General features: G+C 38.3%; 6 protein-coding genes, 1 non-coding gene and 2 pseudogenes across 7 annotated transcripts; 5 read left to right on the plus strand and 4 right to left on the minus strand.

Moving 5' to 3' along the window:
• Positions 1–6,757: 6,757 nt before the first annotated feature.
• Positions 6,758–21,221, minus strand: LOC130944403 (DNA repair protein recA homolog 3, mitochondrial-like). The gene is made up of 7 exons (XM_057872721.1): positions 21,162–21,221; positions 20,624–20,758; positions 9,333–9,579; positions 8,667–8,737; positions 7,941–8,087; positions 7,465–7,599; positions 6,758–7,268 (listed from the first exon to the last, which is right to left on the minus strand). The coding sequence occupies exons 1-7, from the start codon at positions 21,219–21,221 to the stop codon at positions 6,879–6,881; spliced, it is 1,185 nt and encodes a 394-aa protein (XP_057728704.1). The 3' UTR covers positions 6,758–6,878.
• LOC130947193 (small nucleolar RNA R71) lies at positions 15,825–15,932 on the plus strand. The gene has a single exon (XR_009072594.1). It is a non-coding gene; the product is annotated as a small nucleolar RNA R71 (small nucleolar RNA).
• A 34-nt stretch (positions 21,222–21,255) lies between the features above and the next one.
• LOC130944404 (transcription initiation factor TFIID subunit 13-like) lies at positions 21,256–21,913 on the plus strand (annotated as a pseudogene).
• A 3,005-nt stretch (positions 21,914–24,918) lies between these two features.
• On the minus strand, positions 24,919–26,036 carry LOC130943430 (transcription initiation factor TFIID subunit 13-like). Its single transcript, XM_057871306.1, has 5 exons — positions 25,934–26,036; positions 25,752–25,789; positions 25,592–25,651; positions 25,395–25,469; positions 24,919–25,050 (listed from the first exon to the last, which is right to left on the minus strand). Exons 1-5 carry the CDS (start codon positions 26,034–26,036, stop codon positions 24,919–24,921), a joined length of 408 nt encoding a protein of 135 aa, XP_057727289.1.
• A 10,393-nt stretch (positions 26,037–36,429) lies between these two features.
• Positions 36,430–37,039, plus strand: LOC130944405 (transcription initiation factor TFIID subunit 13-like; annotated as a pseudogene).
• Positions 37,040–40,027: 2,988 nt separating this feature from the next.
• Positions 40,028–41,127, minus strand: LOC130943566 (transcription initiation factor TFIID subunit 13-like). Its single transcript, XM_057871492.1, has 5 exons — positions 41,025–41,127; positions 40,842–40,879; positions 40,685–40,741; positions 40,507–40,565; positions 40,028–40,175 (listed from the first exon to the last, which is right to left on the minus strand). Exons 1-5 carry the CDS (start codon positions 41,125–41,127, stop codon positions 40,028–40,030), a joined length of 405 nt encoding a protein of 134 aa, XP_057727475.1.
• A 6,650-nt stretch (positions 41,128–47,777) lies between these two features.
• Positions 47,778–48,431, plus strand: LOC130944406 (transcription initiation factor TFIID subunit 13-like). Its single transcript, XM_057872723.1, has 4 exons — positions 47,778–47,880; positions 48,019–48,056; positions 48,157–48,216; positions 48,339–48,431. Exons 1-4 carry the CDS (start codon positions 47,778–47,780, stop codon positions 48,429–48,431), a joined length of 294 nt encoding a protein of 97 aa, XP_057728706.1.
• Positions 48,432–51,439: 3,008 nt separating this feature from the next.
• LOC130943425 (transcription initiation factor TFIID subunit 13-like) lies at positions 51,440–52,550 on the minus strand. The gene is made up of 5 exons (XM_057871298.1): positions 52,451–52,550; positions 52,269–52,306; positions 52,113–52,172; positions 51,916–51,990; positions 51,440–51,571 (listed from the first exon to the last, which is right to left on the minus strand). The coding sequence occupies exons 1-5, from the start codon at positions 52,548–52,550 to the stop codon at positions 51,440–51,442; spliced, it is 405 nt and encodes a 134-aa protein (XP_057727281.1).
• A 3,858-nt stretch (positions 52,551–56,408) lies between these two features.
• Positions 56,409–57,527, plus strand: LOC130943431 (transcription initiation factor TFIID subunit 13-like). Its single transcript, XM_057871307.1, has 5 exons — positions 56,409–56,511; positions 56,657–56,694; positions 56,795–56,854; positions 56,977–57,051; positions 57,396–57,527. Exons 1-5 carry the CDS (start codon positions 56,409–56,411, stop codon positions 57,525–57,527), a joined length of 408 nt encoding a protein of 135 aa, XP_057727290.1.
• The last annotated feature ends 3,421 nt before the right edge of the window (positions 57,528–60,948 follow it).

Raw genomic sequence — 60,948 nt, forward strand, 5'->3', positions numbered from 1 at the left:
CGGCGGAACAATGCATGGCAGAGAGATTCAGCTTCTCTCTGTGGCTGTGACGAGAGCTGGGGGGGTAGAAGCGTTCGAAGGGAAGAGGAGAGGCGAGAAGAGAAGAGGGAAGGTAAGAATGGTGGTCAGCTTGCCGGACGGTGGGTCGCCAGACGAAGAGCACGGAGAGAGAGGAGCGGTGAGAGGGGGGTGAGAAGAGGGAAGAAAAATAGGTAGAGAGGGAGGTGATTAATTTAGGGTTCAGCAGCTTCGTTTAGTTTAGCCTTTCTTTCTTTTTTCTTTTTTTTTTTTAAAGAGACAAAACGACGCAGTTTAGGGGTATTACTTTCAAACCAAAAACCCGCTAAAAAACTGGACAATTCTTCCGGTTCATCGGTTAACTTTCGGTTCGACCAGTTTTTTACCGATTTTTTGTCAAGCGGTTTCTAGTCTTATCTGGACTGGCTAGATGATCGGTTTCCGGTCATTCCAGTTGAACCGGCCGATTCAGTTCGATTTTTAGAACCATGGTTACTGGTTAGGGTTCCTCTAACCAATGGCACCGTTTTGAGCAAATTTTAGAAAACCGGTCGGGTCCCAGTTCAGCTCGACCGACCGGTTCTTGACCGGTTCGACGGTCCAACGACGGTTTCTGAATCTTTCGGTTTTTATTTATGACCGATTCATTTTTATACCGGTTCAGGTAATGGTTCGGTTCGACCAACCAGTTCTTGGCCGGTTCGAGGTTCAACTGCGGTTTTTGAAATTGGGGGTTTTAACATTTGTCCGAGTTGTTTTTTGTATCAAATTTTCAATTAAGCTTACAACACAGAAGTGGTTCAAGGAATCAAAATGTTAGAGTGAAAATTAAGCTTCACCTAAATTCAACTATAATCGAACAAAAGACAGAATCATGAATTTTCAACAAGAGTCCATAAAAAATATAGTGCATAATAATTATTTAAGTAGAAGAGATGAAACTAACAAGTCTTAGTAGTTAATATAAACTAAACATGACCACATGACAATTACGATTATTTAATTTTTGTTTGACTCCTTTTGTTTATACTTATTGTAATTCCTGGTAGCAGATTCAATGACATTACGCAGCATCAAGTTGTGGGGCATTAGAATCAAATCCAACGCAAGTCGCATCCTTGTACCATCATTAACCTGAAAAATATAAATATTTTAGGTTACTAACAAAACCATACACATTAGCAATTGAAGTATTTTTTTTTTACCAAAAGAATATTACATTTATTGTATAACTATACGTCTTCCTGTAGTCTATCCAGGTTGCCACCCATAGTGAAAGAAGGTTTCTGTGATGAGGTTAAAGCCAATTTACTTGTTCTTTTCTTCAACTAAGTAGCAATATAAAGAATTTAGGTAATATGATCATCCAATTCAAATTGAATTTCATGTTTCATCTAATTTAGTAACTAGATAAGATTTTAACAGAAGACTTAATCCATAGAAATCGATATCCAAGATAATTTCACTCTGCAATCTTCTTCATTCACGGTTAAATTTTGTTTCTATGTGGTCAAATTTTAATTTTAGAACTTGGTATAAATTTATTTCCATTTTTTTTGGGCAATTGGATGAGTTGAGGCAAACATATGAGGAACTGCCAGAATTTCTCCAACATGTTGCTATGGTGCATTCTTTAATTTGTTAAAACAAGTATTTATATTTTTTCTTCATCATGAACATGGTACATATTTTTGCAGGTTTCATCATTAGAATTGGCACAATTTCCTGTTATATTCAAGGACAAGCCTATTCCTTGTATAGTTTACATACAGCAGATAGGTATTTTGATTTTATTGATTATATTTGTATCCTTAAGAAGAAAGTAATGGTCCAATGGGTCACTTAGTACATGTCATTTTGTCTTTAAGTTCTTCAGGGTCTTAAGTTCAAATCCTGCTAAAACCTGCCTTTGGTTTTATCCTTTTTTATAAAGAGAGTACCCAATTCACCTATTCTCAAGGTTCTGAAAAACCGGACCGGATCGGTCGGTTTGATCGGTTTAACCGCAAACCGGCCATGCAAACAGTCCGGTCCTCCTCTAAAAACCGCAGTAGAAAGAACCGCTGGAAAACTGGTGAACCGGTCGGTACTGCTAAACGACGCCGTTTTTATTGTTTCCAAAAAAAAAATAACCCGACCCGACCCGCTCGTGGAGCACCCCCCCGCTCTTCTTCCCCGACCCTCATTCATTCATGATTGAGTAATTCTCCACATACAAGTGATTTTCCATACAAGTCATATAAGTCATTTATATTCACGCCGTTTCACGTTTTTTTTTTGTGCCTCTTTTTCTTCTTCTTCTTTCTCCGTGCTTCCTCTTCCTCTTCCTCTTCCTCTTCTTCTTCTTTCTCTGTGTCTCTTTTTCTTCTCTTCTTCCCTCTTTTTTTTATTGAAATTTCTTCTCCTCTTTTCGTTTTCTCTTTCACCTTCATCAAAATCACCAGAAAAAATGAAGAAACATTATTCAAGGTACGTTTCTTGCCTTCTCTTTCTCCTTCTTATTCTTGCTACACGTTCTTTTTCCTCTTCCTGTTCTTCTTCTTCATTTACGTGCTTTTCTCTTTGTTTTCTTTCTTCGTTATTCTCGGTTTCTATTGTTTTTTGACATCAAGCTCTGAAATCATTTTTGAAGAAGAAGAAGCAACAGCAGAAGATGAGGAGGAAAAAGAGAAAGAGGTCTGAATTATGCATAAGATGTACTTCAACGAATTTTGGGTGTATTTCTTAAATTCTTTGGGTGTATTTTTGTAATCCTTTGGGTGTATTTCTATAATTCTTTGGGTGTATTGATTTCAAGAAGAAATATACTGTCTCTCCCTATATTGGGTGTATTTCTTAAATCCTTTGGGTGTATTTCTGTTATCGTTTGGTTTATTTCTGTAACTGTTTGGGTGTATTTCTGTAATCCTTTAGATGTATTTCTATAATCGTTTGGGTGTATTTTTGTAATCGTTCGGGTGTATTTCTGAAGTTCCATCATCTTCAAAACAATTTCAAAGCTTGATTTCAGAAACCATGAAAATCGAAAAAAACAGAAGGAGATCAAAGGCAAAGAGAGAACGCTTTTCCATACAAATCATACAAGTCATTTATATTCACACTTCTTCTTCTTCTTCTTCTTCTGTAACGCGCGTGTTAGGTTCTTCTTCTTCTTCTTCTTCTGCTTCTTCTTCTATAACGCGCGTGTTAGGTTCTTCTTCTGCTTCTTCTTCTGCAACACACGTGTTTGGCCATGATTCATGATTCATCTCACTATCTGAAGTCTGAACCCTAGCCGCCCAGTCGCCCTCCATCGTCCCGCGGTCTCAGGTCGTCAGCGCCACCACCGTCACCTGGTCCTCAACCCCAGTAGCCCTCCATCGTCACCTGGTTCCCTGCCCAGTAGCCCTCCATCGTCTTCATCTTCTCAACACCAGTAGCCCTCTCATCGTCTTCATCGTCGCGTGGTCCTCAATACCAGTAGCCCTCCATTGACCCCAGGTGAGTGACTCGTCCTCTGATCATCTTCTTTGTTCTTAGCCTCTTCGATCTTCTTTGGTCTTCAATATCTGTTTGTTGTTTAGTATAAGAAACATGAAGAAACATGAAGTTGATACTCTGTGAACTTCCTCTGTGAACTTAGATTTCTGTTCAATTTCTGTGAACTTCCTCTGTGAACTTCGATTTCTGTTTAATTTCTGTGAACTTCGATTTTTGTTCAATTTCTTCGGTCTTCAATTTAGTGTTTTGCACTTTTGCTGCTCTGTAACTGTTAATTTGTTACTCTGTTTTAATTTGTTACTTTGTAATTGTTAATTTGTTACTCTGTTTTGTTAATGCTGATGTGGATATTGAAGCATCACAGGATGAGGTGATTGTTGGGTGAGTTGCCCTCTTGATTCTCATCCGGTTTCAAGAGTGATCCAAACATTCAAAGAGGCACAAATCAATGTTATTGATTCAAAACTCGCAGCTGCAAATGACACCATATTTCACACCTTTGTAATTAAATCCCAACAAAGATGTGAACAGCTCACAAAGGACATGTTGATTGCAGCACTCTCCCCAGAATCCAATTTACAGCAATTGTCATCTATTGGTGGGTAGCATAAAGAATCAAGAGAGTTGCAATTAACATAGTTTATAGGCAATGATTCATAGTCTAAAGAAAGAGCTTCCTCAGAAATTTTGTTATACTGTTGGGGGATCTAAAAAGAGAAGCATTTGGAACTAGGGTAGTAGAATAATAGTTCCTATTAACTGTGTAGGACAACCAATTTATTAATGTTTGTTTATAGTATACACAGTTTATCATAAGTATTATTCCTGCAATTGTCAAATTATTTTTGGTTTTTGGTTGTTTAGTTTAATGATCATAGGGTTTATTTGTTCTGTCTTCTTTTTTCTTATATCCTATATGCCTTCTCAAATCTCAAGTTCCTATTCTTTCTTTCTTGTATTCTATCAACTTCTGTTCATAAGACATAAGAGGAAAGTAGTGATTACTTATGTTTTTGTCACCTATAGAGAGAATCCTGTATATATAAATTTTTATATTGTAACTAAAAGTTGTAGCATTATTATTATTACCTTCGTTTTAATGTTTAGGCCGTATGAAACATTGCAGTATATATAGTTCTTAGCCAAGCATATGCTTCTTCTGGGTGTGAGAGAAATTGGAGTCTTTTTGACCAGATTCATACAAAAAGAAGAAATAGATTGGAGCATGATAGACTGAATGACATTGTTTATGTTACCTATAATTTGCGTCTTATAATTATATTTTAGGATGTGTATTTATAATTTATTTATTATTCTATTCTAAAACGATTTTTCCGGTTGAACCACCGGTTGGACCGGTTAGACCAGTAAACCAGTGAACCAGTGACTAGAGCGGTTTGATGACCGATCCGGTTTTCTGAACCTTGCCTATTCCGCAGCCAAAGTTGTGGGCATCATGGTAAAAGAAAGTGAACAGAGCTAATAAATGTTAATGCTTTAAAGTCGCCAATCACAGTCTAACGGCTAATTTCACCTGTAGTTTTTCAGATTTGATGTGGCTATATTTGATGTAGAATTAAATATATTGTGACGGAGATTCTCCTGTACTAGTGATTGAAATTTAACTTAGCTTTGATTATTGTTTATTACTGTAAAATTGTGTTCAATATAGGATATTTGATGTGTATCTTTGAAGAAAAACTTGAAGAAACCACTCTGGAGAAGCTTGTGGATTGGGAATACACAGTATGTTGATGTTTGCACCCGGTAAACAAATTTATGTAACTAATATGTTCTATTTGGACAACGTTAATTTCAAATATAGTTTTGTGACGCAGATGCAGAGACAAAAAGATACTTTTATCGTACACCAAAAACAAGAGAACTGGACAATCTTCTAGGAGATATCTATCATAAAATTTTAGGTATTAAAATCATATACTTCATATTTCCATGATGTTTTTCATTTTTGGGATAGTTATATTTGGTCTCTGGTGCAAATCTTATTTCTAATTTGTATCTTTCCAGATATGGAGAGGGCGATCACAAGAGACTTGTTTTCACATATAGTTCTGTTCTCAAGCCACTTGACAAAGGTGGCAACATTTGCAGCTGAACTGGACTGCTAAAACACAACAAGTATGCTATGGTCAGTTTAGTTTTGTTCAAATAATTTGTCGTCATAAATTAGCTTTTATTCTTCACGTTGGGTTATTAATTTGCATTTTCTCTGAGAACTATATATGCAGCTTCAGTGTGGTGTCTAGATGAAGGTGCCAAGATCCTCGAGTGTCAGAAGGAAAAGGGCCAGCTTGTGTTTCCCATATTCTTCTACAAATAGAGCCATCGGATGTACGGCGTCAGAGAAATAGTTATAAACTTGCCATGGCTGTTACTCTGAGAAGTGCAGAGGTGTTACATACATAGATTAAATGAACCAATATGTATTAGAGACTCTGAGAAGCATATATAGACTCTGACATAGATTAAGTGGGCAGTAAATTTTGCTCATAGAGACTGACATAGATTAGTTGAGACAAATTTTGTAAAGAAGGCTCTTTCTTTTTGTTTTGAAGATTGTCCATTTTGCTCTCTTCCTTATATTATTCCTTAGAAAGTGTAAAAATTTAGATGAATGAAAGAAAGTTATTGCATCCCATTTGTTGACTAATTTTATTTTTGGCTTTTGTTGTATCTGAATGATAATTTAAGAAAATTGTGAGTTCTTAACAGATTTACTAATTATCTGAACTATAACTATATGTATTTCAACCAAAAAAGTATATAGGTTGTCTCCTTTAAAAAGAACACTAACAGTATTTTTCGTAAGTCCGAATCAGATAAGAAAGCTCAACATAGAGCAACAACATTACATTATTTTCATCCATTGTTCAACTGAACTGAGCTAAATGTTGTAATCACAAAAAGATGAAACTACAAAAACACCCTTTTTGATATTTATGATAGATAATCAAAGATAGAATCCCCAGTGTAGAGGTGGAAGCACCTTGATTCCATGACCACCAACAGCTCCCCTGGTAGTTCCCAAGGGGCACGGTATGAGTTCATATCATCCTCCATAGATAATCATTGTATTATAAATTATAAATATTACTAATGCGCCATATGACTCGGCCTATATAGTATGACAACTACCCCAAAAAGGTTCAATTTACAAGGGAAATGTGCAAAACTTACAATATTTGACCCCAAGAATGATGTGATCCCAAACCAACCAACAAGGATTTTAGGCATATACATCATTTCTATGAGCCTTGTTGATTTGAGTTGAACATTTTTTGCTTCCGATTCGTCAAGCTACATCATACATAAATCACATTGGTCGACATGGTTGCTCGAGTGCATCATAATTCATAAGATCAAGCTTCGACAGCAGCTGAGGATTCTTCATCGGTAGACTCGAGTGTTGTTGTAATTTCTTCTTTGACATCACTAGTCACATCTGAATCTTGTTCCTTTTCCACCTCGGTATCATCAAGAAGCTTCTGCCTGAGTTTCATTTGAAGTTCTTCAAATGCACTATGATTCTCGGCCAGGAAACTCTTAAAAGCATCCCTACCACAGAAATTCTTATCATTGAAGTAATATATAGCACCGGCCTTTAGGATGATTTTGTGTTTTACACTCAAGTCTATGATCTCACATTCTCTATTTATACCCTTGCCAAATTGAAGCTCAAACTCAGCAGTTTTAAATGGAGGGGCAAGCTTGTTCTTCACAACCTTGACAAGTACCTGGCTTCCCAAAATCTGTAAATAAAAGCCAAAAGGACAAACATTCATGGCAGAAGATGCAATAATCCAAATCAATCTCAAGTCCCTCAGAACAGTGCTTATTCCAGCAAAACTGCATTCACATATTTATCACGTAGGCATTATTTGAAAGTTCAAACTGCAAGGTTTGAAAGTAGGAAGAATCACAGCAGAATAATCAATGGTTGATTACCTCTTCCACTTTCTTCACAAACCCTATTCTTCTAATATTTAGCCGCACCGATGCATAGAATTTCAATGCATTGCCACCACAAGTAACTTCCTGGGGCCAACCGAATCCACCAAAAGTAGAAAGCTTTGACCTTACCTAGAGACACATAGAAAGCAATTCCCATTAATGGAAGATACAAATCCCCTAGTAACTTGAAGAAAGGTACACGTTTACCCCACAAAAAACACACACTAAAAAAATAATACATTTTTTTCTTTTTTGTAGAATCGCCAATAAAATATGATAGTATATGGCAGAACATCCCTCAGCAAAAAAATAGTTACAGACCAAGATCAAATTGGTAGATAGCAGAGTAACCCCCCCCAAACAAAAACACCAAAAAACAAGTTTTTTGTATTGGCTAAGTTGCTAAGGTTAAAATTAAAAATATTCACACAAGACTGACAACAGTGCAATTATTGGGTTTTAACTCATACCTGGTTTATAAAAATCAATATACATTGAGAAACTGACAAAGAGTGGCTTAATTTCCGAAGGGCCTGGCTCATCAACCTAGCCTGCATTGCCATGTGTGCATCCCCCATTTCACCATCAAGCTCCCCTTTAGGAACAAGAGCAGCCACCTGTGAATGTAAAGACAGAAAATTTAGTAGACATATACCCAAATAAAATGGAGGAAGTAAAAAGAAAGACATCAGAGGAACATTAAATTCACTCATTCTTTCACACTGTCAAGTCGGACTAGTAAGTCAGTGAAAGATTTATAAGTACAAATTTCAAAATCTAAAATTTGGCCCTAGGTATGAGCTAAAAAGAGAATCCATTGATGAACAGTTTCCAATTTTCCCCATCACAAATCTTTCCTCACTTATAACCAACCCAGAAATGCTATATAATACAAATAGACACATATATCTTTGAACATGAATAAAAACAGAATCAATCAAAAAATTTCTAGTGCTGATGAATCTTTTTATAAGAAGGCTATTTTGAGTTATTACCATAACTAAGTAGAACTAAATAATAATATTGGCTAAAATCACATTCTATTGGTGAAAATTTTCTAGTTCTTATACTGATTTGGCAAATCCTATAATAGATAAGTACTTAAGTGCAGCCACCACTACCGATATAATCCTAGACAAGTTACAATGGGAACCAAGGAAAGTATTAATTAAATCAAAAGGGAGTTGCATACTTACACTGTCAACAAAAATTACGTCAACTGAACCACTATGGATTAAGGTATCCACAAGACTAAGGTATTTCAAAACTGTAAAAATGCACAGATTTGGCCTCCGAAAAGAACCAAGAGAATCAAAAGCGTTTAAATCAGATTATACAACATAACAAGTGGCATGACATTCAGAAATCAAAAGGACATCAACAGAGCAAGTAGTTAAGTTACAGTGGTGATATCACTCAATGCATGTCAATAAAAAATAAAGAACACATAAAAAAGCAACACAGCAACACACAAAACAACACCACAGCAGAAGATCATTCAAAAAAATATCACAACACACAAAAATAGCAACACAGCAGAACTAGAGCTCATTAGTAATCAAATAATCATTCAATAAAAAATTAAAACACTAAACATTCAAATATTCAGTAATCAAATAATCATTGAACATGGCATAAATAAAAAATGCAGAAGAAGTTAGCAGTGAACTGACCGTCGAAGTCTAAGGTTTTTTTCTTGGTTGAGCTTCTGCTCTCTGAACTCGAAGGAAGGAAACTGGAATGGAGATGGGTTTTTCTTCTGAGCAGTCTGAGAAGAGGGGGGCAGAATCGTGACGGAGACAGAGGCCAGGCGACGAACACAACTCAGAAGACGGTGGTGGGTTGGAAGAATCTGCGACGACCAGACGAAGACGATGGTGACTGAGCGTCCGACGGACGGCGGCAGGAGCGCGATGGAGCAGATGAATACCAGGAACTGACGCGCCGAGCTCGAGGAAGAAGAAGCTGCGATTCTTGAAGGAGGAAGAAGCATGGACGACCAGACGACGATGGTAGTGCCTGAGAGCGACGGACGGCGGCAGTCCTTGCGGCGGTGGTGGAGAAGCTAGGGTTTCCTATTTCAACTTCCTTTTTTGATTTGGGGAGAAGCTGTTAAGATAGGGATTTGGAATGAAGACTGAAGGTAAGAGGAAGGAAGGTTGGCCGGCGAAATTGTGAACTATACTTTTTCACAACTCTCATAATCCCTGGTAATGGCTCCAAAAACTTGGTGCGCTCAATACCATGGCATTACACAACTTCGCACAACTAACCAGCAAGTGTACTGGGTCGTCCAAGTAATAAAACCTTACGTGAGTAAGGGTCGATCCCACGGAGATTGTTAGTATTGAAGCAAGCTATGGTCATCTTGTAAATCTTAGTCAGGCAAACTCAGATATATATGGTGATGAACGAAAATAACATAGAAGATAAAGATAGTGATACTTATGTATATCATTGGTGTATGAGCTTCAGACAAGTGTATGAAGATGCCTTCCCTTCCGTCTCTCTGCTTTCCTACAGCCTTCATCCAATCCTTTCTTACTCCTTTCCATGGCAAGCTCGTGTAGGGTCTCACTGTTGTCAGCAGCTACCTCCCATCCTCTCAGTGAAAGCGATTGCATATGTCCTGTCACGGCATAGCGGAATTCATCTGTCGGTTCTCAATCAGGCGCGGAATAGAATCCAGTGATTCTTTTGCGTTATCACTAACGCCGCCCTCAGGGTTTGAAGCACGTCACAGTCATTCAGTCATTGAATCCTACTCAGAACACCACAGACAAGGTTAGACCTTCCGGATTCTCTTGAATGCTGCCATCAGGTCCTGCCTATACCACGAAGACTCCGAAGAATCCAAGAGATATTCACTAAGCCTCGAATGCTTGTAGAACAAGAATGGTTGTCAGTCACCTTGTTCATAGGTGAAGAACAAGTGATATCTTGGTAAAAGAATAAGCGGAATTGAATGGAAGAACAATAGTAATTGCATTAATACTCGAGGTACAGCAGAGCTCCACACCCTTAATCTATGGTGTGTAGAAACTCCACCGTTGAAAATACATAAGAACAGGGTCTAGGCATGGCCGAATGGCCAGCCTCCCAAAGATCTAAGATAGCATAAAAGTCTTGATAGCTACCAAAGTCTCGATAAAAGCCCTTTAATACAATAGTAAAAGGTCCTACTTATAGAAAACTAGTACATAGATGAGTAAATGACATAAAAATCCACTTCCGGGCCCACTTGGTGTGTGCTTGGGCTGAGCAATCAAGGAAATTCGTGTAGAGACCTTTTCTGGAGTTAAACGCCAGCTCCCATGCCAGTTTGGGCGTTTAACTCCAACTTTTATTCCTGTTCCGGCGTTTAACGCTGGAATTCCTGAGGCCGGATTGCTTTGCGGGTTTGGGCCATCAATCTTGGACAAAGTATGGACTATTATATATTGCTGGAAAGCCCTGGATGTCTACTTTCCAACGCCGTTGAGAGCGCGCCAATTGGGCTTCTGTAAACGCCAGAAAATCCACTTCGAGTGCAGGGAGGTCAGAATCCAACAGCATCTGCAGTCCTTTTTGGTCTCTGAATCAGATTTTTGCTCAGGTCCCTCAATTTCAGCCAGAAAATACCTGAAATCACAGAAAAACACACAAACTCATAGTAAAGTCCAGAAAAGTGAATTTTAAATAAAAACTAATAAAAATGTACTAAAATCTAACTAAAAGATATCAAAAACATACTAAAAACAATGCCAAAAAGTATACAAATTATCCGCTCATCACAACACCAAACTTAAATTGTTGCTTGTCCTCAAGCAACTGAAAATCAAATAAGATCAAAAGAAGAGAATATGCAATGAATTCCAAAAACATCTGTGAAGATCAGTATTAACTAGATGAGCGGGGCTTTTATCCTTCTGTCTCTGAACAGTTTTGGCATCTCAATCTATCCCTTGAAATTCAGAATGGTTGGCTTCTTTAGGAACTCAGAGTCCAGATAGTGTTAATGATTCTCCTAGTAAAGTATGATGATTCTTGAACATAGCTATTTATTGAGTCTTGGCTGTGGCCCAAAGCACTCTGTCTTCCAGTATTACCACCGGATACATACATGCCACAGACACATAATTGGGTGAACCTTTTCAGATTGTGACTCAGCTTTGCTAAAGTCCCCAATTAGAGGTGTCCAGGGTTCTTAAGCACACTCTTATTTGCCTTGGATCACAACTTTATTTCTTTTCTTTTTCTTTCTTTTCTTTCTTTTTTTTTTTTTTTTCGAATTTTTTTTTTTTTTTTTTTTTTTTGAATAGCTTTTTCTTGCTTCAAGAATCTTTTTATTGATTTTTCAGATCCTCAGTAACATGTCTCCTTTTTCATCATTCTTTCAAGAGCCAACATTCATGAACCACAAATTCAAGATATATATGCACTGTTTACACATACATTCAGAGAACAAAAATATTGCCACCACATCAAAATAATTAAACTATTATAAAATTCAAAATTCATGCAATTCTTCCTTTTTCAATTAAGCACATTTTATTCAAGAAAGGTGATGGATTCATAGGACATTCATAACTTTAAGGCATAGACACTAAGACACTAATGATCATAAGACACAAACATGGATAACATAAAGCATAAAATTCGAAAATCAAAGGAATAAAGAACAAGGAAATCAAGGAATGGGTCCACCTTAGTGATGGCGGCTCTTCCTTGCTTTTGAAGGTCCTATGGAGTGCTTGAGCTCCTCAATGTCTCTTCCTTGTCTTTGTTGCTCCTCCCTCATGATTCTTTGATCTTCTCTAATTTCATGGAGGAGAATGGAGTGTTCTTGATGCTCCACCCTTAATTGTCCCATGTTGGAACTTAATTTTCCTAGGGAGGTGTTTAGTTGCTCCCAATAGTTTTGTGGAGGAAAGTTCATCCCTTGAGGAATCTCAGGGATTTCTTGATGAGAGGGGTCTCTTGTGTATTCCATCCTTTTCTTGGTGATGGGCTTGTCCTCATCAATGGGGATATCTCCTTCTATGTCAACTCCAACTGAATAACAAATGAGGTGAGGAAAGGCTAATCTTGCCAAAGTGGAGGTCTTGTCCGCCACTTTATAGAGTTCTTGGGCTATAACCTCATGAACTTCTATTTCTTCTCCAATCATGATGCTATGGATCATGATGGCCCGGTCTATGGTAACTTCGGACCGGTTGCTAGTGGGAATGATTGAGCGTTGTATGAACTCTAACCATCCTCTAGCCACGGGTTTGAGGTCATGCCTTCTCAATTGAACCGGCTTTCCTCTTGAGTCTTGCCTCCATTGTGCGCCCTCTTCACATATGACTGTGAGGACTTGGTCCAACCTTTGATCAAAGTTGACCCTTCTAGTGAAAGGATGCTCATCTCCTTGCATCATAGGCAAGTTGAACGCCACCCTCACACTCTCCGGACTAAAATCCAAGTATTTCCCCCGAACCATAGTAAGATAATTCTTTGGATTCGGGTTCACACTTTGGTCATGGTTCTTTGTGATCCATGCATTGGCATAGAACTCTTGAACCTTCAAGATTCCGACTTGTTGAATGGGGTTGGTAAGTACTTCCCAACCTCTTCTTCGGATCTCATGGCGGATCTCCGGATATTCACCCTTTTTGAGTGAAAAGGGGACCTCGGGGATCACCTTCTTCAAGGCCACAACTTCATAGAAGTGGTCTTGATGCACCTTTGAGAGGAATCTATCCATCTCCCATGACTCGGAGGTGGAAGCTTTTGCTTTCCCTTTCCTCTTTTTAGAGGTTTCTCCGGCCTTTGGTGCCATAATGGTTATGAAAAGCAACGCTTTTACCACACCAAACTTAAAATGTTTGCTCGTCCTCGAGCAAAAGAAGAAAGAAGAGAGTAGAAGAAGAAGAAATGAAGAAGATGGAGATGGTGGTGTATACAGCCAAAGAGGGAGAAGAAAGGGTGTTTAGGTTGTGTGAAAAGGAAGAGTTGAAGAAGGGTATTTATAGGAGAGAGGGGTGTAAAAGGTTCGGCCATTTGAGGGTGGGTTTGGGAGGGAAAGTGGTTTGAATTTGAAGGGTGAGGTTGGTGGGGTTTTATGAAGGATGGATGTGAGTGGTGAAGAGAAAGATGGGATTTGATAGGTGAGGGGTTTTGGGGAAAAGGTGTTGAGGTGATTGGTGAATGGGGGAAGAAGAGAGAGAGTGATGGTAGGGTCCTGTGGGGTCCACAGATCCTGTAGTGTCAAGGAAAAGTCATCCCTGCACCAAAAGTTGCTCAAAATCACGTTTTGAGCCATTTCTGGCGTTAAACGCCGGGCTAGTGCCCATTCCTGGCGTTTAACGCCAGGTTGTTGCCCTTTACTGGCGTTTAACGCCAGTCTGGTGCCCTTTTCTGGCGTTAAACGCCCAGAAAGGTGCCAGACTGGGCGTTAAACGCCCAACTGCTAGGCTTACTGGCGTTTAAACGCCAGCAGCTTCTTCCTCCAGGGTGTGCTGTTTTTCTTCCTGTTTTTCATTCTGTTTTTGCTTTTTCAATGGATTTTGTGACTTCTTATGATCATCAACCTACAAAAAAGATAAAATAACAAAAGAAAATAGTTAACTATAAAACATTGGGTTGCCTCCCAACAAGCGCTTCTTTAGTGTCATTAGCTTGACAGAGGACTCCCATGGAGCCTCAGAAACACTCAGAACCGTGTTGAAACCTCCCAACACCAAACTTAGAGTTTGAATGTGGGGTTTCAACACCAAACTTAGAGTTTGGTTGTGGCCTCCCAACACCAAACTTAGAGTTTGACTGTGGGGGCTCTGTTTGGCTCTGTTTTGAGAGAAGCTCTTCATGCTTCTTCTCCATGATGATAGAGGGATATCCTTGGGCCTTAAACACCATGGATTCTTCATTCACTTGAATGATCAACTCTCCTCTATCAACATCAATCACAGCCTTTGCTGTGGCTAGGAATGGTCTGCCAAGGATGATGGATTCATCCATGCACTTCCCAGTCTCTAGGACTATGAAATCAGTAGGAATGTAATGGTCTTCAATCTTCACCAAAACATTCTCTATAAGTCCATGAGCTTGTTTTCTTGAATTGTCTGCCATCTCTAATGAGATTCTTGCAGCTTGCACCTCAAGGATCCCTAATTTCTCCTTTACAGAGAGGGGCATGAGGTTTACACTTGACCCTAAGTCACACAAGGCCTTCTTGAAGGTCATGGTGCCTATGGTACAAGGTATAGAAAACTTCCCAGGATCCTGCCTCTTTTGAGGCAGTTTCTGCCTAGACAAGTCATCCAGTTCTTTGGTGAGCAAGGGAGGTTCATCCTCCCAAGTCTCATTTCCAAATAACTTGTCATTTAGTTTCATGATTGCTCCAAGGTATTTAGCAACTTGCTCTTCAGTGACATACTCATCCTCTTCTGAGGAAGAATACTCATCAGAGCTCATGAATGGCAGAAGTAAGTCCAATGGAATCTCTATGGTCTCATTTTGAGCCTCAGATTCCCATGGTTCCTCATTGGGGAACTCACTGGAGGCCAGTGCACGCCCATTGAGGTCTTCCTCAGTGGCGTTCACTGCCTCTCCTTCCTCCCAGAATTCGGCCATGTCTATGGCTTTGCACTCTCCTTTGGATTTTCTTCTGTATTACTTGGGAGAGTGCTAGGAGGGAGTTCAGTAACTTTCTTGCTCAGCTGACCCACTTGTCCTTCCAAATTTCTGATGGAGGACCTTGTTTCATTCATGAAACTTTGAGTGGTCTTTATTAGATCAGAGACCATTGTTGCCAAGTCAGAAGTATTCTGCTTAGAACTCTCTGTCTGTTGCTGAGAAGATGATGGAAAAGGCTTGCCATTGCTAAACCTGTTTCTTCCACCATTATTGTTATTGAAACCTTGTTGAGGTCTCTCTTGATTCTTCCATGAGAGATTTGGGTGATTTCTCCATGAAGAATTATAGGTGTTTCCATAGGGTTCTCCTAGGTAATTCACCTCTTCCATGGAAGGGTTCTCAGGATCATAAGCTTCTTCCTTAGATGAAGCATCCTCAGTACTGTTTGGTGCATTTTGCATTCCAGACAGACTTTGAGAAATCAAATTGACTTGTTGAGTCAATATCTTATTCTGAGCCAGTATGGCATTCAGAGCATCAATCTCAAGAACTCCTTTCTTCTGATTAGTCCCATTGTTCACAGGATTCCTTTCAGAAGTGTACATGAATTGGTTATTTGCAACCATTTCAATCAGCTCTTGAGCTTCCGCAGGCGTCTTCTTCAGATGAAGAGATCCTCCTGCAGAGCTATCCACGGACATCTTAAATAGTTCAGAGAGACCATCATAGAAAATACCTATGATGCTCCATTCAGAAAGCATGTCAGAAGGACATTTTCTGATCAATTGTTTGTATCTTTCCCAAGCTTCATAGAGGGATTCTCCATCCTTTTGTCTAAAGGTTTGGACTTCCACTCTAAGCTTACTCCATCTTTGTGGTGGAAAGAATTTTGCCAAGAAGGCATTGACTAGCTTTTCCCATGAGTCCAGGCTTTCTTTAGGTTGAGAGTCCAACCATATTCTAGCTCTGTCTCTTACAGCAAAAGGGAATAGCATCAGTCTATAGACCTCAGGGTTAACCCCATTAGTCTTGACTGTGTCACAGATTTGCAAGAATTCAGCTAAAAACTGATGAGGATCTTCCATTGGAAGTCCATGGAACTTGCAATTCTGTTGCATTAGAGAAACTAATTGAGGCTTAAGCTCAAAGTTGTTTGCTCCAATGGCAGGGATAGAGATGCTTCTCCCATAAAAATCAGGAGTAGGTGCAGTAAAGTCACCCAGCACCTTCCTTGCATTGTTTGCATTGTTGTTGTTTTCTGCTGCCATGTTTTCTTCCTTGAAGAATTCGGTCAGGTCCTCTAAAGAGAGTTGTGCTTTGGCTTCTCTTAGCTTTCTCTTCAAAGTCCTTTCAGGTTCAGGATCAGCTTCAACAAGAATGCCTTTGTCCTTGTTCCTGCTCATATGAAAGAGAAGGGAACAAGAAAATGTGGAATCCTCTATGTCACAGTATAGAGATTCCTTTAAGTGTCAGAGGAAAAGAGAAATAGAAAGAAGAAGGAGAAGATAAATTCGAACTTTAGTTAGATAAGGTTCGAATTGTGCATTGAGAAGGAGTGGCACTCCATAATTAGAAGGATGTGAGAAGGAGGGAAGAAGATTTTCGAAAATTAATTAAAATACTTTGAAAACATTTTGAAAACATCAATTGATTTTCGAAATCAAAGTGGAAAGGAAACCAAGTGATTTTTGAAAAAGATTTTGAAATTAGAAATTAAAAAGATTTGATTGAAAACTGTTTTGAAAAGATGGTTAAAAAGATTTAATAAAAATGTGATTGAGAAGATATGATTTGAAAACATTTTTAAAAGATATGATTTGAAAACCATTTGAGAAGATATGATTTTAAAAATGAATGACTTGCCTAACAAGAAAAGATATGATTTGAAACATTCAAACCTTTCTCAACAGAAAAGGTAACAATCTTGTGATGTTCAATCAAATCATTAATTGTTAGTAAGTATCTTTTAAAAAGGAAAGAAATTGATTTTGAAAACATTTGATTGAAAAGATTTGATTTGAAAAAGATTTGATTTTGAAAAACTAAAAAAAATTTGATTTTGAAAACAAAATCTTCCCCCTGCACCATCCTGGCGTTAAACGCCCAGAATGGTATACATTCTGGCGTTAACGCCCAAAATGCACCCTTTTTGGGCGTTAAACGCCCAACCAGGTACCCTGGCTGGCGTTTAAACGCCAGTCTGCCTTCTTCACTGGGCATTTTTGAATGCTCAGCTTTTTCTATAATTCCTCTGCAGCATGTTTTGAATCTTCAATTCTTTGTATCATTGACTTGAAAGGACACAAATTAAAAATATTTTTGGATTTTTTGATAATCAAAATGCAAAAGGAATCAATTAACAATGCATGCAAGACACCAAACTTAGTAGTTTGTGTACTACTGACACTAACAACATGAAAATGCATATGAGACACACAAAATACTTCAAGTCAATAGAATTCAAAGATCAAAACAAAGAAATATGCATGGATTCGAAAAATATACAAAACATGCATTTGACACCAAACTTAAGATGAGACTCTAGACTCAAACAAGAAATATTTTTTTTGGGATTTTATGGTTTTGCAAATTTTTTTTTTGTATTTTTCGAAAATTAAGTGAAAAGAAAGTATCAAAATTCTTAATGAGAATTCCAGGAATCAGTGCAATGCTAGTCTAAGGCTCCGGTCCAGGAATTAGACATGGCTTCACAGCCAGCCAAGCTTTCAAAGAAAGCTTCGGTCCAAAACACTAGACATGACCAAGGTCAGCCAAGCCTTAGCAAATCACTGCTCCAACAGCAAGATTGATACGAAATCAACAAGCTCTTGTGGTGATAAGTTGAAACCTCGGTCCAATCAGATTAGACATGGCTTCTCAGCCAGCCAGATTTCAACAAATCATCATGAAACTCTAGAATTCACCTTCAAGAATTTCGAAAAAAAAATACCTAATCTAAGCAACAAGATGAACCGTCAGTTGTCCAGCCTAAACAATCCCGGGCAATAACACCAAAAATTTGATGTTGTTGCCGGATCTTGGCTCTGATGTTACCAAAAGCTTGCTCAAACATGAACAATCCCCGGCAACGGCGCCAAAAACTTGGCCGGCGAAATTGTGAACTATACTTTTCACAACTCTCATAATCCCTGGTAATGGCTCCAAAAACTTGGTGCGCTCAATACCATGGCATTACACAACTTCGCACAACTAACCAGCAAGTGTACTGGGTCGTCCAAGTAATAAAACCTTACGTGAGTAAGGGTCGATCCCACGGAGATTGTTAGTATTGAAGCAGCTATGGTCATCTTGTAAATCTTAGTCAGGCAAACTCAGATATATATGGTGATGAACGAAAATAACATAGAAGATAAAGATAGTGATACTTATGTATATCATTGGTGTATGAGCTTCAGACAAGTGTATGAAGATGCCTTCCCTTCCGTCTCTCTGCTTTCCTACAGCCTTCATCCAATCCTTTCTTACTCCTTTCCATGGCAAGCTCGTGTAGGGTCTCACTGTTGTCAGCAGCTACCTCCCATCCTCTCAGTGAAAGCGATTGCATATGTCCTGTCACGGCATAGCGGAATTCATCTGTCGGTTCTCAATCAGGCGCGGAATAGAATCCAGTGATTCTTTTGCGTTATCACTAACGCCCCCGCCCTCAGGGTTTGAAGCACGTCACAGTCTTCAGTCATTGAATCCTACTCAGAACACCACAGACAAGGTTAGACCTTCCGGATTCTCTTGAATGCTGCCATCAGGTCCTGCCTATACCACGAAGACTCCGAAGAATCCAAGAGATATTCACTAAGCCTCGAATGCTTGTAGAACAAGAATGGTTGTCAGTCACCTTGTTCATAGGTGAAGAACAAGTGATATCTTGGTAAAAGAATAAGCGGAATTGAATGGAAGAACAATAGTAATTGCATTAATACTCGAGGTACAGCAGAGCTCCACACCCTTAATCTATGGTGTGTAAACTCCACCGTTGAAAATACATAAGAACAGGGTCTAGGCATGGCCGAATGGCCAGCCTCCCAAAGATCTAAGATAGCATAAAAGTCTTGATAGCTACCAAAGTCTCGATAAAAGCCCTTTAATACAATAGTAAAAGGTCCTACTTATAGAAAACTAGTACATAGATGAGTAAATGACATAAAAATCCACTTCCGGGCCCACTTGGTGTGTGCTTGGGCTGAGCAATCAAGGAAATTCGTGTAGAGACCTTTTCTGGAGTTAAACGCCAGCTCCCATGCCAGTTTGGGCGTTTAACTCCACTTTTATTCCTGTTCCGGCGTTTAACGCTGGAATTCCTGAGGCCGGATTGCTTTGCGGGTTTGGGCCATCAAATCTTGGACAAAGTATGGACTATTATATATTGCTGGAAAGCCCTGGATGTCTACTTTCCAACGCCGTTGAGAGCGCGCCAATTGGGCTTCTGTAAACGCCAGAAAATCCACTTCGAGTGCAGGGAGGTCAGAATCCAACAGCATCTGCAGTCCTTTTTGGTCTCTGAATCAGATTTTTGCTCAGGTCCCTCAATTTCAGCCAGAAAATACCTGAAATCACAGAAAAACACACAAACTCATAGTAAAGTCCAGAAAAGTGAATTTTAAATAAAAACTAATAAAAATGTACTAAAATCTAACTAAAAGATATCAAAAACATACTAAAAACAATGCCAAAAAGTATACAAATTATCCGCTCATCAAAGGTCATCCAGGAAAATGACATAGTTTAATCCAAAACGATAAGAGAGATCGAGGAGCAGAGAGACGAGAAGGTTTCTGAATCCAGAACAATTTTGGTTTTTTGTTCTTTTAATATGTTTAAAGTAGACGAAGAACAATTTTAGTTTTTTGTTTTCTTAATATATTTTTGTTTTGTTGTTTTAATTATTTGAAACTATAAAATTATGATTAATTGAATTCTAAAATTTGATTAATTTAAAAGAGTATTTTTGTCTAATCAAATAAAGGAAGGATGTTTAAGTCTTTTTATAAAATTAAATAAATAAATATTTTTTATTTTTATTTAATTAAAAGGGTATTTTAGTAAAAGTGGTGATATACTATATATTTAAAAAAGAAAAAATTAAATGTTGACGTGAAAAATAAATTCCACATGTTTTATTGTTATTTGTCCATATTTTAAATGTATCGGTACGTATGAATTTATCATCGTACCGTAGCAAATTTATCAAATGAATTAGAGAGCCCCTTCAATTCTAAACATCACTGGACCTGGCATGTGATATGTAAAAATCTAAAAATGTGAAGAGATGTTTGCCTTTTATTTTTGGTCATAGAACTTGACTAGAAAAAAAAGTCCAACTCAGATCATTATCATCATCAACACTCCCAGTCCCACCCTTCTCTCCTCCATCGATACCCATAAGGCCATAATCCCACCAGGATTTTCCCTTTCCACCCCCACTCGATACGAGTATACGACGTCGTTTCTCTTCAGCCTGAACGTCTCCTTCCTCTCGGCAGAACCAGCAAGTCCCTACTGGTCGTCATCATCGCGCTCTGTCTCGTCACCGTCTCACACTCAGTCGCGCGCCTTCCTTGCGCTCATCGTCGCCGGCGGCAGAACCAGCAGGTCCCCGAGATGGTATTGTTGCTTCGAGTCTCGCCGTCAGCTTCCTCCCCGCCGCCGTCAGCTTCTTTCGCGCAACCACAAGCTGGTCCCCGATTTGGTGAGTTCCAACAAATTGTTATGATCTTTCTTTTTCAGTTCTGTTGCTGTAATTCATGACTGCACTCTGATTTTGTTGCTGAAAATATCACTGAACAAGTTTTTTTCTGAAAATCATCACTGACATGATTTGTTACTGATTATCATCACCGAACCTTGAATAATTTGTCGCTGAAAATATTAGCTAGTTTTTTTATTGCTGAAAATCATCACTGAGATGAATTTGTTAATGATTATTATCATTTGTTGCTGTCTTGCTGAGTAATCACTTAGTCAAGTTTTCTTATTGCTAAAAATGATCAGAGTTGAATTTGTTACCGATTATCGTAGAAAACAACTTGTGAATTGGAAAGAGAGAATCTCAATTCTCAAGAGTGCAGGATCTTCACCGAAGGTACTCCAAAACTATCCACACCAAACGAGAATCTGAAGAAGAAATCCGAACTCATCGTCGTTCATTCCTTCTTCTTCTTGTGCGGAAGAATGACCAGTTCCGGTGGTGGAAGCTCGTCGAATCCAAGAAGTGCTTCTTTTCAACCTTCCGAAACTTCTTCAAAGCGCAAAAGAGGAGTCTTCCAAAAAGAACGTTAGTAACCACTCCTATCCAACCTCCTGTTTTTTTTTTTGCAATTTTCTGTTTTCCTTTTTCTTTTTAAGATGAAAAAGAAAAAAGTTTCTTTTATGCATGTAACTGTCACTAATAATTTTCCTTATGCTTGCTAAAACAGTGCAGCACATGATGTACGGCTTTGGAGATGATCCAAATGTAAGTGCCCTAACCTTTTATTACATCTCTTAATTACTTTTTGGGATGTGAATGTTAATGGATACTAAACTTTGATCTCTTTTATGCTTCGCACAATTAGCCTCTTCCTAAAAGTGTGGCGCTTACGGAGGATATTGTTGTGGAATATGTCACGGAATTGGTAACCTAATTTATTTATTTTTTAAACCTAACTTTTTCATTGTTCTTGTTCAACCGAATTACAGTGTTGTGGATTAATTTGGACCTTTTATTTTTGTGCTTTGAAATTTTTTTCCTTCGGAAGGTACATAAGCTCAAGATATTGGATCACAGGGAGGGAAGCTATCTGTTGAGGATTTCCTTTATTTGATTCGCAAGGTACTTCTTTGTTCATAAAGAATTTCACATGGAGTTGTCTTAATCTGAAGTTGATAATTGAGAGTAGTTAGATAACAATCTAGTCAAACATGTCAAATCATGTAACGGTTGTCAATACCAAATCCACTGCTTTTACTACCAAGAAAATGCACTTATGATTTGCCTTTAACACCATTTTGTCTTCAATTGCATTGAGGCATGATATAAAGAGCTGTACTGTCAAGAGGCTAATACTTCATTACCTGTTCTGCCTGATCCTCCCATGGATGTCGAACATCAGTCGCACATGCTCGTCCCCTTGAAGTCGGAATAGTCGAAACCGGAAGACTCCGTTACCCATGGGTGCCAGTAACCTATACCTCACCCTTCCGATCTCCCTCACTGCTGTACCACCGAGCTTGCTCAATATCAACCTCTTCAAATTCGACAACGTATTCACACGTTGAGTTCAAAACAATATCGGATCCACGCATTCAAATGTCACCCCGTTGTCGCCATTTCTCGTACGACAATTGGGATAAACAAGCACAACTATGTATACACTGTTACTGGCCGTTGTACACTTGTTTTCGTGAGAAAAACGAGATAGAAAAAAGAATAGAAAATGTTTGTGGAGAATGCCAAGGCTTACACATCCGTTTAAAGCTACATCGAATTTGTCTTCTTCTATCTCGTTTATAGTGTAAACGAGATAAAGTAGGGGAATTTAAATCGGTAATTAATTTTATAATTATTTATTTTGGTCATTATTACATTTATTTTATTTATTTAAATAAAAAATCTTTCATTTAATGGATATTTTATTGGTCAACATCACTTTTTTACATCATAGTTTTAAAAACTAGACTGGAGCAGCTTAACCGAGAACTGGATGTCTCTGTAGTTCGGTCTAAATTGAAAAATCGCAATTACAAAATCCTCATGCAGACTGCTGAACTAGGACCTGGCTGGTTTAATTAAAACAACCCCATTTTGAAATTTAAAGAATCATGCGTGCCTCTCTTCACCCTTCAGTTCAAGCCTTAAGGTTTAGTGAACTGAACAAAGCTTCTCCCCCAAACCAAAAGGAAACTGAAAGAAACCCTAGCTTCTCCACCACTACCGCAAGGTGTATCACCCAAACTATCAAAGCTCACGCTTCCGGCTGCGCAACTCTAATAGCTCGGACATTACGACGACTCTTATACTATTTAATACTAAAATATGAGTTATTTATTTCTGACAATTTCCTCTAGTTTCGTAAATATGTCAATTTACTATTATATACAAAAAAATTACAGTTAAATAAATATTTCTTTATAATTTACATCTACATCTACTTAAGAACATATATCTATGTTTCTAACTTACACATGTTTCTAGATTACATATTGCATACTAACCAAACCCTAACTGGAACGTTATAAACGGTAACAACCTAACACAAGAGAAACACAGTTCGAAACTAATAATTATTTCGTAACAACCTTCCACAAGGACATAGAGCTCTAAGTTCCTCCTAGAGATCTACTACTAAAGCTGCAAATTACATTCTGGTTCTTCACGACTACTCTAACCATGGCCACATACTTAGATTAAACAAACAAAGCAAAACTAACCTCAAAGTCGGCCGTCCCGGCATAATGCGGCATCTCGTTCAACCTGTTGATGTCTCAGTCGTTTCCCGCCTGGCGCGCCATCACAGTATGAGTCTAAAATAGGGTGAGAAAGGGTTAAAATAGAGGAGAAAGTGGTTGACAAAGTCAAATTGGAGCTCGGAATAATGCTGTGAACGACTTCCTCTTATAAGCGCGAACAGTCCCAATCTCATTTACAGACATGCATGTATCTCGTTTACAGTGTAAACGAAATAGACACGTGTCATGCTAACATGTCTTATCTCGTTTACAAAACGAGATGACATTATCTCGTTTACATTGTAAACGAAATGACATTAACGAAATAAGGTAGGAAAATTTAAATCGATAATTAATTTTATAATGATTTGTTTTGATAATTATTATATTTATTTTATTTATTTAAATAAAAAATCCGAATAAAATATCCACTAACACACCATATGAGTTTACTAGTCCTTGAGAAGAAAATTGAATCAAGGTTGTTTCATATTTTTTTTACATTTTTGTTATAAGTGTAGTAGAATAGGCTTATGTAGGTGATTTTTCATTTTCTCATTCCAATTTGGACAGAACACAGAAAGGAAAAAAACAAACAACTATATACCTTGGTTCAGTCTTTGAGTATAATGGGACTGATATCTAATCTTCATTATAAACTATGGTGGAATTGTTATTATAATCGAATCAATTATAGTCACCAATACTAATGAATTACATACCTAATTTATCTAGTACTCTAAAATTTGCACTAAGCTCAAAATCACTAAGCTTATACAAGTCTAGCCAAATTCTAAGTGATAATCCAATTTAAAAAAAGAAAAGGAAAAATACCTAGATCCTACTACTAAAGATCAAGTATTAACATTCAATTTCTAGGGGCTTGCTTAAATGGAAGCAATGGTCATACCAACTGCCAAGAGAAAACAATGAAATACTACTTCGCCACAACCAGAAAACTAACTTTGTTTAAAGCTTTATTTGAATTTGATTAATGTTGGATAACCTTTTAAATTCCCTGGTCAATTCCCAATTCCACCACTACATTAAGAGTACAACAGAAGGAGGATAAAAACTATCCTGCTGAGACCAAATAACTCTCAAAGAAATAATAATAACTGTAGAAGGTAGAGACCAAATAATTTCTCCTATATTTTGGTAAGTTACCCTAATGAGTCAAAAATTGTTTTCTAATACTCAGACTTATAATCACAAGATCATGGACACAATAAATTGGAGAACAAATATATTAGAAAGTTACAATTCAACTATCCAAGGTACATTGACTATTTTCAAATGTAGGACATACTCCAAAATTCCAAAAATTTGATAGAGACATCTTAGAACAGGAAAAGCAGTAATCCTAAATTCAGTAACGATGCAATTCAATACCCTTTTCCTCATTCATCATTCAACTGTTTCATCTACCTCAAAAACCTTCCTCAGTTTCTCTTCATCTGATTCAAAGACTTTCCTTGCCTGTTTTAGCTCTTCATTCATGGACAACAATTCTGTACATCGATTAAGTTTTGGCAAATCCTGTAGCAGTATAAGAAATTGGGATTAATCCTGAACAAAAATGTTCAATCATGAATTGGATCAATGTTTATGGATACTTGAAAGTTGCAAAGTTGCAACAAATTCTAAAGTATTAGCCTCTTGACAGTACATCTCTTTATATCATGCCTCAAAGCAATTGAAGACAAAATGGTGTTAAAGGCAAATCATAAGTGCATTTTCTTGGTAGTAAAAGCCGTGGATTTGGTATTGACAACCGTTACATGATTTGATATGTTTGACTAGATTGTTATCTAACTACTCTCAATTATCAACTTCAGATTAAGACAACTCCATGTGAAATTCTTTTATGAACAAAGAAGTACCTTGCGAATCAAATAAAGGAAATCCTCAACAGATAGCTTCCCTCTCTGTGATCCAATATCTTGAGCTTTATGTACCTTCCGAAGGAAAAAATTTCAAAGCACAAAAATAAAAGGTCCAAATTAATCCACAACACTGTAATTCAGTTGAACAAGAACAATGAAAAAGGTAGGTTTAAAAAATAAATAAATTAGGTTACCAATTCCGTGACATATTCCACAACAATATCCTCCGTAAGCGCCACACTTTCAGGAAGAGGCTAATTGTGCGAAGCATAAAAGAGATCAAAGTTTAGTATCCATTAACATTCACATCCCAAAAAGTAATTAAGAGATGTAATAAAAGGTTAGGGCACTTACATTTGGATCATCTCCAAAGCCGTACATCATGTGCTGCACTGCACTATTTTAGCACGCATAAGGAAAATTATTAGTGACAGTTACATGCATAAAAGAAACTTTTTTCTTTTTCATCTTAAAAAGAAAAAGGAAAACAAAAAAATTGAAAAAAAAATAGGAGTTGGATAGGAGTGGTTACTAACGTTCTTTTTGGAAGACTCCTCTTTTGTGCTTTAAAGAAGTTTCGGAAGGTTGAAAAGAAGCACTTCTTGGTTTCGACGAGCTTCCACCACCAGAACTGGTCATTCTTCCACACAAGAAGAAGAAGGAATGAACGACGATGAGTTCGGATTTCTTCTTCAGATTCTCGTTTGGTGTGGATAGTTTTGGAGTACCTTCGGTGAAGAGAAACGACGTCGTATGCTCGTATCCAGTGGGGGTGGAAAGGGGAAATCCTAGTGGGATTATGGCCTTATGGGTATCGATGGAGGAGAGAAGGGTGGGATTGGGAGTGTTGATGATGATAATGATCTGAGTTGGGCTTTTCTTTCTAGTCAAGTTCTATGACCAAAAATAAAAGGCAAACATCTCTTCACATTTTTAGATTTTTACATATCACATGCCAGGTCCAGTGATGTTTAGAATTGAAGGGGCTCTCTAATTCATTTGATAAAAAAAATTGGTGTTTGCTACGGTACGATGATAAATTCATACATACCGATACATTTAAAATATGGACAAATAACAATAAGACATGTGGAATTTATTTTCCACGTCAACATTTAATTTTTTCTTTTTTAAATATATAGTATATCACCACTTTTACTAAAACACTTGCCGCCGGCGACGTTGAGCGCAAGGAAGGCGCGTGACTGAATGTGAGATGGTGACGAGACAGAGCGCGACGATGACGACCAGTAGGGACCTGCTGGTTCTGCCGAGAGGAGGAGACGTTTAGGCTAAAGAGAAACGACGTCATATGCTCGTATCGAGTGGGGGGGAAAGGGGAAATCCTGGTGGGATTATGGCCTTATGGGTATCGATGGAGGAGAGAAGGGTGGGACTGGGAGTGTTGATGATGATAATGATCTGAGTTGGGCTTTTCTTTCTAGTCAAGTTCTATGACCAAAAATAAAAGGCAAACATCTCTTCACATTTTTAGATTTTTACATATCACATGCCAGGTCCAGTGATGTTTAGAATTGAAGGGGCTCTCTAATTCATTTGATAAAAAAAATTGGTGTTTCCTACGGTACGATGATAAATTCATACGTACCGATACATTTAAAATATGGACAAATAACAATAAGACATGTGGAATTTATTTTCCGCATCAACATTTAATTTTTTCTTTTTTAAATATATAGTATATCACCACTTTTACTAAAACACCTGCCGCCGGCGATGATGAGTGCAAGGAAGGCGCGCAACTGAGTGTGAGACGGTGACGAGACAGAGCGCGACGATGATGACCAGTAGGGACCTGCTGGTTCTGCCGAGAGGAAGGAGACATTCAGGCTGAAGAGAAACGACGTCGTATGCTCGTATCGAGTGGGGGTGGAAAAGGGAAATCCTGGTGGGATTATAGCCTTATGGGTATCGATGGAGGAGAGAAGGGTGGGACTGGGAGTGTTGATGATGATAATGATCTGAGTTGGGCTTTTCTTTCTAGTCAAGTTCTATGACCAAAAATAAAAGGCAAACATCTCTTCACATTTTTAGATTTTTACATATCACATGCCAGGTCCAGTGATGTTTAGAATTGAAGGGGCTCTCTAATTCATTTGATAAAAAAAATTGGTGTTTCCTACGGTACGATGATAAATTCATACGTACCGATACATTTAAAATATGGACAAATAACAATAAGACATGTGGAATTTATTTTCCGCATCAACATTTAATTTTTTCTTTTTTAAATATATAGTATATCACCACTTTTACTAAAACACCTGCCGCCGGCGATGATGAGCGCAAGGAAGGCGCGCAACTGAGTGTGAGACGGTGACGAGACAGAGCGCGACGATGACGACCAGTAGGGACCTGCTGGTTCTGCCGAGAGGAAGGAGACATTCAGGCTGAAGAGAAATGACGTCGTATGCTCGTATCGAGTGGGGGTGGAAAAGGGAAATCCTGGTGGGATTATAGCCTTATGGGTATCGATGGAGGAGAGAAGGGTGGGACTGGGAGTGTTGATGATGATAATGATCTGAGTTGGGCTTTTCTTTCTAGTCAAGTTCTATGACCAAAAATAAAAGGCAAACATCTCTTCACATTTTTAGATTTTTACATATCACATGCCAGGTCCAGTGATGTTTAGAATTGAAGGGGCTCTCTAATTCATTTGATAAAAAAAATTGGTGTTTCCTACGGTACGATGATAAATTCATACGTACCGATACATTTAAAATATGGACAAATAACAATAAGACATGTGGAATTTATTTTCCGCATCAACATTTAATTTTTTCTTTTTTAAATATATAGTATATCACCACTTTTACTAAAACACCTGCCGCCGGCGATGATGAGCGCAAGGAAGGCGCGCAACTGAGTGTGAGACGGTGACGAGACAGAGCGCGACGATGACGACCAGTAGGGACCTGCTGGTTCTGCCGAGAGGAAGGAGACATTCAGGCTGAAGAGAAACGACGTCGTATGCTCGTATCGAGTGGGGGTGGAAAAGGGAAATCCTGGTGGGATTATAGCCTTATGGGTATCGATGGAGGAGAGAAGGGTGGGACTGGGAGTGTTGATGATGATAATGATCTGAGTTGGGCTTTTCTTTCTAGTCAAGTTCTATGACCAAAAATAAAAGGCAAACATCTCTTCACATTTTTAGATTTTTACATATCACATGCCAGGTCCAGTGATGTTTAGAATTGAAGGGGCTCTCTAATTCATTTGATAAAAAAAATTGGTGTTTGCTACGGTACGATGATAAATTCATACATACCGATACATTTAAAATATGGACAAATAACAATAAGACATGTGGAATTTATTTTCCACGTCAACATTTAATTTTTTCTTTTTTAAATATATAGTATATCACCACTTTTACTAAAACACTTGCCGCCGGCGACGTTGAGCGCAAGGAAGGCGCGTGACTGAATGTGAGATGGTGACGAGACAGAGCGCGACGATGACGACCAGTAGGGACCTGCTGGTTCTGCCGAGAGAGGAGACGTTTAGGCTAAGAGAAACGACGTCATATGCTCGTATCGAGTGGGGGGGAAAGGGGAAATCCTGGTGGGATTATGGCCTTATGGGTATCGATGGAGGAGAGAAGGGTGGGACTGGGAGTGTTGATGATGATAATGATCTGAGTTGGGCTTTTCTTTCTAGTCAAGTTCTATGACCAAAAATAAAAGGCAAACATCTCTTCACATTTTTAGATTTTTACATATCACATGCCAGGTCCAGTGATGTTTAGAATTGAAGGGGCTCTCTAATTCATTTGATAAAAAAAATTGGTGTTTCCTACGGTACGATGATAATTCATACGTACCGATACATTTAAAATATGGACAAATAACAATAAGACATGTGGAATTTATTTTCCGCATCAACATTAATTTTTTCTTTTTTAAATATATAGTATCACCACTTTACTAAAACACCTGCCGCCGGCGATGATGAGTGCAAGGAAGGCGCGCAACTGAGTGTGAGACGGTGACGAGACAGAGCGCGACGATGACGACCAGTAGGGACCTGCTGGTTCTGCCGAGAGGTAGGAGACATTCAGGCTGAAGAGAAACGACGTCGTATGCTCGTATCGAGTGGGGGTGGAAAAGGGAAATCCTGGTGGGATTATAGCCTTATGGGTATCGATGGAGGAGAGAAGGGTGGGACTGGGAGTGTTGATGATGATAATGATCTGAGTTGGGCTTTTCTTTCTAGTCAAGTTCTATGACCAAAAATAAAAGGCAAACATCTCTTCACATTTTTAGATTTTTACATATCACATGCCAGGTCCAGTGATGTTTAGAATTGAAGGGGCTCTCTAATTCATTTGATAAAAAAAATTGGTGTTTCCTACGGTACGATGATAAATTCATACGTACCGATACATTTAAAATATGGACAAATAACAATAAGACATGTGGAATTTATTTTCCGCATCAACATTTAATTTTTCTTTTTTAAATATATAGTATATCACCACTTTTACTAAAACACCTGCCGCCGGCGATGATGAGCGCAAGGAAGGCGCGCAACTGAGTGTGAGACGGTGACGAGACAGAGCGCGACGATGACGACCAGTAGGGACCTGCTGGTTCTGCCGAGAGGAAGGAGACATTCAGGCTGAAGAGAAATGACGTCGTATGCTCGTATCGAGTGGGGGTGGAAAAGGGAAATCCTGGTGGGATTATAGCCTTATGGGTATCGATGGAGGAGAGAAGGGTGGGACTGGGAGTGTTGATGATGATAATGATCTGAGTTGGGCTTTTCTTTCTAGTCAAGTTCTATGACCAAAAATAAAAGGCAAACATCTCTTCACATTTTTAGATTTTTACATATCACATGCCAGGTCCAGTGATGTTTAGAATTGAAGGGGCTCTCTAATTCATTGATAAAAAAATTGGTGTTCCTACGGTACGATGATAAATTCATACGTACCGATACATTTAAAATATGGACAAATAACAATAAGACATGTGGAATTTATTTTCCGCATCAACATTTAATTTTTCTTTTTTAAATATATATATATCACCACTTTTACTAAAACACCTGCCCGGCGATGATGAGCGCAAGGAAGGCGCAACTGAGTGTGAGACGGTGACGAGACAGAGCGCGACGATGACGACCAGTAGGGACCTGCTGGTTCTGCCGAGAGGAAGGAGACATTCAGGCTGAAGAGAAACGACGTCGTATGCTCGTATCGAGTGGGGGTGGAAAAGGGAAATCCTGGTGGGATTATAGCCTTATGGGTATCGATGGAGGAGAGAAGGGGGGACTGGGAGTGTGATGATGATAATGATCTGAGTTGGGCTTTTCTTTCTAGTCAAGTTCTATGACCAAAAATAAAAGGCAAACATCTCTTCACATTTTTAGATTTTTACATATCACATGCAGGTCCAGTGATGTTTAGAATTGAAGGGGCTCTCTAATTCATTTGATAAAAAAATGGTGTTTGCTACGGTACGATGATAATCCATACATACATTTAAAATATGGACAAATAACAATAAGACATGTGGAATTATTTTCCACGTCAACATTAATTTTTTCTTTTTTAAATATATAGTATATCACCACTTTTACTAAAACACTTGCCGCCGGCGACGTTGAGCGCAAGGAAGGCGCGTGACTGAATGTGAGATGGTGACGAGACAGAGCGCGACGATGACGACCAGTAGGGACCTGCTGGTTCTGCCGAGAGGAGGAGACGTTTAGGCTAAAGAGAAACGACGTCATATGCTCGTATCGAGTGGGGGGGAAAGGGGAAATCCTGGTGGGATTATGGCCTTATGGGTATCGATGGAGGAGAGAAGGGTGGGACTGGGAGTGTTGATGATAATGATCTGAGTTGGGCTTCTTTCTAGTCAAGTTCTATGACCAAAAATAAAGGCAAACATCTCTTCACATTTGCCAGGTCCAGTGATGTTTAGAATTGAAGGGGCTCTCTAATTCATTTGATAAAAAAATTGGTGTTTCCTACGGTACGATGATAAATTCATACGTACCGATACATTTAAAATATGGACAAATAACAATAAGACATGTGGAATTTATTTTCCGCATCAACATTTAATTTTTTCTTTTTTAAATATATAGTATATCACCACTTTTACTAAAACACCTGCCGCCGGCGATGATGAGTGCAAGGAAGGCGCGCAACTGAGTGTGAGACGGTGACGAGACAGAGCGCGACGATGACGACCAGTAGGGACCTGCTGGTTCTGCCGAGAGGTAGGAGACATTCAGGCTGAAGAGAAACGACGTCGTATGCTCGTATCGAGTGGGGGTGGAAAAGGGAAATCCTGGTGGGATTATAGCCTTATGGGTATCGATGGAGGAGAGAAGGGTGGGACTGGGAGTGTTGATGATGATAATGATCTGAGTTGGGCTTTTCTTTCTAGTCAAGTTCTATGACCAAAAATAAAAGGCAAACATCTCTTCACATTTTTAGATTTTTACATATCACATGCCAGGTCCAGTGATGTTTAGAATTGAAGGGGCTCTCTAATTCATTTGATAAAAAAAATTGGTGTTTCCTACGGTACGATGATAAATTCATACGTACCGATACATTTAAAATATGGACAAATAACAATAAGACATGTGGAATTTATTTTCCGCATCAACATTTAATTTTTTCTTTTTAAATATATATATCACCACTTTTACTAAAACACCTGCCGCCGGCGATGATGAGCGCAAGGAAGGCGCGCAACTGAGTGTGAGACGGTGACGAGACAGAGCGCGACGATGACGACCAGTAGGGACCTGCTGGTTCTGCCGAGAAGGAGACATTCAGGCTGAAGAGAAACGACGTCGTATGCTCGTATCGAGTGGGGGTGGAAAAGGGAAATCCTGGTGGGATTATAGCCTTATGGGTATCGATGGAGGAGAGAAGGGTGGGACTGGGAGTGTTGATGATGATAATGATCTGAGTTGGGCTTTTCTTTCTAGTCAAGTTCTATGACCAAAAATAAAAGGCAAACATCTCTTCACATTTTTAGATTTTTACATATCACATGCCAGGTCTAGTGATGTTTAGAATTGAAGGGGCTCTCTAATTCATTTGATAAAAAAAATTGGTGTTTGCTACGGTACGATGATAAATTCATATGTACCGATACATTTAAAATATGGACAAATAACAATAACTAGTCAAGTTCTATGACCAAAAATAAAAGGCAACATCTCTTCACATTTTTAGATTTTTACATATCACATGCCGGTCTAGTGATGTTTAGAATTGAAGGGGCTCTCTAATTCATTTGATAAAAAAAATTGGTGTTGCTACGGTACGATGATAATTCATATGTACCGATACATTTAAAATATGACAAATAACAATAAGACATGTGGGAATTTATTTTCCACGTCAACATTTAATTTTTTCTTTTTTAAATATATAGTATATCACCACTTTTACTAAAACACCTGCCGCCGGCGACGATGAGCGCAAGGAAGGCGCGCGACTGAGTGTGGAGACGGTGAGAGAAGAGCGCGACGATGACGACCAGTAGGGACCTGCTGGTTCTGCGAGAGGAATGAGACGTTCAGGCTGAAGAGAAAACGACGTGTATGCTCGTATATCGAGTGGGGGTGGAAAGGGGAAATCTTGGTGGGATTATGGCCTTATGGGTATCGATGGAGGAGAGAAGGGTGGACTGGGAGTGTTGATGATGATAATGATCTGAGTTGGGCTTTCTTTCTAGTCAAGTTTTATGACCTAAATAAAATGCAAAATCTCTTCACTTTTTAGATTTTTACATATCACATGCCAGGTCCAGTGATGTTTAGAATTGAAGGGCTCTCTAATTCATTTGATAAAAAAAATTGGTGTTTGCTACGGTACGATGATAGATTCATACGTACCGATACATTTAAAATATGGACAAAAAACAGTAAGACATGGGAATTTATTTTCACGTCAACATTTTTTTTTTTTTTAAATATATAGTATATCACCACTTTTACTAAACACCTGCCGCCGGTGACGATGAGCTCAAGGAAGGCGCGCGACTGAGTGTGAGACGGTGACGAGACAGAGCGCGACGATGACGACCAGTAGGGACCTGCTGGTTCTGCCGAGGAAGGAGACGTTCAGGCTGAAGAAAACGACGTCGTATGTCGTATCGAGTGGGGTGGAAAGGGGAAATCCTGGTGGGATTATGCCTTATGGGTATCGATGGAGGAGAAAGGGTGGGACTGGGAGTGTGTGATGATAATGGTCTGAGTGGGCTTTTCTTTCTAGTCAAGTTCTATGACCAAAAATAAAAGGCAAACATCTCTTCACATTTTAGATTTTACATATCACATGCCAGGTCCAGTGATGTTTAGAATTGAAGGAGCTCTCTAATTCATTTGATAAAAAAAATTGGTGTTTGCTACGGTACGATGATAAATTCATACGTACCGATACATTTAAAATATGGACAAATAACAATAAGACATGTGGAATTTATTTTCCACGTCAACATTTAATTTTTTCTTTTTTAAATATATAGTATATCACCACTTTTACTAAAACACCTGCCGCCGGTGACGATGAGCTCAAGGAAGGCGCGCGACTGAGTGTGAAACGGTGACGAGACAGAGCGCGACGATGACGACCAGTAGGGACCTGCTGGTTCTGCCGAGAGGAAGGAGATGTTCAGGCTGAAGAGAAACGACGTCGTATGCTCGTATCGAGTGGGGGTGGAAAGGGGAAATCCTGGTGGGATTATGGCCTTATGGGTATCGATGGAGGAGAGAAGGGTGGGACTGGAGTGTTGATGATGATAATGATCTGAGTTGGGCTTTTCTTTCTAGTCAAGTTCTATGACCAAAAATAAAAGGCAAACATCTCTTCACATTTTTAGATTTCTACATATCACATGCCAGGTCCAGTGATGTTTAGAATTGAAGGAGCTCTCTAATTCATTTGATAAAAAAATTGGTGTTTGCTACGGTACGATGATAAATTCATACGTACCGATACATTTAAAATATGGACAAATAACAATAAGACATGTGGAATTTATTTTCCACGTCAACATTAATTTTTTCTTTTTAAATATATAGTATATCACCACTTTTACTAAAACACCTACCGCTGGCGACGATGAGCGCAAGGAATGGGCGCGACTGAGTGTGAGACGGTGACGAGACAGAGCACGACGATAACGACCAGTAGGGACCAGCTGGTTCTGCGAGGGAAGGAGACGTTCAGGTTGAAGAGAAACGCGTCGTATGCTCGTATCGAGTGTGGGTGGAAAGGGGAAATCCTGGTGGGATTATGGCCTTATGGGTATCGATGGAGGAGAGAGGGTGGACTGGGAGTGTTGATGATTATAATCTGAGTTGGGCTTTTCTTTCTAGTCAAGTTCTATGACCTAAAAAAAAGGCAAACATCTCTTCACATTTTTAGATTTTTACATATCACATGCCAGGTCCAGTGATGTTTAGATTGAAGGGGCTCTCTAATTCATTGATAAAAAAAATTTGTGTTTGCTACGGTACGATGATAAATTCATACGTACCGATACATTAAAAATATGAACAAATAACAATAAGACATGTGGAATTTATTTTCCACGTCAACATTTAATTTTTTCTTTTTAAATATATAGTATATGACCACTTTACTAAAACCGCCGCCAGCGACGATGAACACAAGGAAGGCGAGCGACTGAATGTGAGACGGTGACGAGACAGAGCGCGACGATGACGACCAGTAGGGACCTGCTGGTTCTGCCGAGAGGAAGGAGACGTTCAGGCTGAAGAGAAACGACGTCGTATGCTCGTATCGAGTGGGGGTGGAAAGGGAAATCCTGGTGGAATTATAGCCTATGGGATCGATGGAGGGAGAGAAGGGTGGGACTGGGAGTGTTGATGATGATAATGATCTGAGTTGGGTTTTCTTTCTATTCAAGTTCTATGACCAAAAATAAAGGCAAATTCTCTTCACATTTTTAGATTTTTACATTCACATGCCAGGTCCAGTGATTGTAGAATTGAAGGGGCTCTCTAATTCATTTGATAAAAAAATTGGTGTTTGCTACGGTACGATGATAAATTCATACGTACCGATACATTTAAAATCGACAAATAACAATAAGACATGTGAAATTATTTCCGTCAACATTTAATTTTTTCTTTTTTAAATATAAGTATATCACCTCTTTTACTAAAAACACCTGCCGCCGGCGACGATGAGCGCAAGGGAGGCGCGACGTGTGAGACGGTGACGAGACAGAGCGCGACGATGACGACCAGTAGGGATCTGCTGGTTCTGCCGAGAGGAAGGAGGACGTTCAGGCTGAAGAGAAACAACGTCGTATGCTCGTATCGAGGGGGGTGGAAGGGAAATCCTGGTGGGATTATGGCCTTATGGGTATCGATGGAGGGAGAAGGGTGGACTGGGAGTGTTGATGATGAGAACCAGCAGGTCTCCGGGATGGTCTTCTTGCTTCGAGTCTCGCCGTCAGCTTCCTCTCCGCCGCCGTCAGATTCTTTCGCGCAACCACAAGCTGGTCCCGATTTGGTGAGTTCCAACAAATTGTTATGATCTTTCTTTTCTGTTCTGTTGCTGTAATTCATGACTGCACTCTAATTTGTTGCTGAGAGTTGAATTGTTGCTGAAAATATCACTGAACAAGTTTTTTTTTCTGAAATCATCAGTGACATGATTTGTTACTGAGTATCATCACCGAACCTTGAATAATTTGTCGCTGAAAATATTAGCTAGTTTTTATTGCTGAAAATCACACCGAGATGAATTTGTTAATGATTATCATCATTTGTTGCTGTCTTGCTGAGTAATCATTAGTTAGTTTTCTTGTTGCTAAAAATGATCAGAGTTGAATTTGTTACCGATTATCATAGAAAACAACTTGTGAATTGGAAAGAGAGAATCTCAATTCTCAAGAGTGCAGGATCTTCACCGAAGGTACTCCAAAACTATCCACACCAACGAGAATCTGAAGAAGAAATCTGAACTCATCGTCGTTCTTCCTTCTTCTTCTTGTGCGGAAGAATGACCAGTTCCGGTGGTGGAAGCTCGTCGAACCAGAAGTGCTTCTTTTCAACCTTCCGAAACTTCTTCAAAGCGCAAAGAGGAGTCTTCCAAAAAGAACGTTAGTAACCACTCCTATCCAACCTCCTTTTTTTTTGCAATTTTCTGTTTTCCTTTTTCTTTTTAAGATGAAAAAGAAAAAAGTTTTTATGCATACTGTCACTAATAATTTTCCTTATGCTTGCTAAAACAGTGCAGCATGATGTACGGCTTTGGAGATGATCCAAATGTAAGTGTCCTAACCTTTTATTACATCTCTTAATTACTTTTTGGGATGTGAATGTTAAGGATACTAAACTTTGATCTCTTTTATGCTTCGCACAATTAGCCTCTTCCTGAAAGTGTGGCGCTTACGGAGGATATTGTTGTGGAATATGGTCACGGAATTGGTAACCTATTATTTATTTTTTAAACCTAACTTTTTCATTGTTCTTGTTCAACCGAATTACAGTGTTGTGGATTAATTTGGACCTTTTTTTTGTGCTTTGAAATTTTTCTTCGGAAGGTACATAAAGCTCAAGATATTGGATCACAGGGAGGGAAGCTATCTGTTGAGGATTTCCTTATTTGATTCGCAAGGTACTTCTTTGTTCATAAAAGAATTTCACATGGAGTTGTCTTAATCTGAAGTTGATAATTGAGAGTAGTTAGATAACAATCTAGTCAAACATGTCAAATCATGTAACGGTTGTCAATACCAAATCCACTGCTTTTACTACCAAGAAAATGCACTTATGATTTGCCTTTAACACCATTTTGTCTTCAATTGCTTTGAGGCATGATATAAAGAGCTGTACTGTCAAGAGGCTAATACTTCATTACCTGTTCTGCCTGATCCTCCCATGGATGTCGAACATCAGTCGCACATGCTCGTCCCCTTGAAGTCGGAATAGTGAAACCGGAAGACTCCGTTACCCATGGGTGCCAGTAACCTATACCTCACCCTTCCGATCTCCCTCACTGCTGTACCACCGAGCTTGCTCAATATCAACCTCTTCAAATTCGACAACGTATTCACACGTTGAGTTCAAAACAATATCGGATCCACGCATTCAAATGTCACCCCGTTGTCGCCATTCTCGTACGACAATTGGATAACAAGCACAACTATGTATACACTGTTACTGGCCGTTGTACCTTGTTTCGTGAGAAAAACGAGATAGAAAAAAGAATAGAAATGTTTGTGGAGAATGCCAAGGCTTACACATCCGTTTAAAGCTACATCGATTTGTTCTTCTATCTCGTTTATAGTGTAAACGAGATAAAGTAGGGATTTAAATCGGTAATTAATTTTATAATTATTTATTTTGGTCATTATTACATTTATTTTATTTATTTAAATAAAAATCCTTCATTAATGGATATTTTATTGGTCAACATCACTTTTTTACATCATAGTTTAAAACTAGACTGGAGCAGCTTAATGAGAACTGGATGTCTCTGTAGTTCGGTCTAAATTGAAAAATCGCAATTACAAAATCCGCATGCAGACTGCTGAACTAGGACCTGGCTGGTTTAATTAAAACAACCCCATTTTGAAATTTAAAGAATCATGCGTGCCTCTCTTCACCCTTCAGTTCAAGCTTTAAGGTTTAGTGAACTGAACAAAGCTTCTCCCCCAAACCAAAAGGAAACTGAAAGAAACCCTAGCTTCTCCACCACTACCGCAAGGTGTAACACCCAAACTATCAAAGCTCACGCTTCCGGCTGCGCAACTCTAATAGTTCGGACATTACGACGACTCTTATACTATTTAATACTAAAATATGAGTTATTTATTTCTGACAATTTCCTCTAGTTTCGTAAATATGTCAATTTACTATTATATACAAAAAAATTACAGTTAAATAAATATTTCTTTATAATTTACATCTACATCTACTTAAGAACATATATCTATGTTTCTAACTTACACATGTTTCTAGATTACATATTGCATACTAACCAACCCTAACTGAAACGTTAAACGTAACAACCTAACACAAGAGAAACACAGTTCGAAACTAATAATTATTTCGTAACAAACCTTCCACAAGGACATAGAGCTCTAAGTTCCTCCTAGAGATCTACTACTAAAGCTGCAAATTACATTCTGGTTCTTCACGACTACTCTAACCATGGCCACATACTTAGATTAAACAAACAAGCAAAACTAACCTCAAGTCGGCCGTCCCGGCATAATGCGGCATCTCGTTCAACATGTTGATGTCTCAGTCGTTTCCCGCCTGGCGCGCCATCACAGTATGAGTCTAAATAGGGCGAGAAAGGGTTAAAATAGAGGAGAAAGTGGGTTGACAAAGTCAAATTGGAGCTCGGAATAATGTTGTGACGACTTCCTCTTATAAGCGCGAACAGGCCCAATCTCATTTACAGCACTGCATTCTCGTTTACAGTGTAAACGAAATAGACACGTGTCATGCTAATGTCTTATCTCGTTTACAAAACGAGATGACATTATCTCGTTTACATTGTAAACGAAATGACATTAACGAAATAAGGTAGGAAAATTTAAATCGATATTAATTTTATAATGATTTGTTTTTGATAATTATATTTATTTTATTTATTTAAATAAAAAATCCGAATAAAATATCCCATTATCTCGTTTACATTGTAAACGAAATGACATTAACGAAATAAGGTAGGAAATTTAAATCGATAATTATTTTATAATGATTTGTTTTGATAATTATAATTTATTTATTTATTTAAATAAAAATCCGAATAAAATATCCACTAACACACCATGAGTTTACTAGTCCTTGAGAAGAAAATTGAATCAAGGTTGTTTCATATTTTTTTACATTTTTGTATAAGTGTAGTAGAATAGGCTTATGTAGGTGATTTTTTCATTTTCTCATTCCAATTTGGACAGAACAGAAAGGAAAAAAACAAACAACTATATACCTTGATTCAGTCTTTGAGTATAATGGGACTTATATCTAATCTTCATTATAAACTATGGTGGAATTGTTATTATAATCGAATCAATTATAGTCACCAATACTAATGAATTACATACCTAATTTATCTAGTACTCTAAAATTTGCACTAAGCTCAAAATCACTAAGCTTATACAAGTCTAGCCAAATTCTAAGTGATAATCCAATTAAAAAAAGAAAAGGAAAATACCTAAATCCTACTACTAAAGATCAAGTATTAACATTCAATTTCTAGGGGCTTGCTTAAATGGACATTAAGAGTACAACAGAAGGAGGATAAAAACTATCCTGCTGAGACCAAATAACTCTCAAAAGAAATAAATAATAACTGTAGAAGGTAGAGACCAAATAATTTCTCCTATATTTTGGTAAGTTACCCTAATGAGTCAAAAATTGTTTTCTAATACTCAGACTTATAATCACAAGATCATGGACACAATAAATTGGAGAACAAATATATTAGAAAGTTACAATTCAACTATCCAATGCACATTGACTATTTTCAAATGTAGGACATACTCCAAAATTCCAAAAATTTGATAGAGACATCTTAGAACAGGAAAAGCAGTAATCCTAAATTCAGTAACGATGCAATTCAATACCCTTTTCCTCATTCATCATTCAATTATTTCATCTACCTCAAAAACCTTCCTCAGTTTCTCTTCATCTGATTCAAAGACTTTCCTTGCCTGTTTTAGCTCTTCATTCATGGACAACAATTCTGTACATCGATTAAGTTTTGGCAAATCCTGTAGTATAAGAAATTGGGATTAATCCTGAACAAAATGTTCAATCATGAATTGGATCATGTTTATGGATACTTGAAAGTTGCAAAGTTGCAACAAATTCTAAAGTATTAGCCTTGACAGTAATCTTTATATCATGCCTCAAAGCAATTGAAGACAAAATGGTGTTAAAGGCAAATCATAAGTGCATTTTCTTGGTAGTAAAAGCCGTGGATTTGGTATTGACAACCGTTACATGATTTGATATGTTTGACTAAATTGTTATCTAACTACTCTCAATTATCAACTTCAGATTAAGACAACCATGTGAAATTCTTTTATGAACAAAGAAGTACCTTGCGAATCAAATAAGGAAATCCTCAACAGATAGCTTCCCTCTCTGTGATCCAATATCTTGAGCTTTATGTACCTTCCGAAGGAAAAAATTTCAAAGCATAAAAATAAAAGGTCCAAATTAATCCACAACACTGTAATTCAGTTGAACAAGAACAATGAAAAAGGTAGGTTAAAAAAAATAAATTAGGTTACCATTCCGTGACATTCCACAACAATATCCTCCGTAAGCGCCACACTTTCAGGAAGAGGCTAATTGTGCGAAGCATAAAAGAGATCAAAGTTTAGTATCCATTAACATTCACATCCCAAAAAGTAATTAAGAGATGTAATAAAAGGTTAGGGCACTTACATTTGGATCATCTCCAAAGCCGTACATCATGTGCTGCACTGCACTATTTTAGCACGCATAAGGAAAATTATTAGTGACAGTTACATGCATAAAAGAAACTTTTTTCTTTTTCATCTTAAAAAGAAAAAGGAAAACAAAAAATTGAAAAAAAAAATAGGAGGTTGGATAGGAGTGGTTACTAACGTTCTTTTTGGAAGACTCCTCTTTTGCGCTTTAAAGAAGTTTCGGAAGGTTGAAAAGAAGCACTTCTTGGTTTCGACGAGCTTCCACCACCAGAACTGGTCATTCTTCCGCACAAGAAGAAGAAGGAATGAACGACGATGAGTTCGGATTTCTTCTTCAGATTCTCGTTTGGTGTGGATAGTTTTGGAGTACCTTCGGTGAAGAGAAACGACGTCGTATGCTCGTATCGAGTGGGGGTGGAAAGGGGAAATCCTGGTGGGATTATGGCCTTATGGGTATCGATGGAGGAGAGAAGGGTGGGATTGGGAGTGTTGATGATGATAATGATCTGAGTTGGGCTTTTCTTTCTAGTCAAGTTCTATGACCAAAAATAAAAGGCAAACATCTCTTCACATTTTTAGATTTTTACATATCACATGCCAGGTCCAGTGATGTTTAGAATTGAAGGGGCTCTCTAATTCATTTGATAAAAAAAATTGGTGTTTGCTACGGTACGATGATAAATTCATACGTACCGATACATTTAAAATATGGACAAATAACAATAAGACATGTGGAATTTATTTTCCACGTCAACATTTAATTTTTTCTTTTTTAAATATATAGTATATCACCACTTTTACTAAAACACTTGCCGCCGGCGACGTTGAGCGCAAGGAAGGCGCGCGACTGAATGTGAGACGGTGACGAGACAGAGCGCGACGATGACGACCAGTAGGGACCTGCTGGTTCTGCCGAGAGGAGGAGACGTTTAGGCTAAAGAGAAACGACGTCGTATGCTCGTATCGAGTGGGGGTGGAAAGGGGAAATCCTGGTGGGATTATGGCCTTATGGGTATCGATGGAGGAGAGAAGGGTGGGACTGGGAGTGTTGATTATGATAATGATCTGAGTTGGGCTTTTCTTTCTAGTCAAGTTCTATGACCAAAAATAAAAGGCAAACATCTCTTCACATTTTTAGATTTCTACATATCACATGCCAGGTCCAGTGATGTTTAGAATTGAAGGAGCTCTCTAATTCATTTGATAAAAAAATTGGTGTTTGCTACGGTACGATGATAAATTCATACGTACCGATACATTTAAAATATGGACAAATAACAATAAGACATGTGGAATTTATTTTCCACGTCAACATTTAATTTTTTCTTTTTTAAATATATAGTATATCACCACTTTTACTAAAACACCTACCGCTGGCGACGATGAGCGCAAGGAATGGGCGCGACTGAGTGTGAGACGGTGACGAGACAGAGCACGACGATAACGACCAGTAGGGACCAGCTGGTTCTGCCGAGAGGAAGGAGACGTTCAGGTTGAAGAGAAACGACGTCGTATGCTCGTATCGAGTGTGGGTGGAAAGGGGAAATCCTGGTGGGATTATGGCCTTATGGGTATCGATGGAGGAGAGAAGGGTGGGACTGGGAGTGTTGATGATTATAATGATCTGAGTTGGGCTTTTCTTTCTAGTCAAGTTCTATGACCTAAAATAAAAGGCAAACATCTCTTCACATTTTTAGATATTTACATATCACATGCCAGGTCCAGTGATGTTTAGAATTGAAGGGGCTCTCTAATTCATTTGATAAAAAAAATTTGTGTTTGCTACGGTACGATGATAAATCCATACGTACCGATACATTTAAAATATGAACTAATAACAATAAGACATGTGGAATTTATTTTCCACGTCAACATTTAATTTTTTCTTTTTTAAATATATAGTATATCACCACTTTTACTAAAACACCTGCCGCCAGCGACGATGAGCACAAGGAAGGTGCGCGACTGAATGTGAGACGGTGACGAGACAGAGCGCGACGATGACGACCAGTAGGGACCTGCTGGTTCTGCCGAGAGGAAGGAGACGTTCAAGCTGAAGAGAAACGACGTCGTATGCTCGTATCGAGTGGGGGTGGAAAGGGAAAATCCTGGTGGGATTATAGCCTTATGGGTATCGATGGAGGAGAGAAGGGTGGGACTGGGAGTGTTGATGATGATAATGATCTGAGTTGGGTTTTTCTTTCTATTCAAGTTCTATGACCAAAAATAAAGGCAAACTTCTTCACATTTTTAGATTTTTACATATCACATGCCAGGTCCAGTGATGTTTAGAATTGAAGGGGCTCTCTAATTCATTTGATAAAAAAAATTGGTGTTTGCTACGGTACGATGATAAATTCATACGTACCGATACATTTAAAATATGGACAAATAACAATAAGACATGTGGAATTTATTTTCCACGTCAACATTTAATTTTTTCTTTTTTAAATATATAGTATATCACCACTTTTACTAAAACACTTGCCGCCGGCGACGTTGAGCGCAAGGAAGGCGCGCGACTGAATGTGAGACGGTGACGAGACAGAGCGCGACGATGACGACCAGTAGGGACCTGCTGGTTCTGCCGAGAGGAGGAGACGTTTAGGCTAAAGAGAAACGACGTCGTATGCTCGTATCGAGTGGGGGTGGAAAGGGGAAATCCTGGTGGGATTATGGCCTTATGGGTATCGATGGAGGAGAGAAGGGTGGGACTGGGAGTGTTGATTATGATAATGATCTGAGTTGGGCTTTTCTTTCTAGTCAAGTTCTATGACGAAAAATAAAAGGCAAACATCTCTTCACATTTTTAGATTTTTACATATCACATGCCAGGTCCAGTGATGTTTAGAATTGAAGGAGCTCTCTAATTCATTTGATAAAAAAAGTTGGTGTTTGCTACGGTACGATGATAAATTCATACGTACCGATACATTTAAAATATGGACAAATAACAATAAGACATGTGGAATTTATTTTCCACGTCAACATTTAATTTTTTCTTTTTTAAATATATAGTATATCACCACTTTTACTAAAACACCTACCGCCGGCGACGATGAGCGCAAGGAATGGGCGCGACTGAGTGTGAGACGGTGACGAGACAGAGCGCGACGATAACGACCAGTAGGGACCTGCTGGTTCTGCCGAGAGGAAGGAGACGTTCAGGTTGAAGAGAAACGACGTCGTATGCTCGTATCGAGTGTGGGTGGAAAGGGGAAATCCTGGTGGGATTATGGCCTTATGGGTATCGATGGAGGAGAGAAGGGTGGGACTGGGAGTGTTGATGATTATAATGATCTGAGTTGGGCTTTTCTTTCTAGTCAAGTTCTATGACCTAAAATAAAAGGCAAACATCTCTTCACATTTTTAGATATTTACATATCACATGCCAGGTCCAGTGATGTTTAGAATTGAAGGGGCTCTCTAATTCATTTGATAAAAAAAATTTGTGTTTGCTACGGTACGATGATAAATCCATACGTACCGATACATTTAAAATATGAACTAATAACAATAAGACATGTGGAATTTATTTTCCACGTCAACATTTAATTTTTTCTTTTTTAAATATATAGTATATCACCACTTTTACTAAAACACCTGCCGCCAGCGACGATGAGCACAAGGAAGGTGCGCGACTGAATGTGAGACGGTGACGAGACAGAGCGCGACGATGACGACCAGTAGGGACCTGCTGGTTCTGCCGAGAGGAAGGAGACGTTCAAGCTGAAGAGAAACGACGTCGTATGCGTATCGAGTGGGGGTGGAAAGGGAAAATCCTGGTGGGATTATAGCCTTATGGGTATCGATGGAGGAGAGAAGGGTGGGACTGGGAGTGTTGATGATGATAATGATCTGAGTTGGGTTTTTCTTTCTATTCAAGTTCTATGACCAAAAATAAAAGGCAAACTTCTCTTCACATTTTTAGATTTTTACATATCACATGCCAGGTCCAGTGATGTTTAGAATTGAAGGGGCTCTCTAATTCATTTGATAAAAAAAATTGGTGTTTGCTACGGTACGATGATAAATTCATACGTACCGATACATTTAAAATATGGACAAATAACAATAAGACATGTGGAATTTATTTTCCACGTCAACATTTAATTTTTTCTTTTTTAAATATATAGTATATCACCACTTTTACTAAAACACTTGCCGCCGGCGACGTTGAGCGCAAGGAAGGCGCGCGACTGAATGTGAGACGGTGACGAGACAGAGCGCGACGATGACGACCAGTAGGGACCTGCTGGTTCTGCCGAGAGGAGGAGACGTTTAGGCTAAAGAGAAACGACGTCGTATGCTCGTATCGAGTGGGGGTGGAAAGGGGAAATCCTGGTGGGATTATGGCCTTATGGGTATCGATGGAGGAGAGAAGGGTGGGACTGGGAGTGTTGATTATGATAATGATCTGAGTTGGGCTTTTCTTTCTAGTCAAGTTCTATGACGAAAAATAAAAGGCAAACATCTCTTCACATTTTAGATTTTTACATATCACATGCCAGGTCCAGTGATGTTTAGAATTGAAGGAGCTCTCTAATTCATTTGAAAAAAAGTTGGTGTTTGCTACGGTACGATGATAAATTCATACGTACCGATACATTTAAAATATGGACAAATAACAATAAGACATGTGGAATTTATTTTCCACGTCAACATTTAATTTTTTCTTTTTTAAATATATAGTATATCACCACTTTTACTAAAACACCTACCGCCGGCGACGATGAGCGCAAGGAATGGGCGCGACTGAGTGTGAGACGGTGACGAGACAGAGCGCGACGATAACGACCAGTAGGGACCTGCTTGTTCTGCCGAGAGGAAGGAGACGTTCAGGTTGAAGAGAAACGACGTCGTATGCTCGTATCGAGTGTGGGTGGAAAGGGGAAATCCTGGTGGGATTATGGCCTTATGGGTATCGATGGAGGAGAGAAGGGTGGGACTGGGAGTGTTGATGATTATAATGATCTGAGTTGGGCTTTTCTTTCTAGTCAAGTTCTATGACCTAAAATAAAAGGCAAACATCTCTTCACATTTTTAGATTTTTACATATCACATGCCAGGTCCAGTGATGTTTAGAATTGAAGGGGCTCTCTAATTCATTTGATAAAAAAAATTTGTGTTTGCTACGGTACGATGATAAATCCATACGTACCGATACATTTAAAATATGAACAAATAACAATAAGACATGTGGAATTTATTTTCCACGTCAACATTTAATTTTTTCTTTTTTAAATATATAGTATATCACCACTTTTACTAAAACACCTGCCGCCAGCGACGATGAGCACAAGGAAGGTGCGCGACTGAATGTGAGACGGTGATGAGACAGAGCGCGACGATGACGACCAGTAGGGACCTGCTGGTTCTGCCGAGAGGAAGGAGACGTTCAAGCTGAAGAGAAACGACGTCGTATGCTCGTATCGAGTGGGGGTGGAAAGGGAAAATCCTGGTGGGATTATAGCCTTATGGGTATCGATGGAGGAGAGAAGGGTGGGACTGGGAGTGTTGATGATGATAATGATCTGAGTTGGGTTTTTCTTTCTATTCAAGTTCTATGACCAAAAATAAAAGGCAAACTTCTCTTCACATTTTTAGATTTTTACATATCACATGCCAGGTCCAGTGATGTTTAGAATTGAAGGGGCTCTCTAATTCACTTGATAAAAAAAATTGGTGTTTGCTACGGTAAGATGATAAATTCATACGTACCGATACATTTAAAATATGGGCAAATAACAATAAGACATGTGGAATTTATTTTCCACGTCAACATTTAATTTTTTCTTTTTTAAATATATAGTATATCACCACTTTTACTAAAACACCTGCCGCCGGCGACGATGAGCGCAAGGAAGGCGCGCGACTGAGTGTGAGACGGTGACGAGACAGAGCGCGACGATGACGACCACTAGGGATCTGCTGGTTCTGCCGAGAGGAAGGAGACGTTCAGGCTGAAGAGAAACAACGTCGTATGCTCGTATCGAGTGGGGGTGGAAAGGGGAAATCCTGGTGGGATTATGGCCTTATGGGTTTCGATGGAGGAGAGAAGGGTGGGACTGGGAGTGTTGATGATGATGATGATAATGATCTGAGTTGGGCTTTTCTTTCTAGTCAAGTTCTATGACCAAAAATAAAAGGCAAACATCTCTTCACATTTTTAGATTTTTACATATCACATGCCAGGTTCAGTGATGTTTAGAATTGAAGGGGCTCTCTAATTCATTTGATTAAAAAAATTGGTGTTTGCTACGGTACGATGATAAATTCATACTAAGGATAGGACTTCCTTCCGCTTATCGCCGCCGGCGGCAGAACCAGCAGGTCTCCGGGATGGTCTTCTTGCTTTGAGTCTCGCCGTCAGCTTCCTCTCCGCCGCCGTCAGATTCTTTCGCGCAACCACAAGCTGGTCCCCGATTTGGTGAGTTCCAACAAATTGTTATGATCTTTCTTTTTCTGTTCTGTTGCTGTAATTCATGACTGCACTCTAATTTTGTTGCTGAGAGTTGAATTTTTGCTGAAAATATCACTGAACAAGTTTTTTTTTCTGAAAATCATCAGTGACATGATTTGTTACTGATTATCATCACCGAACCTTGAATAATTTGTCGCTGAAAATATTAGCTAGTTTTTTATTGCTGAAAATCATCACCGAGATGAATTTGTTAATGATTATCATCATTTGTTGCTGTCTTGCTGAGTAATCACTTAGTTAAGTTTTCTTGTTGCTAAAAATGATCAGAGTTGAATTTGTTACCGATTATCATAGAAAACAACTTGTGAATTGGAAAGAGAGAATCTCAATTCTCAAGAGTGCAGGATCTTCACCGAAGGTACTCCAAAACTATCCACACCAAACGAGAATCTGAAGAAGAAATCTGAACTCATCGTCGTTCATTCCTTCTTCTTCTTGTGCGGAAGAATGACCAGTTCCGGTGGTGGAAGCTCGTCGAAACCAAGAAGTGCTTCTTTTCAACCTTCCGAAACTTCTTCAAAGCGCAAAAGAGGAGTCTTCCAAAAAGAACGTTAGTAACCACTCCTATCCAACCTCCTTTTTTTTTGCAATTTTCTGTTTTCCTTTTTCTTTTTAAGATGAAAAAGAAAAAAGTTTCTTTTATGCATGTAACTGTCACTAATAATTTTCCTTATGCTTGCTAAAACAGTGCAGCACATGATGTACGGCTTTGGAGATGATCCAAATGTAAGTGTCCTAACCTTTTATTACATCTCTTAATTACTTTTTGGGATGTGAATGTTAATGGATACTAAACTTTGATCTCTTTTATGCTTCGCACAATTAGCCTCTTCCTGAAAGTGTGGCGCTTACGGAGGATATTGTTGTGGAATATGTCACGGAATTGGTAACCTAATTTATTTATTTTTTAAACCTAACTTTTTCATTGTTCTTGTTCAACCGAATTACAGTGTTGTGGATTAATTTGGACCTTTTATTTTTGTGCTTTGAAATTTTTTCCTTCGGAAGGTACATAAAGCTCAAGATATTGGATCACAGGGAGGGAAGCTATCTGTTGAGGATTTCCTTTATTTGATTCGCAAGGTACTTCTTTGTTCATAAAAGAATTTCACATGGAGTTGTCTTAATCTGAAGTTGATAATTGAGAGTAGTTAGATAACAATCTAGTCAAACATGTCAAATCATGTAACGGTTGTCAATACCAAATCCACTGCTTTTACTACCAAGAAAATGCACTTATGATTTGCCTTTAACACCATTTTGTCTTCAATTGCTTTGAGGCATGATATAAAGAGCTGTACTGTCAAGAGGCTAATACTTCATTACCTGTTCTGCCTGATCCTCCCATGGATGTCGAACATCAGTCGCACATGCTCGTCCCCTTGAAGTCGGAATAGTCGAAACCGGAAGACTCCGTTACCCATGGGTGCCAGTAACCTATACCTCACCCTTCCGATCTCCCTCACTGCTGTACCACCGAGCTTGCTCAATATCAACCTCTTCAAATTCGACAACGTATTCACACGTTGAGTTCAAAACAATATCGGATCCACGCATTCAAATGTCACCCCGTTGTCGCCATTTCTCGTACGACAATTGGGATAAACAAGCACAACTATGTATACACTGTTACTGGCCGTTGTACACTTGTTTTCGTGAGAAAAACGAGATAGAAAAAAGAATAGAAAATGTTTGTGAAGAATGCCAAGGGTTACACATCCGTTTAAAGCTACATCGAATTTGTCTTCTTCTATCTCGTTTATAGTGTAAACGAGATAAAGTAGGGGAATTTAAATCGGTAATTAATTTTATAATTATTTATTTTGGTCATTATTACATTTATTTTATTTATTTAAATAAAAAATCCTTCATTTAATGGATATTTTATTGGTCAACATCACTTTTTTACATCATAGTTTTAAAAACTAGACTGGAGCAGCTTAACTGAGAACTGGATGTCTCTGTAGTTCGGTCTAAATTGAAAAATCGCAATTACAAAATCCGCATGCAGACTGCTGAACTAGGACCTGGCTGGTTTAATTAAAACAACCCCATTTTGAAATTTAAAGAATCATGCGTGCCTCTCTTCACCCTTCAGTTCAAGCTTTAAGGTTTAGTAAACTGAACAAAGCTTCTCCCCCAAACCAAAAGGAAACTGAAAGAAACCCTAGCTTCTCCACCACTACCGCAAGGTGTAACACCCAAACTATCAAAGCTCACGCTTCCGGCAGCGCAACTCTAATAGCTCGGACATTACGACGACTCTTATACTATTTAATACTAAAATATGAGTTATTTATTTCTGACAATTTCCTCTAGTTTCGTAAATATGTCAATTTACTATTATATACAAAAAAATTACAGTTAAATAAATATTTCTTTATAATTTACATCTACATCTACTTAAGAACATATATCTATGTTTCTAACTTACACATGTTTCTAGATTACATATTGCATACTAACCAAACCCTAACTGAAACGTTATAAACGGTAACAACCTAACACAAGAGAAACACAGTTCGAAACTAATAATTATTTCGTAACAACCTTCCACAAGGACATAGAGCTCTAAGTTCCTCCTAGAGATCTACTACTAAAGCTGCAAATTACATTCTGGTTCTTCACGACTACTCTAACCATGGCCACATACTTAGATTAAACAAACAAAGCAAAACTAACCTCAAAGTCGGCCGTCCCGGCATAATGCGGCATCTCGTTCAACCTGTTGATGTCTCAGTCGTTTCCCGCCTGGCGCGCCATCACAGTATGAGTCTAAAATAGGGTGAGAAAGGGTTAAAATAGAGGAGAAAGTGGTTGACAAAGTCAAATTGGAGCTCGAAATAATGCTGTGAACGACTTCCTCTTATAAGCGCGAACAGGCCCAATCTCATTTACAGACATGCATGTATCTCGTTTACAGTGTAAACGAAATAGACACGTGTCATGCTAACATGTCTTATCTCGTTTACAAAACGAGATGACATTATCTCGTTTACATTGTAAACGAAATGACATTAACGAAATAAGGTAGGAAAATTTAAATCGATAATTAATTTTATAATGATTTGTTTTGATAATTATTATATTTATTTTATTTATTTAAATAAAAAATCCGAATAAAATATCCACTAACACACCATATGAGTTTACTAGTCCTTGAGAAGAAAATTGAATCAAGGTTGTTTCATATTTTTTTTACATTTTTGTTATAAGTGTAGTAGAATAGGCTTATGTAGGTGATTTTTCATTTTCTCATTCCAATTTGGACAGAACACAGAAAGGAAAAAAACAAACAACTATATACCTTGATTCAGTCTTTGAGTATAATGGGACTTATATCAAATCTTCATTATAAACTATGGTGGAATTGTTATTATAATCGAATCAATTATAGTCACCAATACTAATGAATTACATACCTAATTTATCTAGTACTCTAAAATTTGCACTAAGCTCAAAATCACTAAGCTTATACAAGTCTAGCCAAATTCTAAGTGATAATCCAATTTAAAAAAAGAAAAGGAAAAATACCTAGATCCTACTACTAAAGATCAAGTATTAACATTCAATTTCTAGGGGCTTGCTTAAATGGAAGCAATGGTCATACCAACTGCCAAGAGAAAACAATGAAATACTACTTCGCCACAACCAGAAAACTAACTTTGTTTAAAGCTTTATTTGAATTTGATTAATGTTGGATAACCTTTTAAATTCCCTGGTCAATTCCCAATTCCACCACTACATTAAGAGTACAACAGAAGGAGGATAAAAACTATCCTGCTGAGACCAAATAACTCTCAAAAGAAATAAATAATAACTGTAGAAGGTAGAGACCAAATAATTTCTCCTATATTTTGGTAAGTTACCCTAATGAGTCAAAAATTGTTTTCTAATACTCAGACTTATAATCACAAGATCATGGACACAATAAATTGGAGAACAAATATATTAGAAAGTTACAATTCAACTATCCAAGGCACATTGACTATTTTCAAATGTAGGACATACTCCAAAATTCCAAAAATTTGGTAGAGACATCTTAGAACAGGAAAAGCAGTAATCCTAAATTCAGTAACGATGCAATTCAATACCCTTTTCCTCATTCATCATTCAACTGTTTCATCTACCTCAAAAACCTTCCTCAGTTTCTCTTCATCTGATTCAAAGACTTTCCTTGCCTGTTTTAGCTCTTCATTCATGGACAACAATTCTGTACATCGATTAAGTTTTGGCAAATCCTGTAGCAGTATAAGAAATTGGGATTAATCCTGAACAAAAATGTTCAATCATGAATTGGATCAATGTTTATGGATACTTGAAAGTTGCAAAGTTGCAACAAATTCTAAAGTATTAGCCTCTTGACAGTACAGCTCTTTATATCATGCCTCAAAGCAATTGAAGACAAAATGGTGTTAAAGGCAAATCATAAGTGCATTTTCTTGGTAGTAAAAGCCGTGGATTTGGTATTGACAACCGTTACATGATTTGATATGTTTGACTAGATTGTTATCTAACTACTCTCAATTATCAACTTCAGATTAAGACAACTCCATGTGAAATTCTTTTATGAACAAAGAAGTACCTTGCGAATTAAATAAAGGAAATCCTCAACAGATAGCTTCCCTCTCTGTGATCCAATATCTTGAGCTTTATGTACCTTCCGAAGGAAAAAATTTCAAAGCATAAAAATAAAAGGTCCAAATTAATCCACAACACTGTAATTCAGTTGAACAAGAACAATTAAAAAGGTAGGTTTAAAAAATAAATAAATTAGGTTACCAATTCCGTGACATATTCCACAACAATATCCTCCGTAAGCGCCACACTTTCAGGAAGAGGCTAATTGTGCGAAGCATAAAAGAGATCAAAGTTTAGTATCCATTAACATTCACATCCCAAAAAGTAATTAAGAGATGTAAAGGTTAGGGCACTTACATTTGGATCATCTCCAAAGCCGTACATCATGTGCTGCACTGCACTATTTTAGCACGCATAAGGAAAATTATTAGTGACAGTTACATGCATAAAAGAAACTTTTTTCTTTTTCATCTTAAAAAGAAAAAGGAAAACAAAAAATTGAAAAAAAAACAGGAGGTTGGATAGGAGTGGTTACTAACGTTTTTGGAAGACTCCTCTTTTGCGCTTTAAAGAAGTTTCGGAAGGTTGAAAAGAAGCACTTCTTGGTTTCGACGAGCTTCCACCACCAGAACTGGTCATTCTTCCGCACAAGAAGAAGAAGGAATGAACGACGATGAGTTCAGATTTCTTCTTCAGATTCTCGTTTGGTGTGGATAGTTTTGGAGTACCTTCGGTGAAGAGAAACGACGTCGTATGCTCGTATCGAGTGGGGGTGGAAAGGGGAAATCCTGGTGGGATTATGGCCTTATGGGTATCGATGGAGGAGAGAAGGGTGGGATTGGGAGTGTTGATGATGATAATGATCTGAGTTGGGCTTTTCTTTCTAGTCAAGTTCTATGACCAAAAATAAAAGGCAAACATCTCTTCACATTTTTAGATTTTTACATATCACATGCCAGGTCCAGTGATGTTTAGAATTGAAAGGGCTCTCTAATTCATTTGATAAAAAAAATTGGTGTTTGCTACGGTACGATGATAAATTCATACGTACCGATACATTTAAAATATGGACAAATAACAATAAGACATGTGGAATTTATTTTCCACGTCAACATTTAATTTTTTCTTTTTTAAATATATAGTATATCAGCAATTTTACTAAAACACTTGCCGCCGGCGATGTTGAGCGCAAGGAAGGCGCGCGACTGAATGTGAGACGGTGACGAGACAGAGCGCGACGATGACGACCAGTAGGGACCTGCTGGTTCTGCCGAGATGAGGAGACGTTTAGGCTAAAGAGAAACGACGTCGTATGCTCGTATCGAGTGGGGGTGGAAAGGGGAAATCCTGGTGGGATTATGGCCTTATGGGTATCGATGGAGGAGAGAAAGGTGGGACTGGGAGTGTTGATGATGATAATGATCTGAGTTGGGCTTTTCTTTCTAGTCAAGTTCTATGACCAAAAATAAAAGGCAAACATCTCTTCACATTTTTAGATTTTTACATATCACATGCCAGGTCCAGTGATGTTTAGAATTGAAGGGGCTCTCTAATTCATTTGATAAAAAAAATTGGTGTTTGCTACGGTACGATGATAAATTCATACGTACCGATACATTTAAAATATGGACAAATAACAATAAGACATGTGGAATTTATTTTCCGCATCAACATTTAATTTTTTCTTTTTTAAATATATAGTATATCACCACTTTTACTAAAACACCTGCCGCCGGCGATGATGAGCGCAAGGAAAGCGCGCAACTGAGTGTGAGACGGTGACGAGACAGAGCGCGACGATGACGACCAGTAGGGACCTGCTGGTTCTGCCGAGAGGAAGGAGACGTTCAGGCTGAAGAGAAACGACGTCGTATGCTCGTATCGAGTGGGGGTGGAAAAGGGAAATCCTGGTGGGATTATAGCCTTATGGGTATCGATGGAGGAGAGAAGGGTGGGACTGGGAGTGTTGATGATGATAATGATCTGAGTTGGGCTTTTCTTTCTAGTCAAGTTCTATGACCAAAAATAAAAGGCAAACATCTCTTCACATTTTTAGATTTTTACATATCACATGCCAGGTCTAGTGATGTTTAGAATTGAAGGGGCTCTCTAATTCATTTGATAAAAAAAATTGGTGTTTGCTACGGTACGATGATAAATTCATATGTACCGATACATTTAAAATATGGACAAATAACAATAAGACATGTGGAATTTATTTTCCACGTCAACATTTAATTTTTTCTTTTTTAAATATATAGTATATTACCACTTTTACTAAAACACCTGCCGCCGGCGACGATGAGCGCAAGGAAGGCGCGCGACAGAGTGTGAGATGGTGACGAGACAGAGCGCGACGATGACGACCAGTAGGGACCTGCTGGTTCTGCCGAGAGGAAGGAGACGTTCAGGCTGAAGAGAAACGACGTCGTATGCTCGTATCGAGTGGGGGTGGAAAGGGGAAATCCTGGTGGGATTATGGCCTTATGGGTATCGATGGAGGAGAGAAGGGTGGGACTGGGAGTGTTGATGATGATAATGATCTGAGTTGGGCTTTTCTTTCTAGTCAAGTTCTATGACCTAAAATAAAAGGCAAACATCTCTTCACATTTTTAGATTTTTACATATCACATGCCAGGTCCAGTGATGTTTAGAATTGAAGGGGCTCTCTAATTCATTTGATAAAAAAATATGGTGTTTGCTACGGTACGATGATAAATTCATATGTACCGATACATTTAAAATATGGACAAATAACAATAAGACATGTGGAATTTATTTTCCACGTCAACATTTAATTTTTTCTTTTTTAAATATATAGTATATTACCACTTTTACTAAAACACCTGCCGCCGGCGACGATGAGCGCAAGGAAGGCGCGCGACTGAGTGTGAGACGTTGACGAGACAGAGCGCGACGATGACGACCAGTAGGGACCTGCTGGTTCTGCCGAGAGGAAGGAGACGTTCAGGCTGAAGAGAAACGACGTCGTATGCTTGTATCGAGTGGGGGTGGAAAGGGGAAATCCTGGTGGGATTATAGCCTTATGGGTATCGATGGAGGAGAGAAGGGTGGGACTGGGAGTGTTGATGATGATAATGATCTTAGTTGGGTTTTTCTTTCTATTCAAGTTCTATGACCAAAAATAAAAGGCAAACTTCTCTTCACATTTTTAGATTTTTACATATCACATGCCAGGTCCAGTGATGTTTAGAATTGAAGGGGCTCTCTAATTCATTTGATAAAAAAAATTGGTGTTTGCTACGGTACGATGATAAATTCATACGTACCGATACATTTAAAATATGGACAAATAACAATAAGACATGTGGAATTTATTTTCCACGTCAACATTTAATTTTTTCTTTTTTAAATATATAGTATATCACCACTTTTACTAAAACACCTGCCGCCGACGACGATGAGCGCAAGGAAGGCGCGCGACTGAGTGTGAGACGGTGACGAGACAGAGCGCGACAATGACGACCAGTAGGGATCTGCTGGTTCTACCGAGAGGAAGGAGACGTTCAGGCTGAAGAGAAACAACGTCGTATGCTCGTATCGAGTGGGGGTGGAAAGGGGAAATCCTGGTGGGATTATGGCCTTATGGGTATCGATGGAGGAGAGAAGGGTGGGACTGGGAGTGTTGATGATGATAATGATCTGAGTTGGGCTTTTCTTTCTAGTCAAGTTCTATGACCAAAAATAAAAGGCAAACATCTCTTCACATTTTTAGATTTTTACATATCACATGCCAGGTTCAGTGATGTTTAGAATTAAAGGGGCTCTCTAATTCATTTGATTAAAAAAATTGGTGTTTGCTACGGTACGATGATAAATTCATACTAAGGATAGGACTTCCTTGCGCTTATCGTCGCCGGCGGCAGAACCAGCAGGTCTCCGGGATGGTCTTCTTGCTTCGAGTCTCGCCGTCAGCTTCCTCTCCGCCGCCGTCAGATTCTTTCGCGCAACCACAAGCTGGTCCCCGATTTGGTGAGTTCCAACAAATTGTTATGATCTTTCTTTTTCTGTTCTGTTGCTGTAATTCATGACTGCACTCTAATTTTGTTGCTGAGAGTTGAATTTGTTGCTGAAAATATCACTGAACAAGTTTTTTTTTTTCTGAAAATCATCAGTGACATGATTTGTTACTGATTATCATCACCGAACCTTGAATAATTTGTCGCTGAAAATATTAGCTAGTTTTTTATTGCTGAAAATCATCACCGAGATGAATTTGTTAATGATTATCATCATTTGTTGCTGTCTTGCTGAGTAATCACTTAGTTAAGTTTTCTTGTTGCTAAAAATGATCAGAGTTGAATTTGTTACCGATTATCATAGAAAACAACTTGTGAATTGGAAAGAGAGAATCTCAATTCTCAAGAGTGCAGGATCTTCACCGAAGGTACTCCAAAACTATCCACACCAAACGAGAATCTGAAGAAGAAATCCGAACTCATCGTCGTTCATTCCTTCTTCTTCTTGTGCGGAAGAATGACCAGTTCTGGTGGTGGAAGCTCGTCGAAACCAAGAAGTGCTTCTTTTCAACCTTCCGAAACTTCTTTAAAGCGCAAAAGAGGAGTCTTCCAAAAAGAACGTTAGTAACTACTCCTATCCAACCTCCTATTTTTTTTTTCAATTTTTTGTTTTCCTTTTTCTTTTTAAGATGAAAAAGAAAAAAGTTTCTTTTATGCATGTAACTGTCACTAATAATTTTTCTTATGCGTGCTAAAATAGTGCAGTGCAGCACATGATGTACGGCTTTGGAGATGATCCAAATGTAAGTGTCCTAACCTTTTATTACATCTCTTAATTACTTTTTGGGATGTGAATGTTAATGGATACTAAACTTTGATCTCTTTTATGCTTCGCACAATTAGCCTCTTCCTGAAAGTGTGGCGCTTACGGAGGATATTGTTGTGGAATATGTCACGGAATTGGTAACCTAATTTATTTATTTTTTAAACCTAACTTTTTCATTGTTCTTGTTCAACCGAATTACAGTGTTGTGGATTAATTTGGACCTTTTATTTTTGTGCTTTGAAATTTTTTCCTTCAGAAGGTACATAAAGCTCAAGATATTGGATCACAGAGAGGGAAGCTATCTGTTGAGGATTTCCTTTATTTGATTCGCAAGGTACTTCTTTGTTCATAAAAGAATTTCACATGGAGTTGTCTTAATCTGAAGTTGATAATTGAGAGTAGTTAGATAACAATCTAGTCAAACATGTCAAATCATGTAACGGTTGTCAATACCAAATCCATGGCTTTTACTACCAAGAAAATGCACTTATGATTTGCCTTTAACACCATTTTGTCTTCAATTGCTTTGAGGCATGATATAAAGAGCTGTACTGTCAAGAGGCTAATACTTCAGAATTTGTTGCAACTTTGCAACTTTCAAGTATCCATAAACATTGATCCAATTCATGATTGAACATTTTTGTTCAGGATTAATCCCAATTTCTTATACTGCTACAGAATTTGCCAAAACTTAATCGATGTACAGAATTGTTGTCCATGAATGAAGAGCTGAAACAGGCAAGGAAAGTCTTTGAATCAGATGAAGAGAAACTGAGGAAGGTTTTTGAGGTAGATGAACCAGTTGAATGATGAATGAGGAAAAGGGTATTGAATTGCATCGTTACTGAATTCAGGATTACTGCTTTTCCTGTTCTAACATGTCTCTATCAGATTTTTGGAATTTTGGAGTATGTCCTACATTTGAAAATAGTCAATGTGCCTTGGATAGTTGAATTGTAACTTCCTAATATATTTGTTCTCAAATTTATTGTGTCCATGATCTTGTGATTATAAGTCTGAGTATTAGAAAACAATTTTTGACACATTAGGGCAACTTACCGAAATATAGGAGAAATTATTTGGTCTCTACCTTCTACAGTTATTATTTATTTCTTTTGAGAGTTATTTGGTCTCAGCAGGATAGTTTTTATCCTCTTTCTGTTGTACTCTTAATGTAGTGGTAGAATTGGGAATTGACCAGTGAATTTAAAAGGTTATCCAACATTAATCAAATTCAAATAAAGCTTTAAGCAAAGTTAGTTTTCTGGTTGTGGTGAAGTAGTATTTCATTGTTTTCCCTTGGCAGTTGGTATGACCATTGCTTCCATTTAAGCAAGCCCCTAGAAACTGAATGTTAATACTTGATCTTTAGTAGTAGGATCTAGGTATTTTTCCTTTTTTTTTAAATTGGATTATCACTTAGAATTTGGCTAGACTTGTATAAGCTTAGTGATTTTGAGCTTGGTGCAAATTTTAGAGTACTAGATAAATTAGGTATGTAATTCATTAGTATTGGTGACTATAATTGATTCGATTATAATAACAATTCCACCATAGTTTATAATGAAGATTAGATATAAGTCCCATTATACTCAAAGACTGAATCAAGGTATATAGTTGTTTGTTTTTTTCCTTTCTGTGTTCTGTCCAAATTGGAATGAGAAAATGAAAAATCACCTACATAAGCCTATTCTACTACACTTATAACAAAAATGTAAAAAAAATATGAAACAACCTTGATTCAATTTTTTTCTCAAGGACTAGTAAACTCATATGGTGTGTTAGTGGATATTTTATTCGGATTTTTTATTTAAATAAATAAAATAAATATAATAATTATCAAAACAAATCATTATAAAATTAATTATCGATTTAAATTTTCCTACCTTATTTCGTTAATGTCATTTCGTTTACAATATAAACGAGATAATGTCATCTCGTTTTGTAAACGAGATAAGACATGTTAGCATGACACGTGTCTATTTCGTTTACACTGTAAACGAGATACATGCATGTCTGTAAATGAGATTGGGCCTGTCCGCACTTATAAGAGGAAGTCGTTCACAGCATTATTCCGAGCTCCAATTTGACTTTGTCAACCACTTTCTCCTCTATTTTAACCCTTTCTCACCCTATTTTAGACTCATACTGTGATGGCACACCAGGCGGGAAACGACTGAGACATCAACAGGTTGAACGAGATGCCGCATTATGCCGGGACGGCCGACTTTGAGGTTAGTTTTGCTTTGTTTGTTTAATCTAAGTATGTGGCCATGGTTAGAGTAGTCGTGAAGAACCAGAATGTAATTTGCAGCTTTAGTAGTAGGTCTCTAGGAGGAACTTAGAGCTCTATGTCCTTGTGGAAGGTTGTTATGAAATAATTATTAGTTTCGAACTGTGTTTTTCTTGTGTTAGGTTGTTACCGTTTATAACGTTCCAGTTAGAGTTTGGTTAGTATGCAATATGTAATCTAGAAATATGTGTAAGTTAGAAACATAGATATATGTTCTTAAGTAGAAGTAGATGTAAATTATAAAGGAATATTTATTTAACTGTAATTTTTTTTTGTATATAATAGTAAATTGACATATTTACGAAACTAGAGGAAATTGTCAGAAATAAATAACTCATATTTTAGTATTAAATAGTATAAGAGTCGTCGTAATGTCCGAGCTATCAGAGTTGCGTAGCCGGAAGCGTGAGCTTTGATAGTTTGGGTGTTACACCTGGCGGTAGTGGTGGAAAAGCTAGGGTTTCTTTCAGTTTCCTTTTGGTTTGGGGGAGAAGCTTTGTTCAGTTCACTAAACCTTAAGGCTTGAACTGAAGGGTGAAGAGAGGCACGCATGATTCTTTTAAATTTCAAAATGGGGTTGTTTTAATTAAACCAGCCAGGTCCTAGTTCAGCAGTCTGCATGCGGATTTTGTAATTGCGATTTTTCAATTTAGACCGAACTACAGAGACATCCAGTTCTCGATTAAGCTGCTCTAGTCTAGTTTTTAAAACTATGATGTAAAAAAGTGATGTTGACCAATAAAATATCCATTAAATAAAGAATTTTTTATTTAAATAAATAAAATAAATGTAATAATGACCAAAATAAATAATTATAAAATTAATTACCGATTTAAATTCCCCTACTTTATCTCGTTTACACTGTAAACGAGATAGAAGAAGACAAATTCGATGTAGCTTTAAACGGATGTGTAACCCTTGGCATTCTCCACAAACATTTTCTATTCTTTTTTCTATCTCATTTTTCTCACGAAAACAAGTGTACAATGGCCAGTAACAGTGTATACATAGTTGTGCTTGTTTATCCCAATTGTCGTATGAGAAATGGCAACAACGGGGTGACATTTGAATGCGTGGATCCGATATTGTTTTGAACTCAACGTGTGAATACGTTGTCGAATTTGAAGAGGTTGATATTGAGCAAGCTCGGTGGTACAGCAGTGAGGGAGATCGGAAGGGTGAGGTACAGGTTACTGGCACCCATGGGTAACGGAGTCTTCCGGTTTCGACTATTCCGACTTCAAGGGGACGAGCATGTGCGATTGATGTTCGACATCCATGGGAGGATCAGGCGAAACAGGTAATGGAGCTTTCCGCCGAGGTGGAGGATAGTGGTCGTGGTGGTTTTGTACACTCGACCTGTGTACAGGACGACCGACCTCTTGCATCACCGCCCGTTCATGTCGCCATTCCAGTGGATGAGGCGGATGAGGGCGAGGAGGAGTCAGACGAAGCATTACGTGGCGGATAGTGCTGATAGTGATTCTTCCGAAGGTGGCGATGAGGATGAGCTTGTGCCGGAGATGCCTGCCCAGACTATGACGCGCCATGTCCTACCTCCACCTCACCCAATTCCGGTGCTATCGACGGTGCCAAGTCACTATCACAGTCTACATCTGGACGCCATACGTGAGAGGATTCCATTTTCTGAAACGGGTGAAGAGGATACTGGTAGATCCCTCTATCTGGTGGACACCAATGAGAAAATCTCTGATAGATCCAGGACATCAACAGTGGAGTGCAGTGATGCGTATAAAGTTGATATGCTACGATTTTAGGAAATTGCACGATCGGCAAAAATTCCTTCCGGCAAGTGCACCGGTTATCGTCAAGTAAAAACTCACAATAGAGTGAGGTCGAATCCCACAAGGATTGGTTGAGTGAGCAATTCGGATTAGAAGTGTGTTCTAGTTGAGCGGAATCAAGATTTAGATGAGA

Source organism: Arachis stenosperma, chromosome 8, assembly GCF_014773155.1.
Source record: "Arachis stenosperma cultivar V10309 chromosome 8, arast.V10309.gnm1.PFL2, whole genome shotgun sequence".
In the NCBI taxonomy this organism is placed as follows: domain Eukaryota; kingdom Viridiplantae; phylum Streptophyta; class Magnoliopsida; order Fabales; family Fabaceae; genus Arachis; species Arachis stenosperma.

What these genes read in the sequence shown, in the direction of transcription:
- LOC130943425 (XM_057871298.1), bottom strand. Translation starts at nt 52,550, where the DNA reads ATGACCAGTTCTGGTGGTGGAAGCTCGTCGAAACCAAGAAGTGCTTCT. An exon ending in TGGAATATGTCACGGAATTG is followed by an intron (nt 51,991 to 52,112) that starts GTAACCTAATTT and finishes TTCCTTCGGAAG; the next exon opens with GTACATAAAGCTCAAGATAT. An exon ending in TCCTTTATTTAATTCGCAAG is followed by an intron (nt 51,572 to 51,915) that starts GTACTTCTTTGT and finishes ATACTGCTACAG; the next exon opens with GATTTGCCAAAACTTAATCG.
- LOC130943431 (XM_057871307.1), top strand. Translation starts at nt 56,409, where the DNA reads ATGACCAGTTCTGGTGGTGGAAGCTCGTCGAAACCAAGAAGTGCTTCT. An exon ending in TGGAATATGTCACGGAATTG is followed by an intron (nt 56,855 to 56,976) that starts GTAACCTAATTT and finishes TTCCTTCAGAAG; the next exon opens with GTACATAAAGCTCAAGATAT. An exon ending in TCCTTTATTTGATTCGCAAG is followed by an intron (nt 57,052 to 57,395) that starts GTACTTCTTTGT and finishes ATACTGCTACAG; the next exon opens with AATTTGCCAAAACTTAATCG.
- LOC130943430 (XM_057871306.1), bottom strand. Translation starts at nt 26,036, where the DNA reads ATGACCAGTTCTGGTGGTGGAAGCTCGTCGAAACCAAGAAGTGCTTCT. An exon ending in AGGAGTCTTCCAAAAAGAAC is followed by an intron (nt 25,790 to 25,933) that starts GTTAGTAACCAC and finishes AAAATAGTGCAG; the next exon opens with TGCAGCACATGATGTACGGC. An exon ending in TCCTTTATTTGATTCGCAAG is followed by an intron (nt 25,051 to 25,394) that starts GTACTTCTTTGT and finishes ATACTGCTACAG; the next exon opens with GATTTGCCAAAACTTAATCG.
- LOC130944406 (XM_057872723.1), top strand. Translation starts at nt 47,778, where the DNA reads ATGACCAGTTCCGGTGGTGGAAGCTCGTCGAAACCAAGAAGTGCTTCT. An exon ending in AGGAGTCTTCCAAAAAGAAC is followed by an intron (nt 47,881 to 48,018) that starts GTTAGTAACCAC and finishes TTGCTAAAACAG; the next exon opens with TGCAGCACATGATGTACGGC. An exon ending in GCTTTGGAGATGATCCAAAT is followed by an intron (nt 48,057 to 48,156) that starts GTAAGTGTCCTA and finishes TCGCACAATTAG; the next exon opens with CCTCTTCCTGAAAGTGTGGC.
- LOC130943566 (XM_057871492.1), bottom strand. Translation starts at nt 41,127, where the DNA reads ATGACCAGTTCTGGTGGTGGAAGCTCGTCGAAACCAAGAAGTGCTTCT. An exon ending in AGGAGTCTTCCAAAAAGAAC is followed by an intron (nt 40,880 to 41,024) that starts GTTAGTAACCAC and finishes AAAATAGTGCAG; the next exon opens with TGCAGCACATGATGTACGGC. An exon ending in CTATCTGTTGAGGATTTCCT is followed by an intron (nt 40,176 to 40,506) that starts TATTTGATTCGC and finishes GGATTAATCCCA; the next exon opens with ATTTCTTATACTACAGGATT.
- LOC130944403 (XM_057872721.1), bottom strand. Translation starts at nt 21,221, where the DNA reads ATGAGTTCGGATTTCTTCTTCAGATTCTCGTTTGGTGTGGATAGTTTT. An exon ending in ATAGTTTTGGAGTACCTTCG is followed by an intron (nt 20,759 to 21,161) that starts GTGAAGATCCTG and finishes ATCGGGGACCAG; the next exon opens with CTTGTGGTTGCGCGAAAGAA. An exon ending in TATTGATTTTTATAAACCAG is followed by an intron (nt 7,600 to 7,940) that starts GTATGAGTTAAA and finishes ATGTGTCTCTAG; the next exon opens with GTAAGGTCAAAGCTTTCTAC.